Source organism: Urocitellus parryii, chromosome 1 (genome assembly GCF_045843805.1).
Source record: "Urocitellus parryii isolate mUroPar1 chromosome 1, mUroPar1.hap1, whole genome shotgun sequence".
Classification (NCBI taxonomy): Eukaryota; Metazoa; Chordata; class Mammalia; order Rodentia; family Sciuridae; genus Urocitellus; species Urocitellus parryii.
In genome coordinates, this window is record NC_135531.1 from 163,915,024 (window position 1) to 163,981,341 (window position 66,318).

The 66,318-nt window shown below is 42.4% G+C and overlaps 3 protein-coding genes and 1 pseudogene across 3 annotated transcripts; all 4 read left to right on the forward strand.

Moving 5' to 3' along the window:
• Positions 1-5,499: 5,499 nt before the first annotated feature.
• Positions 5,500-6,444, forward strand: LOC144254581 (olfactory receptor 2W3-like). Its single transcript, XM_077797923.1, has one exon. The coding sequence runs from the start codon at positions 5,500-5,502 to the stop codon at positions 6,442-6,444; it is 945 nt and encodes a 314-aa protein (XP_077654049.1).
• A 15,899-nt stretch (positions 6,445-22,343) lies between these two features.
• LOC144256752 (olfactory receptor 2W3-like) lies at positions 22,344-23,291 on the forward strand. Its single transcript, XM_077802244.1, has one exon. It carries the CDS (start codon positions 22,344-22,346, stop codon positions 23,289-23,291), a length of 948 nt encoding a protein of 315 aa, XP_077658370.1.
• Positions 23,292-50,986: 27,695 nt separating this feature from the next.
• Positions 50,987-51,922, forward strand: LOC144256796 (olfactory receptor 2T33-like). The gene has a single exon (XM_077802245.1). The coding sequence runs from the start codon at positions 50,987-50,989 to the stop codon at positions 51,920-51,922; it is 936 nt and encodes a 311-aa protein (XP_077658371.1).
• A 2,430-nt stretch (positions 51,923-54,352) lies between these two features.
• On the forward strand, positions 54,353-55,079 carry LOC144256811 (olfactory receptor 2T33-like; annotated as a pseudogene).
• The last annotated feature ends 11,239 nt before the right edge of the window (positions 55,080-66,318 follow it).

Consider the following 66,318-nt stretch of genomic DNA (forward strand, 5'->3'; position numbering starts at 1 on the left):
AGTGTTTATCCTAAATGCCCCAAACCTGAGAGCTACATGTTTAATCCAAAAATATATGGTTCATCATCAGTGCAGAGGGATTGGAATTCAGGACCCCATGAGTCAGCTCAGCCTTCTTTTCTGCACACCCACTATGCTGTGCATGACCTGCTGGCAAAACTCAGGTAGTCCCATAAATTATGGCCAGTTCCAGCTAAAATGATTATGGTTTCTCTTATGCTCTTTGTTAGTTTTAATTTATAGATTTATGAGGTCACATTATGTTTCTACCAATTTATTTCTTCTTATGAACTTTCTCATGTATTGACCAATAAAGCATAACTGAGCAAAATTAATCAGTGCATAGTTTGAGTTAAATTTATAAAATTATCACTTGCATCAAGTAAAGGTTATCATTACCAAAGTACCTTCCCTCATGTTCCATTCTAATTAGTATCTCTTTCATCGTGAAGTAACAACAATTCTGATTTCAGTTGATAGATTTATTTTTATGACTTGTCAGCTTTTATGAATGGAGTCATACTGTCTGTATTCTTTTAGTCTGGTTTCATTTCCTTGTCAAATGTAGCTGTAAATTCTTTTCAGTGCTATAGTATATCTGAATATATCACAAGGTCTTTATCCATTTTTCTGTTGATGGACAGCTAACTTATTTCCAGATTATGACTGTTATATGTAGTGCTACCATGCACACTTGTGCTAAGGGAAAAAAAAAATATAAAAGCTAAAGGTAGCTACTTCTGCTTTGAAACTTCAATATGAGCACAGAAAAAAAATATTTCCTAAACAGATTTTCCTGCCTCTATGTGAATCTTATGCACCCAGAATGGGATACTTTATGCCTCTTCAACAGTATACTGTGATGAGACATTTTACATAATTATGTGGGCATGGGTCACAACATTATCCTATGAAGAAAATGTTTCTCCCAAGTTCTGAATGTGAACCTCAATGAGCTTGACACATTTCTACTATGTTAGTGCATCATTTCACCACTAGAGGGCAAAAATGATTTGGTCAGATCTGAAGTCAAATGATTAATAATGGTGAGGCAGAAATAAGAAGCCAGAGAGTGAAATGGAAGAGCATACAGAGCAAAGTCAACATCCATAAACTTCAACTTTCCTGGGCTCAACATTTTTCCCTTTCTTTTTCTCTCGCTTCCTAAACTTGGGAGAAGTAAGATTACCTTTCTTCCCACCTTAGGCCAAATTATCTATCCTCAAGCAAACACATACCACAGGAATGAAATAATTCAGACTACAGGGGTGGTTCTAGAAGTTCTAAGAAACAGCTATCTCCCCAAGACTACAAGTGAATTATGACCACTCAAAAGGCACAGCTGGAATGTAGCCTTTAAATCATCTCTTTATTTTTTTAATTAATTTTATTTTTAAAAAATACACGACAGTGGAATGTATTACGATTCTTATTACACATATAGAGCACAATTTTACATATCTTTGTATAAAGTATGTTCATGCCATTTCATGTCTTTATACGTGTACTTGTTTTTTTTTTGCATTACAATTCTTATTCCACATATATACCACAATTTTTCATATCTCTGTTTGTATTATAAAGTAGGTTGATACCCAATTTGTGTCTTCATATATGTACTTTGGATAATGATGTCCATCACATTCCACCATCCTTGCTAATCCCCTGCTCCTCCTTTACTCTCCCTTCCCTCTTCCCTATCTATAATTCATCTATTCGTCCCATGTTCCCCCTCCCTACCCCATCATGAGTCAGCCTCCTTATATCAGAGAAAATATTTTTTTTTAGGGGGGATTGGTTAACTTCACTTAGCATTTTCTTCTCCAATCGTCAACCATCTACCTGCAAATGCCATGATTTTATTCTCTTTTATTGCTGAGTAAAATTCCATTGGGTATATATGGCACATTTTTTTTTATCCATTCATCCACTGAAGGGCATCTAGGTTGGCTCCATAGTTTAGCTATTGTGAATTGTACTGCTGTAAACATTGATGTGGCTGTGTCCCTGTAGTGTGATGTTTTAAAATCTTTTGGGTATCAATTGAGGAGAGGGATAGCTGGGTCAAATGGTGTTTTTATTCCCAGCTTTCCAAGGAACCTCCAAACTGCTTTCCATATTGGCTGCATCAATTTGCAATTCCACCCACAATGTATGAGTGTACCTTTCCCCCTACATCCTCGTCAACACTTTTTAAAAATTTTTCATAATAGCTGCCATTCTCACTGGAGTGATATGATATCTTAGAGTAAACCTCCTCTTTAAAAAGTCTTCTGTTCAACTTGACAGAATTACATACTGAGATAATAGTCCTGTGTTTCTACTTTGCTAGGAAAGCAATACACCTCCCCCCCTTTTCTCCAGAACCTGTCCTTAGATATGAATTGTCATCAGGAATAAAGTCTGAGATTTGGGTAACACCATGGTGTTTACTGAAATAAAGTCACTGATGGGCAAGGCTATGGGATGTCACAACTCTTTTTTCTTTCCTCCTCTTTTTCTGTCTATGCCCTTTCTCCTCTCATAAACTAAACCAGTTAATAAAATGGAGATTTTTTCCTTCAGGGGGAGAAGAAAATTGTGAAACCAAGTTGCATTTATACTGTTTATAATAAATCTCTACTAAAGAAGAATATTTGGCTGACAGTCATGTTCTCCTGCCTAAGTATGACCAAATCCATTAAGAATTCAAAATAAAAATTAAAAAGCAAAGAAGAGTCTAGTAGGAGCAACCCATTTTTCACATCTCATTCTGCCAAATGACAAATTGGAAAGGAGACTCCTGAGGATATCCTGTGTTCCTTAAGTCCTTTTGCTGCTTTTAAGAACTAAGAAGCAACTCCATGGTTAGCTAACTTCATGGTTAGCCAAGACTCCCTCATGATTTGGTTTAATCATCCTTGCATCCTTTTAAATACACATCATATCTACAGCACAGCAATTAATGGGTAGCCTAAGTTCTTACCATTTCAAAATAATTTTTATATATAAAGTTTAAATAAACAAAGGAATAATGGAACTATTTTACCTTTATTTTTATGTGGTTCTAAGGATTAAACAGTGCTTTATGCATGTTAGGCAAGCACTCTAACACTGATCTCCAACTCCAGCCCTGGGAAATTTTAAATAATGCGTGGCCAGTGAATTTCTTCTTGCCATCAGCCTGAGAGGAAAGTCTACAAAGACCAATTTCATTGACCTGCAACAGGACATATTTCAAATATTCAGCACTTTTTGGCCCAGGAGTCCTTCTGGGTTCTAAGAACTGTGCCTCAGTGAATCACATTACTGGCCAAAAAAAAAAAAAGGTAATTTCTTCAATCCCCATTCCAGCAAAAGCAATAGGAAAGTTCAGAAACTTATCTGAAGAAAATACTTTTAAATGGAAGAAAGTAGAAACATCTTCAGAAATGATTGAGACCTATGGTGTTAGACTATGATGACAACATTTTGAAAATTAGAAGGCAGAATTTTTTGAAAGAAAATGTTATTCATGATAAGCTTAAACTAGAGGGGGAAAAGTATCTTTAAAACTTATTTTTCATAAAATTTTATGTCAAAAGATATGAATAACTTTTTTTCCAAGGCACTTGAACTTCTTTTCTCGTGTGAACTCTAATCTACAGACTGTGTTTCCCTTAGCTTGGTGAGGAAGAAGAGCTTCCCCAAGGTCAGGGAGCCCTGGCTGCAGCTCCACTGCTGTCACCAGCTGAGGGCTCCCTGAGCGCAGCGCCCACTGCGCCCAGGTGTAAAGGGCTGTGGGAAATCTACCCTTTCTCCAGGAGAGAACATGGAAGAGTGTTGACCAGTCCACAAGAAACACAGAGAAACCCACCGTGTGCAGGAAAAGGTGGCCGATTATTTAATAGGATAACCTTGGCAGGGATGGTAGAAGGTGTTTGCAGGGCAAACTGCTGGTGTGCAGAGAGCCACCAGGACTGGGCCAGTGGCTGAAGGGACCTCTCCATGCAGGGAATAGAGGATCCACTTTATTCTAGAGTGAGGATTCAGGGAGAAAACACTTGTCCTTCCCAGAAGGTAAAGGAGCCCTGCACTCCTTAGGGGCCCTCCTCTACAGAGAGGCAAGTGTGGGCGGCAGGACAGGTGCTTCTGCCCCTCTGCTTGGATTTATTTTGATTATTTATTTATTTATTTTGGAGAGAAATAGGTGATGTTTATTTCCCGTTTTTTAAAAGTGATGTTTTGGGTTAAATTTGAACTAATGTGACCAAAGGCACTACTCTAAGGTAACTCCCAGCAGGTGTCATGAGTCTGCTCCTCTCCCACACTTCCCTAAACTCTGGGTGTCACCCACATTTTTCAACTCTTAGATTAACCTATCAAAAAAGCAAAGGACTTTATGCTCCAATTTGTATAGCCTTAGTCATCAGTGGGAACATTCCTAGCACCTACAAGTCACTGGGTTGTGAATCACTTATAGTCTAGCGAGCTGTTCCGAGTCCTCTCTGATTTCTATGTTATTATAGGTTTTTCTTGCCAACGTTTTGAAAAAAAAATTTACAAAGTAGTCTTTTACCATTGTCATTTTCCAGACTTCGTTAGAAGCAGAGATTCTTTAAAAAATATATCCAGATTTATTCATATTTTATTTCACATTTTTAAGAACTGAAATTTGACTTGTGAAATCTACTCAAGTCCAAGATGAGGAGGAAAATAGAAAATACTTCATACTTTCTTGCAGTAGTTGAACATTTTTAAATGTTTAAATATGTAATTTGGTTTGTTTTGGCATAAGGAGTACAGCAGGGATCTACAACCCCCTCCTCTGCCCCAAATGTCACGTCACTCAGGCCACTTATGTTTTAATTACTGTATTTTCAATTTATGCTTAGATATATGTTAGTACAATTTCTCCTTGTAGACTTTTTTTTCTTAAAAAAGGATTATTTTCATGTTCTCTGTTTGCATGACACATCAGCTTTATTTAACACACACAGAAACTTCTATGTTTACACACATCCATATATGTGTGTGTGTGTGTGTATATTTATATTGTATATATTTTTTAAAAATCTGTGCATAAGTGGACCTTGATGTTCAAGGATGAGCTGCATTGGTATTTCCTAATCCCAACCAGGTGATTGTTTGGAGTGATCTTTTGTGCCTCTGAGGTTTTGACAGGAGCTCAGGAACTTGTGGCTCTGGAAGAAGCAGAGGTTGGAGCTTGGCAGGTGTGTGCCTTTCCTCTCTGGAATGACAGAGGACGGGGTGGATTCGGGATGAAGATTTCAGGCACATTCCCTGGGGCAGACCAGCTCTGCCCCTACACATGTGACATTTACTTAACCCACAGGTGCCTCAGTTTCCTTTTCAATAATTTGGAGACAGTAATCATAGCAGAGCCTTCACACCAGTGTTTAGGGCTTAGGTGAGTAAATAAACCTGCTCTGTGCTCCTTTAATCCTGGCGAGGAGTCCATACTCCAGCATCAGCCTTTGTCACTACTGGTGTTGACACCTCTCCTCAGGTGTAGTAGAGATGGACAAGACCAACGGCACCACTCAGGGCCACTTCATCCTCCTGGGTTTCTCTGACCGCCCCCACCTGGAGAGGGTCCTCTTTGTGGTCATCCTGGTAGCCTATCTGCTGACCCTGGTGGGCAACAGCACCATCATCCTGGTGTCTTGGCTGGACCCCCGGCTCCACACGCCCATGTACTTCTTCCTCACCCACCTGTCCTTCCTGGACCTCAGCTTCACCACCAGCTCCATCCCCCAGCTGCTCCACAACCTGAGTGGCCGCAACAAGACCATCAGCTATGTGGGCTGCGTGGTCCAGCTCTTCCTGTTCCTGGACCTGGGTGGAGTGGGGTGTCTGCTGCTGGCTGTCATGGCATATGACAGGTTCGTGACCGTCTGCAAGCCCCTGTACTACATGGTGATCATGAGTTCCAGGCTCTGCCTGGGCTTGGTGTCAGTGGCCTGGGGCTGTGGGATGGCCAACTCCTTGGTCATGTCTCCAGTGACCCTACGATTACCCCGCTACAGGCACAACAAGGTGGACCACTTCCTGTGTGAGATGCCAGCCCTGATCCGCATGGCCTGCGTCAACACAGTGGCCATAGAAGGCACTGTCTTTGTCCTGGCCGTGGGCATCATGCTGTCTCCCCTGGTCTTCATCTTGGTGTCCTATGGCCACATCGTCAGGGCTGTGTTCAGAATCCAGTCATCCTCAGGAAGACACAGAATCTTCAACACCTGTGGCTCCCACCTCACCGTGGTCTCCCTGTTCTATGGGAACATCATCTACATGTACATGCAGCCAGGAAGCAGGTCCTCCCAGGACCAGGGCAAGTTCCTCACCCTCTTCTACAACATCGTCACCCCCCTCCTGAATCCCATGATCTACACCCTCAGAAACAAGGAGGTGAAGGGGGCACTGAGAAGGTTGCTGCTGGGGAACAGAAAGTGGGGCAAGGTGTGAGGCCCTGGACTGCCCAGCATCCAGCCTCAGGGTCAGCTGCAGTGGGGCCATTGCTGGCCTCTGAGCTGTGGAGCAGAACTGGTCTCAGCCTACAGCTCTCAGCATCCTAGCAGGGCTGGCCTTCTGGAAACCTGTTTGTGGACAGTGTTGTGTGTTTTATGAGAGAACAGCACAGGGCCTGTCACCCACACCTAGGTGTGCAGACCTCACCCCACCAGCTCCTATTAGGGCCTCGCTGGAAGCAGCCCTCTCTTGAGTTCTGCTTCTGTAGTTTATTGTTAGTTCATATTGTGCTCTCACATAGGCATTTTATCTAGAATCCCCCAGCTCTCTCTGGGCTCTTGGTGTGAACCACTGTCTCTTCCTGGATGGCATCAAAGGCTGAGTTCAGTGGTGTTTTCTCTCCCATATTGCACCACAGGCTTACATGGTATTTCTGCCCTTTGTTGGACAGATAGATGAGTATGGTGGGTACACAAGTTTAAGAGGATGACTATAAGATGGGCCCACTGGCTGACACCCCCCCCCATGCTTTCTTTGCCAAAAAGCAATTTCCCTGCAGCCCTCCCTGGCCCAAGTGGACAGGATATGTCAAATTCATCAGCAAACTACCTGTTATCTGCATGGAAGTGCAGGTAGGAATTAGCATTGATGAGAGGAACCCAAGAGAGTTTGAAGGGAGTGATTTTTATGACCCTTTTCCCAGACCAGATTCTGAAAGATAAGCATAATTCCTCCTAACCATAAAACCTGTAAGAATGTATAGTTAAGAATCCAGGCTGGGCACAGTGATGCACACCTGTAATCCCAGCAACTCCGGAGGCTGAGGAAGGAGGATCACAAGTTCAAAGCCAGCCTCAGCAAAAGTGAGGTTATAAACAACTCAGTGAGACCCTGTCTCTAAATAAAATACAAAAGAGAGCTGGAGATGTGGCTCAGTGGTCTAGTGCCCCTGAGTTCAATCCTAGGTACAAAAAAAAAAGTATCCAATTAGAAGCGGTCAGCATGGGCCAAGGTGACATAGGGTTGCCATGATAGTGGGGACTTAAAAGTCTTATGTCACCCTGTTTTCAATCTAAAGTCAAGAGGTGGACCTGGACTGATCTTTCTGAAAACTTCTCTGGGACCCCAACAAAACTGGAGTGCAGGAATGGTACACTGTCCCTTTCCTCTCTGAGTGGACCGAGTCTCTCACTTGAGAGTGTTCCCTTCCCCATTTTCCTATCCCTTCAGTAAAGTCATGCCTGTTTCTCTGACTGACAGGCCTGAAACCTTTCTGATGTGATCACAGAGTCAGGTTTTGAAAGTTCGGAGTCTTTCCCTTGTCTCAGTTTCCCTGAAGGCCCCATACCGGTAACATCTTCTTCCCCAAACATGGTCATTGTCTCTGATGTCTGGATTCATGTCTGGATTAACACTCTGGATTCATGAAGATTTTCACATGTGACATTGATTTTGAATCATTTACATCTTGAAGCATGATGATTTTGCAGTTGTGTTTTAATTTTGCTTGTGAGAAGCACCTGGTGTTTGCCAGGTTCCCACCTGGTGCTTCGAGGACATCTCATCTCTGTGCTTGTGAGAGGCCAGTGTGACTGGCATCCTTCCCACTGTACCCACTTGGTGCTTGAGATGTGGAGGTTGCATCAGGAGATTTGTTCAGAAGAAGAGAACCAGGATTTACCCAGGGCCTCTCTGACTCCAGTCCCTGAGGTTCCTACTGCACAGAAACTTTCAAAGTGTGAAACTTCTACAGCCTTTGACAGGTGGAGACTCCCCAGGGCTCCTCCACTTGCTGTGCACACAGAACCCCTGAGAGCTGGGAGGCACACTCTGATTCAGGGGTCCTGGGAGGGCTGAGGGTCTGCACTTCCCTCATCCCCCAGGTGACACTCCTGGGACTCAGGTCACATTTTGAGGACCTAGGGGCAGGTCACCTTTGCCCTGAGGGCAGACACCTCTAGGGAAGAGCCAGGACAACAGCACAGACCAGGGAAAGGAGGTGGGAGAAGGTGGCCCAGGCTCCTCTGCCACCACTGCCCTTCCCAGCCCTGTTTCTTCCCTCACCTCCTAGGGGGTGTGCTGTCCCCACCCCACCTCTCATTTCCTCCTCTCCACACCACAAGTCACAAGGCACCAGCCCTGGGGTGGGGTTAAGTGGAACCAAACCAGAGCTCCCTGGAGGGGCTTCCTGGGCTTCAGGGGGCCCAGGTGTGAATATGCAAGTCCCCTGTGTGATTAAGGATGTGATTAAGGATGTGGTCAGGCTGAGGGTGAATGGGAAACTGGGCTCCCTGTGAGACCCTCCCCAGAATGAAACCCAGGAGTCCTGCTGGAGCTGAGCCAGCCCTGGAAGAGGTTCCTGGGAATGGGGCAGAGCTCCCTGGACCCCTGGGACCCTCCTCCTTTTGAAAGGAGCTCACTAGTGTTCTGAGTGGACTCCATGCTCCTTGTCCCCACGCAGCTTGGAAGGTGCCAAACTCCCAGCCTCTGGAAAAATATCCCAGAGAGAGCAAAGTGTTGCCAGTTTTGACCCCGAGGCTGGGTCCTTTCTCACTCAGAACTGTAGAAGCAAAACATTGTTAACAGTGGCTGGGCACCTTTTGAAATAGCTCTGAGGCTTATTTTTAAAAAGGACTGTTTTCCTTTTCCTCTTCTCCCTTTACCCCTCCCTAACTGGGGGTGGGAACAAGATTATCTTTGAGTTATCTGTGCCTCACAGAAGCCAGACTTCTGCCAGGTTATCTAGGAAGTGGTTGTCTCCCAAATTAACAAGTGAATCCTAACACACCCCTAGGGCACCCCAAGATTTCCTGTCAGGGCACTCCTGGAATGCAGCCTTTGAATAGCTCCTTTAAAGTTCCCCTGCTGTTCCTGCTGATGGGCAGAATCACAGCTTCTGGGACTGAAGTCCCCTGTGTTTCTCCTTTGCCAGCAAAGCAATAACATTTATTTTTCCCTTTTCTCAAAACCATGTCCTCCTTATTGAATTGGCATAGGCATAAGAACTGAGCTTTTGGTTGCAACAGAATCAAATGCCAATTGAGAAACCAAGGAGAATTTGATTCTTGGCCAAGAACAGGAGGAGTAAAATCTGGACTCCCAAGTGAACTTCTCACCCTTAAGATGGGGCAGCAATTAAGGTAGGGTAAAAGGAATGAAGGGGAGGGCTGGTTGCAAAGGGGAGAGACATTCAAGGGTGTTATTGTGATGAAGTCAGAGTTGTCTGGTGGTCACTCTGCCAGCATATTAACTCCAGGTTCACCAGCTCCTTAAGAGGGACTCTGGCCTTGAGCAGCCTGTCCTCTGGATGGAAATTCAGTGAGACTTTCCAGGCTGGCCAGGACAAGACAGGTAACAAATGTGGTTTGCTTAACTCTGTTTCAGAGCAGAGACCTTCAGGGAAACTGGGCCCCTGGGAACTCCCTTCAAACCCTGATTTTTGCCATCAAGTCAGAAAGATTTCAGGCAAGATTTTATTAGGAGGGATGGAAAGGGAAAAGGGACAGTCTCCAGGGAGAGAGGGTCCTCCCAGACAGGACAGGACAGCATGCCCCTCCTTGCCCTCTAGTTTTATTGGGGTACCAGGGAAGTTTCCAGAATCCTGCTCAAGGCCACCTTCTGACTTTGGACCAACAGCACAGAAGTGCATGGACCTCCTCCAAGAGATGGGGGTGGTGCTCACTGAGGACAGAGTCACTGAATTTGCCCCCACTTCCTGCCTCCTCTGTTGGTTCCTTGCACTTTGAAGAGCCTTCAGCAAGCTTCCCTTTTGTCCTGGGCACACTGAAGAGGACTGTAATAAAGAAAGCTCCTGGATTCTAGTAGGGACAGAGGGTGTCAAGATGGGAGGACAGGCAGGTAGCAGTGAAGCCAGAATCAGACAGGCAGTCAGGATAGACAGGTAAGTCAGGTTGCATCAAGAAGGCCAATTTGAGTGAGTCTGGGAAGTTGGAGACTGTCCCCTGAGGGACTGAAAGGCCTTCAGAGCCCTTCCTCCACCCTATCAAGATAACCTGCTGAGGTAACCTGTCCCAGGGATTGCCCCTCCCTACAGGGAGTTGTGAAAGTTGTTGATTAATGTTTCCTGGGCTGCTCCATCTGGCCCTTCCCCACCATCTTCTTCTCACCTTTTGGCCATGCATTGAGCATCTCCTGGGCCTAGTCAGGCACTTAGGAAAGGAGATACCAGGGGAAGAGAGCAGGAGAACACAGAAAGCCTAGGCAGGACACCCTCGCTTCCTGGGATACCAGCTATATCCTCCTACTCCCTCCTGCAGAAGTCTATGTACCCCCTTTTAAATAAACTCTATTTATATGCCTGCCTTGGTGTGCTTCTCTAATGCCATACTTAAACATGGAGGGACCAGAACTCACCACCCTTAACCAGTGGTATCAGCAGCATGGCTGGGCACAGATGCTGCGCCTACTAGATGCTAGAACCTAGAAACCTGTGCATATAGTCAGTTGATCCCAGTTTAGGACTATGTATGATTGGGCCATCTAAGTTGTTCCCACCAAGCTTATGAAACCAAGAATAACTGGGGTCTGCTGAAAAGAGGTCTGACTTGAGCCAGCTGAAAGACGATCACAATCTCACTTACTTTTTGGACCTGAGTCAGTTGCTAGATGAGGAGATTATGGCAGAAGTGAGGACAGGCCTCATGTTCCTCCACAGTTTTACTGCAGAGCTGGACCTGACTCAAGGAGGACTTCTGTGGACATGGACAAACATATTGGAGAAAAGAGCACATATTGGGTGGAATAATACATGCAAACACTGATAAACAGTTATTGGCTTCTCAGGGACATTGGGTGGAAAAGAGTTTGATTTCACATAATGGTAACAGAAAGACACAAGACTACTATGACCTTATACTTAAATTTCCATCACTCCAGACTCAGAAACGCTCTTATATGGATGCCCTGGCCCATAGAAAGGGCGATTTTGGCCAAAAGCTATGCAACACCGCCACCTGGAGGAAGTAGCGAAGATAGCGTTTCATCCCACCGTCAGCAGGTGTGACTTGGAGGTAGCTGTGGTGTCCCCACTTGCCTTTTCACTTTTCCAGTGAAGGTCAGACCTGGAAGTTGCAGTGTGCCATCAGCAACATAGTGGCGGTGATCACTGCTCTAGAAGTGAGCGCTTCTCCTTAGCTTTCTTCATTTTCCTGCAAGCCCACAGTCCTCAGGTAGTGTAAATAGGGCTGATCATAAGTGTGTCAATGAAGCTCAGCTTTCATGTGAAGCACAGGTGTTACAGCTCCATTGCAGGTGACATGGACGTTTGCTTGGCCAAACTTTAGTCAGGATCATGACTCATCCTTATGAAATGCACTTATAGCAAAGAACCCTTGCTACATCTGCTTAGGTAGAAATTCCTGGGCTGATCCCTGATCATCTTCCCACAGGTAGCCACTGACCATCCTGGGCAGGCTTCAGCAATCGTCCCATTAGGTCAACTTAGCCAGAGGTCCCTTAGGCTGGTGCTTGGATTTAGCCACCTTCCCTACAGATCCCACACCACTCCATCCCCACTTGCTGCACTCAGAGCTGAGCCCAGTCCCTCTCAAGCCTGAGCCCTAAGGCCCAGCACAGTGGTCCTTATCTATAGTTTTCCTACTTCATGTTAATTCCTATCACTGAATGATTCTTCTCAGCAAAAGCATATAATGTAATCAATAATGTAAAACTGTCAGAGCCTTCTCCCAGAGACCATGGAGAAAATATGCCAGCTGGAATTATGAGCAGCTGGAAGGGGAGAAATGCAGTATCTCTTAAAGTGGCCCTTTATTATTTACTGACATTTTTAAACTTCATGGAGGAATAGTTTACTGACAACCTTTAACAATGATTTCTGGATAAAGGAAGATATCAGTACAGGTAGATTCACTAGTAAAGGGATATCAACAGAAATGCCTGTTTTCCCTGAAAGCAAGTACAGCAGCAAATGCACCGACACAGATATGGGACAGTCCAGGAGCCAGGGCAATCTTACATATGCTCCTGGGGATTTCAGATGACACACCCAGGAGGACCACTGTAAATCAGAGGCCATACGCAGGTTGGCCAGCAGGGGGCACTCTGCTCACTGCGGAGTGTAGAAAACCATCCCACCGAATCAAGGACAGGGTTCTAAACTCAGGAAACTGGATGAAGCCTTCTGGACCCCAGCACAGCACAGAGCACAAGAAGAGACTGCAGAGGTGTGAGAGAGAGAGAGGCCTCGGGAGGTGCTGGGAAGGAAACCCTCCAGCTCCAGGTCCTCTAGACCGTCTGGGGAATACACTGGCACACAGAGATTAAGGGAGAGGTCTGGGATATAGCTCAGTTGGTAGAGGGCTTCCCTCACATGTACAAGGCTCTGGGTTCAATCCCCAGCACCACCAAAGAGAGACAGATTAAGGGAGAAAAGCTATTCAGTGATTTGCATGTGCGTGGGAGTCGCCCTCATGTGGAGACCTAGAGAATGGCCAGGTAACTGAGATGGCAGAGCCTCTTGAGCTACAGAAAGGGTGTGGGTGTCTGGCATGCTGGAGGGAAGGGAGCAATCCAGGGAATGAGGGTGGCCTTGCTGTGCAGATAGGTCTGCGAGTGCCAGCGTTGTGGTGTGCAGCCCTCTTCCTGGAAGACACCTTTACTGATACAATTTCCTCCCCAAACGGGGTTCTTCAGAGCCACTCCTGTGCCTGCAGTTGCTCAAAAGAATGACCTTGGAATCAATAGGCCAGCGGGCATATTGGGGGGCCTATTTTGGTCTTTAGAGTCATAATTTAGGATGGCATGTGGTGAGCCCCAACATCAAGGCACCCACTTGGGAAGGGTCTGCCAACGCTGTAGGCTTCTGAAGGCCTCCTCTAGCACAGCTGATTGCCCCCAATTCCATTCCCCTTGTGCAGTCCTGACACAGCCACTGTCCCTCACTCCAGCACGCAGAGGGCACTCATCTGTGTTTCCAGATACACCCTAGTCAACCCCAGTGTGGAGGTTTACTGAATCTACTGTGTTAACTTGACGCTGAGACCAAAATACCTGGCAAGAACTGCGTAGGGGAGCAAAAAGCCAATCTTGGCTCATGGTTTCAGAGATTTAGTCCATGGTCAGCCAATGCCACTGCTCTGGGTGGGTCTTAGGTAGGGCAGAGCATCACCTTGGTGGAAGGGCATGGAGAAGTAAACCTGCTCAGGTGTGAGATGAGCTTCTGTCATAGCAATCTCTTCCTATCTGCAGAAGAGGGTGCTCAACAGGCCGTCACCTTTTTTGTGGGCTATGTTGGGTTTTGTCTGGTGCTTGAGTTTCTTTTGGGGTGGGGGGCTTTTGCTAAGTTTTTGCTGTAGTATTATTTATTCACATTTTATAGCATGTATTTATAATTTATAACATATAAACTTTTCCCTACTGCCTGCAGCCCAGGTGTTAATGGACAGGTCCCAGACTTGACCCCAGTTCTTCTCTCCTGCTGGGTCTTCTTTCAGAAGGGCAACTATAACTGTGACCACTCTGCATGGTGACCCACAGTGCTCTTTGTCTTCTGACTCGGAGTCAGTTCCAAGGTCATCCCCAAAGTGGATGTTGTTCTTCACCACATGCACCTCCCATAAAGCTTTAATCTCTAGCATATATAAAGAACTCAAAAAACTTAACACCAAAACCCACAAATAGCTCAGTCAATAAATGGGCTAACGAACTGAACAGACACTTCACAGAAGAAGAAACACAATGGATCAACAAATATATGAAAAATTGTTCAGCATCTCTAACAATTAGAGAAATGCAAATTAAAACTACATTAAAATTTCATCTCACTCCTGTCAGAATGGCAAATATCAAGAATATAGGCAACAATAAATGATGGTGAGATGTGGGGGAAAAGGTACACTCATATATTGTTGGGTGGGACTGCAAATTGGTGCAAACACTATGGAAAGCAGTATGGAGATTCCTCAGAAAACTGGGAATGTAACCACCATTGACCCAGCTATCCCACTCCTCCGTTTATACCCAAAGGATTTAAAATCAGCAATTACAGTAATGCAACCACATCGATATTTATAGCAGCTCAATTCTAATAGCTAAACTATGGAACCAACCTAGGTGCCCTTCAATAGATAAAATGGGTAAAGAAAATTTGGTGTATATATATATATATATATATATATATATATATATATATATATTCAATGGAATATTACTTAACTTTAAAGAAGAATGAAATTATGGCACTTGCCAGTAAATGGGTGGAGCTGGAGTATATCATGCTAAGCAAAATAAGCCAATCCCAAAAAACTGAAGGCCAAATATTTTCTCTAATATGTGGATGCTGATTCAGAATAAGGCACTAGGGAAGAATAGTGTTACCTTAGATTAGATGGAGGGAAGAGAAGGGAGGGGAGGGGAGGAGATGTAGTGATAGGAAAGATAGTAGTATGAAACAGACATTATTACTGTATGTATATATGTGACTGCAGGACCAATGTGATTCTGCAACATGTACATTCAGAAAAATGAGAAATTATATCCCTTCTATGTATGATACATCAAAGTGCATAAATGCATCCTACTGTCATGTATAACCAATTAAAACAAACAAAAATAATTTAAAAAAATTCTTTCTCTGCCATCATAAAATTCGGGTGGTTTTGATTGCTTTCATTTTCATTGTTTTTATTTTGGAGAATGCATGAAGAAATGTGGATGTAGGTAGCTACAGTGTGCTGTGGAAGCCCCCCACTTCTCCTTGGGAGTTTTAGTGGGAGGTCTCTTCACTGGGTGACCCAGGCATGGCCATGGTGCGGAGCCACCAGCAGAGGAGTGCTGTCCTGAGGTCCTGAGTTGGAGACTGGTTCACCCCTCAGTGTGACAGCAATACGGACAGCCAAGCTGAGAGCCCCAGAGAGCAGACTGTAGATGGCTGACTAAGGCCTTCAGGTAGGACAGCCCAGACAGCAGTATTCTTAAATTTTCAAAATCAAAGGGGAATCCACACTTGACACATACCATGTAGCTGTCTGTGAAAAGGTCTTGCTGCTCCTCACAGCTTTGAAGGAGGCTCCCTGGCATGTGAGAGCAGGGAAGCAAGGGCCAGCGATGTGAGAGGCACTTTGTGCTCAAAAAACTGGCCCCAAACAGCAACAGCAAACAGCAAAGCCAAGCAAGGGAAAGGAAAGACGCACACAGAGGGTGGGAAGGAGAACTACCTCAGGAAGCCAATTTCAAGACGTATTAGAGAGCATATGTGCTGAAATAAAAATATGTGCAGAGATATTTAGTCATCAAAGTAAAATATATTCCTGCTAATTAAAAATATGGTAAGAAATCCAACAGAAGGGCTCAATGATTAGAGTGAGGAAATAGTCCAAAAACAATCCATAATCAGAAAGAAATGAAAATAAAAGAAAAAAAACAAAATTGATACAGAAGATGGAACACTAAATAACAGTAGTCTTAAAAGTTGGGGCTGGGATTGTGGCTCAGAGGCAGAGTGCTTGCCTAGCATGCATGGGACCTGGGTTAGATTCTCAGCACCACATAAAAATAAAGCATTGTTTTTGCTCCATCTACACCTAAAAATATAAATATTAAAAAAGTAGAAATAGAGGAAAGGAATCACTAATGGGATCAGTTGACAGCGTTTAGTTCTGAAAGTCAGGTATTACCACATTAAAGGGCTTCCTGAGACCACAGCAAGGTGGTGAAGATGGTTTACTATTCATAATATACAAGGAAAGCAATTTCTCCATAAGCTTCTGCAGAGGCTAAAATGACCAGAAGTTCAATGGTTTTCAGTTTCTCACCAACAAATTGAAATTGAAAATTTTCAAAGTAAAATATTGTCGCTAACCCAAATGTCATTCACAGAGAGGCTAAAATAATTTTGTTTAAAGACAGAGAGAGAGAGGGAGAGAGAGAGAGAGAGAATTTTAATGTTTTATTTTTTAGTTTTTAGTTTTCGGCGGACACAACATCTTTGTTTGTATGTGGTGCTGAGGATCGAACCCAGGTCACACGCATGCCAGGCGAGCGCGCTACTGCTTGAACCACATCCCCAGCCCAAATAAATATTTTTAAGGTCATAAAAGTTTAACTTCTCTAGGAAACTTTTTAAAAGACTCTGTGTTTCTGTAAAAATAGAAAATATGAGGGAAGAAGATGTGAGTTAAGGGGCTGCAGGTCCAACAAGCAGCCGGGGCAGGTCTGGGAGCTGAGATGGGGCTGTGCCTGTGGCGTGGAGGAGGTCTACCAGGGCAGAGCAGGCTGAGCTGACCCCAGCAGACACAGATGTCAGTCTAGACTCATATACAACCTGATGGGTGACTTTTCTGAGGTGAAGATAAGTTAGGCAATAGTTATTCTGTAGATTTCACACTCTCAAGGTATAATTGTAGTGAAATATGTTTGTGCATGATCATTAACTTGAAATGCCTTCTCTCTGCTCTAAAGAGTATGAAATAATTTATTCCCAACCCACATTTGTGTGGCCTTATACGTTTTATTCTGGTGATTTATAAGCACTGAATCCTCTATTGGGAATATCCAACTCTCCATTTTTGTGTATTCTGCTGATTTCCTGTCTGTAGCAGTATTTCTTTTCTTTTTTATACAATCTTAGTTTTTTTCATGTGACGTATTTATTATTCTTCTTACTGTAATATTAGAGAAATAAGAATAAATTTCAGTATTTCTAAGTTGTGTTCTAGAACTCTGCGTTGGGATCTACCAAGGGGAAGAAGAAGGACCCATTGCAGACACTAAGACTAAATGACTAAATGCTCCCATCACATCCAGTGTGGGAAGCTCAGTGCTCAGAGCATGGACAGTCGATGTTTGGGGACCTACACAAAGGAACTGCAGCAAGATCCCTGTTTGGGGGAGAATGTGCTCAGCAAGTTTAGAGCACAAACTTGCCCCCCATCTCCTGGGACAGAACTGGGAGCCCTGGGACTCATTAAGCCCTCTGCTTCTTCCTCTAGTTGCTGTCAGGCAATTAGCATGTTTTCTGTTTCTTGTGTTCTCTGTGTCTCCTGGTGCAGCCTGTCTGTTGAACTGAGCAGGAAAAGACAGCCAAGGGTCTTCTGTTTGCTTGGAAATGTAGGAATTGCAAGGTGATTTGTTAGTTTTTGTGGCTTGCAGTACTGGGCACTGGACCCAGGGTTGGTCCACCACTGAGCCACATCCCCAGCCCTTTTTATTGTGAGACACAGTCTTGTTAAGTTGCTGAAGCTGGCCTGGAACTTGTGATCCTCCTGTGTCACTCAGGCTTGTAGCTGGGATTACAGGCAGGACTACAGTGCCTGGCCAAATTGAAGATTTTGATTGATTTTTCTGCCTGGTTTTATTTGAGAAATGTATTTGATGATTCCATTTTCATGAAATTGATGCAATCCCACTGGCAAATCTCTTTATTTACTTATTTATTTTTTTGTTGCCACAAACTCGTATTAATGAATTAGGAATATACTTACATAAATAAGTTTTTAAGTAACATTTCCTAGTGAACATCTGAATCTCTGTGTTAATTAAACTACAGATGTGGGCTGACTTTACTGTTTCATTTCGGGAAGAAATTAGCCTCAAGGATTCATGCTGCTCCTCAGAGAACATGCCTGCTGGTGCCCATGTGAGTCCATGGGGAGACTCAGGGGAGCCTTCATCTGCCCTGGGCATGGTAAGAAAGTGGAGATGAGGAAGCATTGTTCTCACCTCTTTGCCCACAGGTGTGGGTTGCAAGGCTTGTGACAATAAAATACCACTGGAGGCTGGGTGTGGTGGCACATGTCTATAAAACTAGCAGCTGGGGAGGCTGAGACAGGAGGATTGAGAGTTCAAACCAGCCTCAGCAACAGCAAAGCTCTAAGCACCCCAATGAGACCCTGTCTCTAAATAAAATACAAAGTAGGGCTGGGAGTGTGGCTCTGTGATCCAGTGCCCCTGAGTTCAATTCCAGGTATTAAAAAAAATTATGAAAATTATGAATTACTCCACATTTTTGATTTAAAGAAGCTGATGAGGACATTTCATATGAAGGGGAAAAAAATACAACTCTGATTTTCTTGTTTTCTGTCACAGGCCAGAGGAAAAACATGGTTGTACAAAACAGAAGTGTGACTGATTCCCTGTAATTTCTCCTCTGTCCCTCCCTTAAGCCCAGGGATCCCATGGGGAATGTGAATGCCCTGGAGTACCAAGCCCTGTTACTCTGGGTCCTCTTCCCACTGTCTCTGAGGATCCCTCTGATGTCAGCTTCACGAAACCTTGTCCTCAGGGCCACTGAGGCCCGCTGGAGTCCAGTAGGCAAGGGGAAGTTCCAGGGTCCCTACCTCTTTCTCTCCTGGTGTCTCTGCTGCTTTGTGGCACAGGAGAGTCATTCCCACCAGCTCAGGCTGGGCCTCTTCTGGAGAAAGAGCAAGAAAACAAAGGGGCATCGGAAATCACAGGGCAGAGGGCTTTGCTGGAGTCAGACCACCCCTCTTCCTCCTTCCACAACCAGCCAACCTCAGCTGCCTTGGCAACATGACATGCCACCAGGAATGGTGAGCAGGGTATGTACCTAACCTTTCTGCTGATTCTTCACTCCTTCTTCTGTGCATTAGCATGCTGACTACTGACCTCCTTGAACCATCCAGAGTGTGCAGGTAATGCCAAAGGAGAGGCATGGCCTCTGTTCTTAGAGAATTTAATAGAGTGATGCCCATGCACACCTGCAGAGTGCATGCCACACACAGACCTACTCAGAGTCCCACAGCAGGGAAACCATGCACAGCCAACTGTCTGGAATTCATTTCTGCTAGTTAATCAAAGAACACAGGCTATAGAAAATACACTTTGAGCTACTCTTCAAATAAAATAATAGGCAAGGATATGCATAGTGATATAAAAGAGAATGGACAAAATTCATTCATATCAATGGCCCAGAGGGTAAAGAAGATACTGAACTGCAGTAAGTTAATGAAGGGCAGTACCCAGCAGAGAACACTTTCATCTGAATTTGAAGTAAACTGGGTGTAGAGATAGGATGGGAAATAAGAAACCCAACCCAGACAGGTAACAGAAAACACTCGGTCATCAGCCTCAGCCCAACACAGGCTGTGGTAGGAAATCTGGATGTGAGGAAGACCAAGGGTGAGGTATGAGAACTGAATGTTGGAGTGATGTGAACACACCGCCAGCATTGGCATTGATGTGGTGGGCACCAGGCGCCAGGATCCCATGGAGTCACTGTGCTCTAGAGCAGGGTGAGGGACAGTGCTGTTTCCTGCGAGGAGTAAATGGCCCTCACAGCCAGGTCCTGAGGGGATGGGCAGAGCTCCTGCCACTCACCTGCTCTGTGCTGGTCACACCTATTGGCATTACCTACTGCACATCTGCTACGTGGGTGCCTGATTCCAGTGCAGGGGGGATAACAAGACATCCTCTTGTGCTCAGCAACCTCTACAAAATAAAACCTTAGGGCAGAATGAGAGACAGTGTACAGCAGGGGAAATCAATGCCTAAGTGTAGGGACAGAGGGTGTGTAGGAAGATGGGAGGCCCAGGGGACAGGTGGAGACCAAGGCTGCCAAAGCAGGGTCAGTGCAAGCAATCTGAGTCCTAGGAGCTGCACAGAGGAGGGTGAATCCAAAGGACATTATGAAGGGTGTGCCCAGGGCTGACTGGCCAGGCAGGCTTGCATGCTGCAAATGGCCACATGCAGGCCACGGAATTTTGAAAATTCTCAGCCCTGGAGAGTATAAGTTGGGACAGAAGATACATAGGCCATTGATGAGGGAATGGTTTGGAAGCAAGCCCATGCACATGGCAGGGTTCTTGGAAAGCAGGCAAAGGCAGCTGGAGATTCATCAGGAGGTGAGCAAAGGGAAACATTTGAACATTGTAGGGGGAGAGTAGTAATTCAGCAGAGGACTGAAGGTCACGGACAATGGTAGGGAAATGGAAGAAGTGGGGGAACTAGAGGAGGAGGGAAGAGCAGAGGGGACACTCAGCATAAATCCAGGCTGTGGTCCAGGTAATGCACAGGCAGGCACAGTCAGCTGAGGTGTGCACTGTGGATACGCAGGGAAGTGGGAAACTCCCCAGGGTGAAGTACCAGCTCCTCGTGACCTCCCACTGGGGTTATGATCTTAGTGCAATGAAAAGATCTGTGTCTTGCTTGGTACTGGTAGCATGAGGTCTAAAAGTTTGGTCTATATAAGCCTTTAAATTTCAAATATTTGAAAATGGTATCATTAATTTAAGAAGCAGTCATAGCTTCTTATGTTCTATGAGATTTCAAGGTGGCATTTTATGGACTGAAGTTGACCTCCTCCTACCTGGACAGTAGATGGAGTCTTAGGAAGCAAATGATACAAAGAGTGGGAAAACGGAAGTGAAGTTTGTTCCACAATCAAGGAACCTGCAGCAATGGAAGGAAAAGAGGCACAAGAGGGTCAGTCCCCTCTGCCAAGGGCACACTTCTTCATTCTAATAGGAGGTGGAAAAGGGACAGGCTTATCTCCTTAATGTCTGTCTGAGACCTGCTTATAAACATTTAGTGATCACCAAACCCCAAAATTCTGGCTAAAATATTCCTCCCTCTGGGTCACATAGGGAAGTCAGTAACCACTTCATTAATTAGTTAAAATGCAAAGTTCTCAAGCTGAACACAGGTACTAGAGACATAGGATGAAATGACCGTAATCTCTCTCTTCCAAAACTGTCTTGAAAGGAGATTGAGGGCAACTCAAGAAGAGAGTCACATGGCACATACTCCTATGGAACAGTATCCCGTCGTAAGCCTGGGTTAGACACCAAATCCTCAGACTCAGCCTCTTACAGGGTGACTGAAATCACAGACCCTGGAGGAATCAGACAGGCAGGAAAACTCACATCAGTCTTGGTGATGAAGGGCCATAATGTGGAAAAGCCAAAATGTGGAGCTGAATCCCTCTCTCTCTTTCTTTCTTTATTCCTTTCTCCTTCCTTCCTCCTCCCTCCCTCCCTTTCTCCTTCCTTTTTCCTCTCTCCCTCCTTTCCTTCCTTCTCTCCTCCTTCCTTCCTTCCTTCCTTCCTTCCTCCCTCCCTCCCTCCCTCCCTTTCTTCCTTTCTTCCTCCCTCTTCCCTCCTCCCTCCCTTCTTTCCTCCTCCCTCCCTTCCTTCCTGTCTCCTTCCTTTCTTCTCTCCACCCTCTCTCCCTTCTTTCCTTCTCTCCTCCTTCTTTCCTCCTCCCTCCCTCCCTTTCTCCTTCCTTTCTTCTCTCCTCCTTCCTTCCTTCCTTCCTTCTTCTTTTCCTTTCTTTGAGAAGTCTGGCAGGAGCCAACCTCTCCTAGATTGGTGATGACGAAAGTTGCCACGGCGTCCACCCAGCCTCAGGTGCACTCAGGATGCTCATTCACAGAGAGAGGAGGGACTCTGACCCTAGTACCATGTCTCCACTTTCCTCCTGGACTGAGGAAGAGGACAGATGAGCTCTGCTTGTTCATGGGAAGCCTGATTCAGGGGGTTCAGATCTAGAGGAAAAATAGGGAATTTTCTGCCCTAAAACTTATTTCCGTAAATCTTAAAAATGTTTTCACCTTCAAAAAATTTGATCAATTTTTAGCAAAATGTTCATAATATACTGTTTAAAAATATATTCTCTCTTAAAGAATATGTTTATTTTTAATTCCCACAAACTTTCTGTTTATTTTTTAAATAATATTTAGGTTTTACATTTTGTTTTGAGTACATTTTTTTTTTACCCTTGATGTATAAACACTGTTGATTTCTGGTGTTAACCCAGTAAGCGATGCACATGGACAGGCACGTTTTCACCAGAAGTTCCAGATGTTCTTAGTATGTGACAGGGGTGCAGAGGAGCTGGGAATTACTTTTTCTTTTCTTTTCTTTTTTTTGTTTCAAATTCCATTTTCCTCAGGTGTAGTAGAGATGGACAGGACCAACGGCAGCACCCAGGGCCACTTCATCCTCCTGGGTTTCTCTGACCGCCCCCACCTGGAGAGAGTCCTCTTTGTGGTCATCCTGGTAGCCTACCTGCTGACCCTGGTGGGCAACAGCACCATCATCCTGGTGTCTCGGCTGGACCCCCGGCTCCACACGCCCATGTACTTCTTCCTCAACCACCTGTCCTTCCTGGACCTCAGCTTCACCACCAGCTCCATCCCCCAGCTGCTCCACAACCTGAGTGGCCGAAACAAGACCATTAGATATGTGGGCTGCGTGGTCCAGCTCTTCCTGTTCCTGGGCCTGGGTGGAGTAGAATGTCTGCTGCTGGCCGTCATGGCCTATGACAGGTTCGTGGCCGTCTGCAAGCCCCTGCACTACATGACTATTATGCATCCACAACTCTGCCTGGGCTTGGTGTCAGTGGCATGGGGCTGTGGGATGGCCAATTCTTTGATCATGTCACCAATGACGTTGTTGCTACCTCGATGTGGGCACAACAAGGTGGACCACTTCCTGTGTGAGATGCCTGCGCTGATCCGGTTGGCCTGCATCAGCACTGCTGCCGTGGAGGGCATCGCCTTCATCCTGGCCGTGGGCATCGTGCTGTCTCCCCTGGTCTTCATCTTGGTGTCCTATGGCCACATCGTCAGGGCTGTGTTCAGAACCCAGTCGTCCTCAGGAAGACACAGAATCTTCAACACCTGTGGCTCCCACCTCACCGTGGTCTCCCTGTTCTACGGGAACATCATCTACATGTACATGCAGCCAGGACACAGCTCCTCCCAGGACCAGGGCAAGTTCCTCACCCTCTTCTACAACATCGTCACCCCCCTCCTGAACCCCCTGATCTACACCCTCAGAAAGAAGGAGGTGAAGGGGGCACTGAGAAGGCTGCTGCTGGGAAATATAAGTTTAGGAAAGAATTTATAACCAAAGATAAATTTGGGAACTTCCGCTTACGTTAATCCTTACAAAGCTGGAGATGTTGAACCACGATTTAGTATCACCAATGTCTGTCAGAATTTCAGCAGGATTCATCACCAGCTTGTCCCTGACATTTAGTTTGCCTGGTGTACAAGTCATGCAGGAGTACAGCAGGGCTGACACCCAGAAGCAGGACTTAAGGGAAGGTCTGCTGACCACTGCTGATGCAGATATGGAGAAGGGCTGTGCTGTTCTCACAGCTAGGTGTTTGGAGGAATCTGTGTTTTCCACGCCTAGAGGGGAAAGGGAGGAGGGAAACAGCTCTTCCTTGAATGGGCTGTGGGATGTAGAACCATGAGTACAGTGCACTGAGGGTCTCATCCTAATTGCCCACCCTTGCAAACCTTGGTAAGATGCTGTCAACATGCAACAGAGTTTTGTTACCCTATCACTGTCTTTCATCAAGGGAGCAACAACAGCTCCTTTGCTTGGTGCATGTGTCTGTTAGAGGTTGTCACCTGCCATCCACAGTTACAAGGTCACCCTTCTGTTCCAGGCACTTGGCTGAACATCTTTCAGGGCTGGGTCTGAACATCCAATCACACTCCTGCTCTGGGAGGGACAGTGACAATGGATCCGGAGGAGAAAATGACCACGCAGCCTACATGCTGTCAATAGAATAAAACACCGCCTTGGAGACAGCTGGAGGAGGGAGGCCTCAGGCAGAGTGTCCAGGGACAGTTCTGAAGCCACATTCTGGCTGAATCTGCGTGATGAACAGGAAGACCCAGGAGGTGACTCTGGCACCAGGGCCAAGTTTGCATTTCCTCAGGCTGGAGTGAGCCTGTCATGCCCCCAGACAGGAAAGCAGCAGTGCCACCCGAGAGGGAGCAGAGTGCAGGGCTGAGCACCTGTAGCAGAGTGGAAGAGCAGGACTTGGAGCACGACACAGGGTGTCTTGGAGGAAGTTCAGTAATGTGCACCTGGTTACCAGGCGCGCCATCTGCTGGGAGGGCATCCCGGCTGCAGGTGAGCAAGCTGATGTCAGTCAGCAGGATGGCTTGTGCTGAGGCATCAATGCCAGGAAGCTCTGGGAGCCTCCCTGTGCTTTAGAGGTCCGGCCACAGGGACTGGAGTGGAACTTGTGGAGGGAGTGAAAACAGAGCAGGAGCAACCCCTGTGTTTTAAGCCTCACAATTAGACCATTTCTGGACACTTCCCAGATGGGAACAGCTGGAGGAGAAGCAGATGTGAATGGGAGGTAGACTGTTCTCTTAGGACAGATTATATCTGAGATAAGTTATAAACAGCGGCCTGAGGAAGCAGAAGAGATGGCAAGATATGGCAGGAGCCCTGTTAAGAAGGGCAGGCTGGAGGGAAAGCAGGAACTCCCCAGCATATACTCGTGACTAAAAGGCATCAGACTGTACCCTTCTATCTGGGCAGAAATAGGTAAGAGAAGTGAATTAAAATGAAGACTAAAGAAAGACAAAGTAAGGGACTGGGACTAAGCCCTAAGATGAATGCACATTTATAATCCAGGCAGAGGGACCGGGGAAGGCAGCATGGTCACTCATCTGGGGACTCTGCCAGGCCTCCCGCCCTGTGCCAGCATGTTCCCCCATCATGCCCTTGGTTCAGCGTGGTCACGTGAGCGGCTTTCCATAGCAGCACGTGGCAGATGTCATGTGGTGTCAGGCCTGGACCAGCTCCTTGTGGCTGGCGGCTACTGACTTTGTTCTCTTGGGGTCCAGCTGCGAGGCAAAGGAGCTCAGGTCAGAGTGCTGAATGACGAAAGGCCAAGGAGAGGAGGGTGCTCCACACCTGCCACTCCAGCCTGCAGCCTGGAGAGGTCCTCTCATCTGAAGCCAGCGCTCAGAGCATGCATGCTAGCAAGTCTCCTTAACAGGCTGCACACTGAATAGGGACGAATACAACTGTAAAAAATTGAAGACTCGTGAATAATAAATATCACAGTTATTTTAAGCCATTAGTGTTGGCATCATTTGTTTTGCAGCCATAAATGAGAAACTTTGCTTTTAAAACCTGACACTGGGGCTTAGAAAGGAAATAGATAAACGAGAAACTGGAAGGTTTTGTTTAACCTTTAAAGTTAAAGATGTGCTCAATGTGTTTGTAAATTGAAGCAGTGTTTCAATAAAAGGAGAATCTCTCATTGCCAAAGAGAAGGTCTAATGTTAGGACTGAGGTGAGGATTCCAGTGGCAACCAGGAAATTTCCATTGTAACACCTGACAGGCTGGCAGATAGTGAGCCATAGAGATGCAGAACAGTTCTTGGGCCCATAAAGGTGATTCATGGAGCTCCTGACTGCTCCTGTTTCTTGTAGCAGTGTAAGAATTAGCCACCAGTTGAGCCCAGTGAGAGGTAGAGCCAGGGCATGGGGTGCACACTGAACAAAGGGGAGAAGGTAAAATATAGCCTGAGCTGGAAAATTGAAGGTTTTTTTTTTTTTTTTAAACTGATGATTGAACCCAGGGATGCACTAACCACTGAGCTATGTCCTCAGCCCTCTTTTATATTTTATTTAGAGACAGGGTCTCACTGAGTTGCTAAGTGCCTTGCTGAATTTCTCAGGCTGACTTTGAACTCACAATCTTCCTGCCTCAGCTTCCTGAGTTCTGGGATAATAGGTGTGCACCACCTAACCGGGCAAAAATTGAAGGTTCTTTGCAAGCAGAAATCTCTTTTTTGATACTGTTGCTTGTTCTTTTGTCTTTTGTGGGCATGCATTCAAAATGAGATAAACCAGCACATTTTGTAGGTTTTCTTGAGAGGCATGTTCTGTTAGCAAACAGTGAAGTGCTTCCAGGCATGGGGCTTTGCCTAGTGTGTGTGACCAAAGACAAACGTTTCTCCATCTACAACCTACGGTTTGTAGGTTATGTTAGCCTTGCTTGCAAATGGTTTTTTAACAGGGATTGGAATTCCTGGAGTGAGGGATAGAAACCTATATATATACTATTTTATCATCAGAGAAACTCTGAATTAGGAGTAATTATTTACAATTTTAAATATTAAATTTAGATTCCAAGATGACGAGTAACCCTGGTTTCAAATAATGGAGAGAGAGAATTTCCACTAAATGAAGAGCAGCTGTCAGAAACCGCTATATGATAAGGAACAGGTGCAGGGTGCTTCCCCAGCCCTGGCTGAGTACTGTGCAGGCCTTTGTCCCTCAGCAGGGCTTGCATGCTGGTTTATCAGGACCATTCTGTGGCTTTGGAGAGGAACACCTGAGGTGGAATGCTGCTCTCCTGGCCTCTCCCACCCCCAGGACTTGATGTTGTTGATACCGAGCTCACTTCAACAGTGGAGGCAGAATTGTCAGGTCTCCACAGTGACTATCCTCTGTCTGTCCTGCACCACACGGACCTTTACACCCTATGGCTCACTTCTCCACCTGAGCTCCTTCTGCCTGGGCAACCTTTGACCTTTCACTGTCTCTGGTTTAAATCTTTGCTTTTAAAGTCTGTTCCTCACAAGGAGGGACCCTTGTGAGACCAGCTTCTTTCACCTGGCAACATGCTTTGGCAAACACCCTTACCCTGGTTTCTTTGTCCCTCTGGGTGATACTCTGCTGTGGGGGAGCCACACTTTATCCATCCACCTCTTAAACAGTGTCTTGGTTGCTTCCAGTTTGTGGTGAATGAATGAAGCCACATTCTTATAAAGATTTTGTTTGGCTCTACATTTAGAAATCAGTTGGGTAAATAGTCAAAAGTGGACCACATGGAAGAACATGTGTGTCTGCAAGAAACTGCCAAAGCACCATCAGAGTGGTTCTCTTGCTTTGCATTTGCACTAGCAAGGACAGAGCACCCTTTGTGCTGTGCATGGGAAGGGCACACCAGCTCTGCTCATGTTTTAGGCTCCTTCTATCAGGTGTGTAGTGGTGTCACACCGGTGGTTTAGATTTCATTTCTCTAAGGAAGATGGTGACTGGCACCTCCTTATTTACCATCCATGTATCTTCTGAGCTGAAGTGTTTTTCAGATCTTTTGTCCATTTTAATTTTTTCCCCTTTTTATTGTTTCCTTTTAGGAGTTTTAGTATATTTTGAAAACAAGTTCATTATCTGTTTATCTATCATCTTTTGGTTCTGGAAATTGATTCCAGGGCTGAAAACAGTTATAGCCCCAGCCCTTTTTTTATTTTGAGACAGGATCTTGCTAAGTTGCTGAGACTGACTTTGAACTTGTGAACTTCCTGCCCCAGCCTCCTGAGTTGCTGGGGTTATGGGTATGCACCACTGTGCCTGGCTACATATGTAGCATATGTAGTGGTTTTTTTTTTTTTTGGCGGGGGAGAAATATTTTTTAGCTATAGATGGACATAATATCTTTATTTTTATTTATGTATTGTTATGTGGTGCTGAGGGTCGAACCCAGTGCCTACACATGTGAAGCAAGTGTTCTACCACTGAACTACAACCCCAGCCCCGACGTATGTAGTGTTTTTACAAATATTTCCCTCAGTCTGTGGCATGTTTTCCTCCATGGTCCTTGAATACTGATGACTCCAGAAGTCCTTCATTTTATAAAGGTTCATTCTATCACATTCACCTTTGTTGGAGCAAGCTTGGATCTTGTATGTGAAAACTGCCAAGCCCAGCAGTCTAGACTTTCTGTGTTCTTGATGAGGCTGTAGAGTTCTGCATTTCATGTTGAGGTATATGGTATATTTAAGTTAGCTTTTCAGCAGGTGGAAGTGTCCAGATCAATCACCTTACTCTGGGACCATACTCTGCCAGTGAGTAAGGAAATTCAAAGCCCACAGGACTCTGCCACAGAGACTTGGGCCACAGTACAACCCTGCCCGCACTGTCCTCTAAGGAACTGACCCTGTTTTCCCTGCCTTCCCTCAGGCAGGCTGTGGCCTAATTATAAACTGTCCTTCAAATGCTGAGCTCAGTGGAGTTTGTTTCTTTGGAAACACATAAATAAAAATATCATTGAGTCACAGAATCACCAGCACCAGAAGCCTCCTTCTGAAGAAGGCCATGAGGCAATCTAGCTCAGAATTTCACATTTTCCCTTTGGATCTAGATCATGTCTGTTTCTTGGCTTCATGATTTTTTATTGCTCTCAGCTATATTACTTATAGTGTAAGCAATTGGTTCTTTGGTTCTTCACCTATAAAACTGGATGATATCAGGGTATATGGTATATATGGTCTGTGGGTATAAAGTTAATTTGTTATTACAAATTTCTTGGAAGAATGCCAGGTACACACAGGATATTTAGAGCTATACCTCTTAGGTTGACTTTGAATTTTATAAAAGAGTACAAATTAGCTCACAAAAATGTAGTTTTACTCACCTGCTGACATCCTCAAACACACAGATTATATGGAATTATGCAAGAATTAACATATTTTTTCTATTTTTATTATTATCAATATTATTTTTCTCAATGACAAGTGTGCTTTATTTCTTGCTGTTGTACCTTATGGTCCATTGATAGACATGTATTTTGCAATGGTCAGCTTTGACCAGTTAGCAGATGCAGTACCTTGTGCACTTGGAGATTTTTTGTCCTGACAGCACTTAATCTCTATCTTCTCAGCTGTTTTCAACATGACATTTATGATTATAGCTGAGGTCATCATGCCTCATGAAATTGTTCTTCTTGTGTAACAGAAATTCTGCTTCCTTTGAATACCTGCCAGGGCCACCTCTGTTTCCCAGAAGCCCTGTTGACCACGGTGCTTCTAAGAATGAGTATCACTCCTCAGACTCCAGAGTCAAGGTCATGTGCTGCTTGTTCTGCTGAGCCTGGCTTGTTTCACACAATGTCCTCCAGGTCACCCATTGTCACTAGTGAGAGACTGTCCCTCCTCTCTAATGCTGAGTGGTACGATGTCTCCTGAACACACGTGTTTTCTCAATCCATTCATTTGCTGACGCGCACCTGGGTTAATTCTGTGCCTTGGCACTGGGAATGACGCTGCCATATGCTAGAGACACAGACTTTCTTTGACACACTGACTCCTGTGGTTTGAGGACACACCCTGCTGAGGACTGCTGCATCCTATGGTAGTTCTACCTTAGGTTTTCCAGGAGCCACTAGACCTTTTCCCTAAGTGACTGCATCAATTATCATTCCCATTAGCAAAGTGTGTGTTTCCTTTTCTCTGAATTCTCACAAACATGTAGCTTTGTTTTTTGATAATAGCCATTCAAATAAATAGGTATGAAGTGAACAAATAAATAGGTATGAAGTGGCATCTCTATGGCTTTAATTTGAATTTCACTTATGATTGATGATGTTAAACATTCTTCAAACATCTGTTGATTCTTTGTAAATTTTTTTAGTGGAATCCTTATCAAATCACTTGACCATTTAACCATTGATTATTTTCTTGCTATTGAGTTGTTTAAGTAATATGAATAATTCAGCTCCAGTTCCCCTGATCTTATCCAACATATTTACAGTCATACAGCATGTATTATCACAGAAAAAAATTTGTTTAATATTTTTTTCATTCTGCTAAGAAATACTGAAAATGAGGTAATCAAATAGAAATGCAAATCAACACCAGGAGGCACCTCACACAATCCAAAATCATTACTGTCAACATGTCATTATATCCAACCAAGCTCCCTGCAAAAGAGTCACCAAATTCTTAGAAGAAACAAAATATAATGATTTGCATTACAGTTACAAAAAAGAAGGCAGAATGTGAAAACAATTTTGGAAACAATTTAAATTTTTATATTCATCTTGTATAAGTTTTAGAATTTCAGTTGGATTTTAAAATTTGCACAGTAATATTTCAGGAATTAAAAAAAATAACCCATGGCTTTATTTATTTATTTTTATTTGCTATTTTTTGTCAATCTAAAAAATGGAGAGACAAGATTTTTTAAAATTCTCCTTTTCATAAAGAAGCATGATTTTCTCTCTAGGTCGAAGTATTTTGAACATGTGTCTGCATTTTTATGCTAATTGAATTATTGTCAGGATGGTGGCCACTCCATCAAGTGTGAGATCTCAGCTGCTTGGCAGAGGAGAGTGGGAAATCATCACCCAGGAGTGTATTCCCTATGTGACCTCTGCTGTCACCTGCCAGTAACAGGGTTTCCTTGGAGAGTGGAAGAGAATGAAAGCAGTCCTCTCTGAAGCAGGCAGCCATGTAGGCAGCTGGGATTATAATCAGCTTCTAGACATCGTTTAGAGGATGCACCACATTGGTGCCAGAGACCCAGACCATCAGGGGGGCAACCACATACCTTCTGAGATCTGTGGCAGCTCCCAGGTGTTTTCCAAGAGCACCCCAGGGTGGCCTTCACTGTGCCCACCATTCCAGAAACCAAACAAGCCTCTGACTGCCAGTGGTGCAGTCATATACACTCTGAAAAGGTTGAGTGACTTCTGCCTTTCAGGGAATGCTGCCTTCCACACGGGATGCTTCTGGAAGGCATTGTCAGGAAACAAAGCTCAAAGGTGGGACTTGGTTTCCTATCAGTTCAGATGAACACACAGTGATTACATGGTGTCATGTGGAAAAAAACAAGCAGTGTTATTCTACAATGAGAAAAGATGGATTTCCCTGGTAACTTGGTGAAAGTGCTGGAGGAGAAACTTACTCCACATGGGGGAAGGTGGAGTAGAGGAAGTGTCAGGTGCCAGCTGCCCCTGAGCTGGAATCCCAGGAGCAGGAGGATTGCTTCCTAACAGGGTGAGGGAGGGTGAGGGAGGAAATTCACTGGAATTCCCATTGGACAGTAAAATAACCGTAGAGACACATTTACAGGTTTTGAACATGGAACAAAAAGTACTGCATTAGAGATGAGCCAGTTTTGCTGGAGGGAGAGTCTGCTTCACCCCCCCCCCCCAGTTCCCTTCAGGCAGCCAGGGAGGGAAGTGCTGGCAATGAACTTGGCACCTGTGAACCTGTGGAAGAGAGGGAGGCGGATCTCAACAGACCCAAGAAAGGCAGCAAGTTGGTGATGGAAAGATGCTGAGCATCTCTGGGCGGGCCGGGGATACCCAGGCCTGAGGGTGCCCTTGGCTGCTGGGAGCTGGTGCAGGCATCTGGGAAGAGAACAGAAAGTGTCCAGACCCCGAATCTGCACTCCAGGCCTGATCCTGGGGAATGTGCATGTGGTGGAGTATGTGTGGCCTGTGCAGGGACTGGGGAGGTTTCTGAGCCTGGGCTCCAGGGAGTGCCCCTTGTGTGTGTGGTTTCATTTTTACCACTTTTCTTCCCCTCATCTGTTATCTGCCCTATTCTGACTTGGAGCCATGGGTGTCTGTTGGTTGGTTTTGGTTGTGTTTCTACTTGTCCCTACCTTAGTGCTCGTTCCTTTTTTCCTCTTTCTCTTCATTCCCTCTCTAATAGCCACGTGCTCTCGTTTCAGTGCTGACCCTCTTCGTGGGCCGTTAGTGATACAGACGTCATTGCAGGCACCAGATGTTTATTTTAAGCTTTATATTGGTTGACACCATTATTATTTCATGCTCCCTGTTTTCCTAAGAGGGGATGAGAAGTGATTGGGACACTACAGATTCTCAGCATAGAGATCCTACTGCTGAGCTATCCTCACAGCTCTGTCAAGTAGCAGCCAATTGCATTGCTTGCACAAGCTTGTCTCTCGGATGCCAGCAAGACCTTAATATATAGAATGGAGGAGACAAAGTCTCAGACCAACAACCAGGCCCCAAGTAGGAACACCGATAGGGGGACCTCAGTTTTCACTCCCAGATATCAGTTCACACACTCAGAACAGAAAAGTTCCAGAGGAGAACTCTGACAAGTCTGTGGCTCTGCAGCAGGTCTCCAAGAGTGAATTAAATTGCTGGCCTTTATCAGCGACTTGAGTAGGACTGGAGATTGAAATTAACACTCAGATTATTAACACTCAGGGCTGAGTGGTGAAGCTAAATGATACCAACAACACAGGACTTAATATGTGAAAGATAACTACACACAAAAGGGCTCTCTCTCACACACACACAAGGAACAGGAGTCATCTCAACAGATCACAAGTCCAAGACCTCTGAAAACATGAGGAAATAGCCAAGTTTCCACCCAAAATTTATAGCACCCCAAGAAAGGAGCCTGCAGATATGGAAGTGGATGACATTCCAGATAAAGACTATGGAATTATTTATATGTTCAATGAGCTAAATTAAGATCAAAAGAACAAATGAAGAAAAATACAGAAGGTGAAAGACATTTAAATAAATAAATAATGAAATTAAATACAGAAAAGCCCATAAGAATTCCTGGAATTGCAAGGTATAATGAAGCCAATAGAATTCAACTGAAAATGTCACCAATAGATGAGATTGTGTAGAAAATGAGGCACAGAACTCTCAGCAATTCATAGAAATACCCATGGTCTTGAAATATGTACTCTAGAACTATGTCCAGCAATCATAACTAAAATAAGGGAAACGTTCATTTCTAGATGAACTTCTGTGTGGGAACATTAATCAGAATTATTAATAAGTCTCAGAACCTGAGGAAGCAAGGTTCTTAGACTTATTAATATAAGTCTCAGAATAATATATATTATTATATAATATATAATTATATAATATATAATAATATATATTAATTATATTATTAATATATAATATACAATATAATTATTATATATTATATAATATAATATACTTCAAGGAATAGGTGATTTATCAGCCACTAAATACAGAGTATTTATAGCATTTTAGTGGACATAGAGGTAAATCTAAGTATTCTATAAATCGGATGTCATACCCTGTCTCTAAATTAAAAAAGAAAGAGGACTAGTGTTATGGCCCAGTGGGCTAAGCACTCATGGGTACATCCTCTGGTACAAAAAAAAGAAAAAAAAGAAAAAAAATGAATGAATGAATGAATGAATGAATGAATGAATGAATGAATGAATAAAATGAGTGAATAAAATGGAAGGCTAGTTTGACATTTGGGCCTTAGGATGAGCACTTTCATCCAATTGCCACCAATCTAGGTAATTATAAGATCTTATTGTTTCCTAAATATTTTAATGTTTCTCTCCTCCTCCATTAGTATAATTACTGCTCTTGCTTTCCATAATATTTTCTAGTTACATTCAAACTGACATTTGAATCTGATTGTATCAGCCAGGGTTCTTAATTGAAAGGAATGAAGCAAATTAATTTCTACTAAAACAGAAAAGAAACATACTGAAAGGTATCTGATGGCCCCTACAGTCTTCAGAAACACCGAGCAGTCAGGCTGGATGTGTATACATCAAGAACATCCCCAGTACATGTGTGAGATAAAATGATAGAGGATGTCCCTGGTCCAACAGAGATGATTGTGCTGATGCCACACCACCAGGTCAAGTGACCTCAGTAAATCCCATAAGCTCCAGTTTGGTGAAATGGGACAGAACGTGGATGGATTAGATTAGAAAGCATGAGACCCAGTGATACCTGCAGACACAGGCTGCCTTTGAGGCTCAGGAGGGCACAGCCATGTACCTGAGAGAGGCACACTGTGTTGACTGCCCAGATGGTGGGAAAGAAGACCCCAAAGAGGTTGCTTGATTGGCAAGCTTGGCCATGAACTTGCCATCTTCCTGCCTACCCCTCCCAAGTCACACTGTGGCTATTGTGACTTCTAAAGTTTTACTGTGGAATCATGAGGTTTTCCACATGTGTTATTATGTTACGTATGAGCAGCTACAGTATTACCTCTCATTTCCCCAATAGGAGAACCTTTATTTATTCTTTCTTGGCTAATTTATCTGACTTAACTTCCGGATGTCAGTTGAATGGAGCCAGGGAAAGTGAGGGTACTTGTTCCAGGTCCCAGAAGTGAAGCTCTTAATCTTTCACTACTCAGTATGAAGTAACTGTGGGTTACACTCTCCACAGAACACAACTTTCACATTGAGTTACAGTTCCATTCAAATAATGCATGGACAATATCAGCAGTCCAAGGACTAAGTGTGGACCTCAGACCACTCTTCCAGACCCAGGGTAAAAATTTCAAACAATTTTTCATTTCTCTCTATTTTTTCCCACTTATTCTCAAGTCACATGCATCCCCTCCACCTCAATTCCCACAGCCTGCTCACCACCCCCTGACTCAGCACTGTGGGTACTGGAATACAGAATCATTCCTGGCCACATGGTCACCTGCATGGTGCTCACACTCCTCCCATTCTCTCGAGGGACTGTGTCCTTTCCAATGGCTCTCAAGGGACTGTGTCCTTCCCAAAGACTCCCTGCCTCTTATTGTCAATACCTGTGTTCCCTCAGGTGCTTTAGGATCTTGTTTCCTAGGAGAATTTCTGGGTCCTGGGAAGAAGGCAGAGCAGAGTGAGGTGGTGACCCTGATCCCTCCTCAACACAGAAAGGAGCCCTGAAGTACAGCTGACCAAAGCAGTGGGTGACAGAACAAATGTGTCCCCAAGACCCAACAATAGACATTCTGAGACCCGGGGGAGCTTGAGGTTGGGTTTCTGGAGCAGAAAATTAGATAGAGTTCCCTGGCCCCAAACCTGGACCAGCGTGAGGAGGACACGGGGGAGAGTGAGGAGAAGCTGGCCACTCCTTCCCACTGCAACTGGAGAAAACAGGCAAAGGTAAGTGCCCCAGGAGAAGGAGGCATGGAAAGAGATCAAGCAGTTCAATATAATAGTAGAAAGAAAGTAGAGCCCTGCTGGACAGCCATCTCTTTCTTGTGGAGCCTGCAGCTGTCCTGCTGCCCCAGGAGAACTTAAATCAACTGTGTCTCCCACCTTGGGAAAGTAACTATCAAACCAGAGGGAGCCCTGCAGCTGGACTATCAGTGATTCAACTATGAGGAACTTGTTCCTGCAGCCCCCTCCCCACAATAACAAGAGGAGCTGTAAGGAGCAGCCCCCACTCAGGAAGTGCTGACCTAACCTGCTCTGCCCACAGAGTCCCAGACCTGGGCAGAGAGGAGTGGAGACAGTGATTCACAGTGGGGGGAAGGGAACTCAGATCCAGGAAGGCAGCCTTGGTCCTGGGCAGTTAGAGTTGGGGGCGGGGACTGAAGCATGCACCCTTGACCTTGACCTCAACCAAGGCTGTTTAGACCCTGACAGGTGCTGCCTCAATCTCAGGGAGCAGTGCTCATGGTTCAGCACCTTGGGCAGAGGAAGCTAGAGCCCAAGTAAACCAGCTGAATCTGTATCTGGTAGCATGGAAGGTCCCCAAGGCCAGCTGTGTTGGTCGGAGGACCTGTTTCTGCACGACAGTCCACCAATGGAGAATTCACCACCACAGGCCCAGGGCTTGCAGACATTCACCAGACACTCTGAAAAGACTCCATGGAGGTGAGCAGGTTCACAGCGATCCTCCCTACTCCCGGCAACAGCCAGGAGCCCTGCATCCTGAGCTCCCTAGTACCACAGAAACAGCAATATGCACCATCTGCACCTTCTAAGCAGACAGCCTCAGGCCTGAATGACAAATGACAAGCAACTGGTGGGAAGTTCCTGGCAACCAGGGGAGTGTCTCCTGTGTTCCAACATCTTGAGGGGTAGGGAGGGGAACCCAAAGCCAAAAAATGATGGACATCTCCCAAAGGTCCCGAATTCTGAAGAAAGCCCAAACAAAACTCAAGAATTTTCTTCATTTTCGCATAGTTTACTATAAATAGCTCTAACGTTTATTGTGAAGAGCTCAACTTTGATTATGTATATATCACTTTCCATTCTGATTTGGTTGTTGTTACCCTAATAGCCAAGACTGTGTTGATTTGGTAGTTGTTACCCTAGTAGCCAAGACTATGTCCCAAATCCTTTTAATTGTGTTTCTTCTATTTTTTAAGAAATTTTGTGTTAGGGTTTGAATCTCGGGGTGCTTAACCACTGAACCACATCCTCACATCCCCAGCAATACTAATACTAATTATTATTATTATTATTTTGAGACAGTGTTTTTCTAAGTTGCACAGGCTTTGCTAATTTGCTGAGGCTGGCTTTGAACTCAAAGTTCTCCTGCCTCATTCTCCCAAGCCACTGGGATTACAATTATGCACCACTACACCTGGCTCTCTTCTAATGTTTTAATGTATTAATTGGAATCATCCTCTCTCTCTCTCTCTCTCTCTCTCTCTCTCTCTCTCTCTCTCTCTGTTTTTCTAGATCAGGTTCACATAGGTTTGTCTTACTTCTCTTTTCCCTCTTACTTTACCTGCTACTGTCAAAAATCTCCTTAATTATCTTTTCCTTCTTTTTGCCTTGAAATATTATTATTAATATCTTTTGTTTTCTTTTTTAACTAGTTTTTTCCTCCACCCATTTTCAGTCCCTAGATAAAGTTATATCAATTTCACTATGCCTAACAACTAATTTTTCAACATATTCCACAACTACACAATTATACATTCCATAACTATGTATAATTACATATTCCATAACTATGTATAATAACAAGTTCCACATGAATTGGAGAAAGTATGAATAACCGTATAACTTTTTCATTTTTCATACATTTGAATAGTATGTGGCTATGCTCTGAAGGGATTGTAGTAAATAGCATTTTGTGGCTTCTGTCAAACAGATGCTGATACAGAGAAGATTTGAAATATGAATGCTCAGATATTTACCCAGCCCAGAGCTTTTGAGAGAAAGAAGCTCATGAAATAGTCCCATGCATAAAAAAAGATGTGATAATCATTCCAACAGATGGGTAGATGCACAATCCATTTGAAAAAACAAGGGGGTAAACCATGTCCTAACAGCCCACAAAACTTCACCAATGGACTACCTTGATACCATAGTGGATGAAATATTTGAGAAAGAATTTAGAAAATTCACAGTTTAAATGTGCAATGTGCTTAAATAAGATATAAGAAATAAAATTAGAGAAAAAACAGGAAATGGAGACCATTTCAAAAAAGTGATAGAGATTCTGAAAAAGAGCCAAACAGAAATCATGGAAATAAGACATAATCAAATTAAAATTTTATAATGGGAAGCATCAACAGTACATTATAATATTAATGGCTGATTTTCAAACTTTAAAGACAAAATTTAAAATCTAAAAGTAAAGTCAAATATAAAGAACAGATATTAAGTAATCATGAACAAAACCTGGGATAACATCAAGAGACTAAATATAAGAATAATTGGAGTGGATCAGGCTCTGAAATAAACTAAAGGAATAAACAATCTTTTCTTTTTTATTTATTTATTTATGTTTTTTAATTGTTGGTAGTTCAAAACATTACACAGTTCTTAATATATCATATTTCACAGTTTGATTCAAGTGGGTTATGAACTCCCATTTTTACCCCGTATACAGATTGCTTTATCACATCAGTTACACTTCCATTGATTTACATATTGCCATTCTAGTGTCTGATGTATTCTGCTGTCTATCCTATTCTCTACTATCCCCCCTCCCCTCCCCTCCCCTCCCCTCCCCTCTTCTCTCTCTACCCCCTCTACTGTAAATCATTTCTTCCACTTGTATTATCTTGTCTTACCCCTCCTTTCCTCTTATATGTAATTTTGTATAACCCTGAGGATCAACTTCCATTTTCATGCAATTTCCCTTCTCTCTCCCTTTCCCTCCCACCTCTCAACCCTGTTTAATGTTAATCTTATTCTCTAGCTCTTCGTCCCTACCCTGTCCTTAGTTACTCCCCTTATATCAATGAAGTCATTTGGCATTTGTTTTTTTAAGGATTGGCTAGCTTCACTTAGCATAATCTGCTCTAATGCCATCCATTTCCCTCCAAATTCTATGATTTTGTCATTTCTTAATGCAGAGTAATACTCCATTGTGTATAAATGCCACATTTTTTTTTTATCCATTCATCTATTGAAGGGCATCTAGGTTGGTTCCACAATCTTGCTATCATGAATTGTGCTGCTATAAACATCCATGTAGCAGTGTCCCTGTAACATGCTCTTATTAGGTCTTTAGGGAATAGACCGAGAAGGGGAATAGCTGGGTCAAATGGTGGTTCCATTCCCAACTTTCCAAGAAATCTCCATACTGCTTTCCAAATTGGCTGCACCAATTTGCAGTCCCACCAACAATGAACAAGTGTACCCTTTTCCCCACATCCTCTCCAGCACTTGAACAATCTTTTCAATAAAATTACATTAGAAAAACTTCCAAATCTAAGGCTAGGGTTGTAGCTTAGTGGCAGAGTGCTTGCCTCGTGTGGGTGAGGCCCTGGGTTTGATCCCCAGCACCACATAAAAATAAACAAATAAAACTAAAGCTATTGTGTCCATCTACAACTAAAACAAACAATAAAAAATACACAAAAACAAAAAAAACAAACTGAAATCTTAGGAATGAGACGGAAATCCAAATACCAAAGCACATACAATTCCAAATAGGTAAGATCAAAATAGATCCTCTCAAATACATATCATGATAAAAAATACCCATGATGCAGAGCAAGAACAAAATTTTAAAAGCTGAAAGAAAAACAGCAGGTCACATATTAACTGATCTCTCAACTCAGACTTAAATAGCCAGGAGGGGTTGGAATAATATATTAAAAGCCCTAAAAAAATCAGTGCCAAAAAAGATTACTACATTCAGCTAAATTATCCTTCAGAATATGAGACAAAACAAAAACCTTCCATGACAAGAAGAAACTGAGTTATAAGCTCTAAGCTTGTATTACAAAATATGTTCAAAAATATTTCATAAAGAAGATATAAAAAGTAGAAAATTAAAACCAGCATGGGGATAAATTGTAGAACATGAATAGACAATTAAAGAAGAATAAAGTTTGAATTATGCATTAGAATATAAATGGTCTAAAATATTCAAAGAAAAGACAGACACAGATTGGATTAAAAAAGACCTAACAATATGCTTTTTGCAAGAGACAGTTACAAAGACATCAACAAATTCAGGTGAAAAAATGAGAAAACATATAACATGGAAATGGTAGCTGAAAACAAGCAGAGGTACCTACTCTCATCTCAGACAAAGTAGACTTCAGGTTGAATTAATTAGAAGACACAAACAAGTTACTTTATACTGGTTACAGGAATCATTCAAAAAGATATTGTGATTGTACACATTTATGACACAAGCAATGGTGCATCTACTTACACAAAACAAAGGCTTCTCAACATAAAGAAACAAGTAAACGGTGATAAAGCAATACTTAGTGATTTGAAAACACTCCTCACCACTACATAGTTTATCCAGATATTAACTAAGCAAGGATTCTTTAGAACTAAAAAAAAAAGCTATTAATCAAATGAACCTAACAGACATCTATACAATATTTCATCCATTGATAAGTAAATTCACCTACTTCTCAGCAGTCCTTGGAACATTCTCTCCAACAAATCGTATTTTAAGGCACAAAGCAAATCTTAGCAAATACAATAAAAAAGAGATAAGTCCTAGCATCCTACCAGAGCAAAATGGAATACAATTAAAAGTGATAGGAAAAAACCCAAACTATTGTAACACATGACATTTATATAATACACTTTAGCTTAAGGAATAGGTCACAGAAGAAATCAGGGTAAAAATTTAGAAAAATAGAAAAAAAAATAAAAATAGAAACACAACGTATAAAAAGATACCAAAGATACCAAATAAATAATCTAATATTACACATCAAGGCTCTAGAAAAAGTAGAACAAAGTAACATCACAGTTAGTAGAAGACAGGAAAAAATTAAATTCATAGAAAAACTCAACTAAATTGAGACTAAGAAAAACAATACAAAGAGTCAATGAGACACAGAGTAGGTTCTTTTTTTATTTTTAATTATATTTATTTTTATGTGGTGCTAAGGATCAAACCCAGTGCCTCACACATGCAAGGCAAGTGCTCTACCATTGAGCTACAGCCCCAGCCCTAGAGTTGTTTCTTTAAAAAAATAAAGAAGATCAGTAAATGTTCAGTCAAACGAACCCAAAGAAAGGAATAAAAGAACCAAATTAACATTAGAGGTACAAAAAATAAATATCACCACAGATACTACTGAAATCTAGACTATTATGAAAAACTATTTGGAGTTTTATAGTCCAACTAGCCATAAAATCTCAAAGATTTTGAAAAATTTTTAAAGCCATGAAGATGTAGAAAACTTAAAAAGAGCAATATAAAGAAATGGAATAGAAGCAATTTTTAAAAGGTTTCTAACAAAAACCCAGATCCAAGCTCTACCAGGCCTTAAAAAAAAAAAAAAAAGCTAACACCAATCCTCCTGAAATAATTTCATGAAATAGAAAGGGAGCAAAGACAGCAAAATTTATTCCATAAAGTCAGTGTCACTCAGATACCAGACAAAGTCACAACAAGGGAAACAAAAATCAGGCCAATATCCTTGATGGATACAGATATAAAATTTCTTAATGGAATATTCACAAACTCTATTCAAATACACTATAACAAAATAGTATACCATGAGCAAGTGGGTTTTATTCCAAGGATGACACATTAGTTCAACATCCACAAATCAAAAATGTAATTTAGCACATAAATAGAGTTAAGGACAAGAGTCACATGACTACCTGACTACCGCATTAGAATCGAGAAAGCCTGTGACAACATCCAGCAGCCATTCATGTTTAAACCCCTGGAAAACATAGGGATACAAGGCACTTGCTTCAGCATTGTGAAGGCTATCTATGGCAAACCCAAGAGCAATTCCACACTGAATGGAGAACACTGAGAGCATTTCCCCTAAAAACAGGAACAAGGCAAGAGAGTTCACACTCACTGCTCATATTCAACATAGTTCTTGAAACTCTAGCCAGAGCCATCAGGTAAGAGAAGAAAATTAAAGGGAAATAGGAAAAGAAGAAGTCTAGTTAACTCTGTTGGCAACAGCATGGTCTTATAATTAGAACATTAAAAAAAATTCCAGCAGAAGACAGCTAGAGCTGATAATCAATTTTAGTAAAGCGCAGGATACAAGATTAATATCTATAAATCAATCACTTTCTTGTACTCCATTAATAACTCCACTGAAAAAGGAAATTGGTAAAATTATTCCATTCACAATAAGCCTCAAAAACAATTGAAAGTTTGTCAAATGAAGAATATGAAAGACCTCTACAATAAAAAATAAAGACCACTAAATAAAGAAATTGAAGTCCTTAGCATATAAAAATAACTCTCATGCTTTTGGATAGGCAGAATTAATATTGTCAATTGGCCATACTACCAAAAATCTCATACAAAGACAATGCTATCCCCATAAAAATACCAATAACATTCTTCACAGGACTAGAATAAGAGTTGTAAAATTTATTTGAAAGAAAAAGAGATTCAGAACATACAAAGCAATCCTGAGTAAGAAGAGCTCTAATGGAAATATCACAACACCAGACCTCAAGTTATACTACAAAGCTCTACTAACCAAACTTCATGGTATTGGCATTGAAGCAGATATGAAGACCAACTGAATAGAATAGAAGTCACAGAGACCAACCCACATGAATACAGTCATCTGATACTCAACAAAGATGTCAAAACAACTATTAGAGAAAAGATAAACTTTTTTTAAAAAAAGGTATAAACCCCCAGAATATCCATATATAGAAGAATGAAAATTGAACCCCATAACTCACTCTGCACAAAAGTCAACTCAAAGTGGATCCAGGACTAAGGAATTAGACCAGAAACCCTGCTACTGGTAAAAAATTGTATAGGCTCAGGTCTCCAACACATGGCCACAGGCATTAACTTCCTTAACAAAACTCATAAGCACAAGAAATAAAACCAACAATCAGTAAGTACTTCTGCTGTGTGCTGATGCTCCTGGTGCCCTTCTGCCTCATCCTGACCTCCTACAGTCTCATCCTGGCTGCTGTCCTCCACATGCGCTCCCCAGAAGCCCGCAAGAAGGCATTTGCCACCAGCTCCTCACATGTGGCTGTGGTGGGGCTCTTTTATGGAGCAGCCATTTTTATCTACATGAGACCCAAATCCTACAGGTCAGCTCACTACGATAAGGTGGGGTCAGACTTTTATAGCATCCTTACCCCTATGCTGAACCCCTTCATGTACAGCCTGAAGAACAGCAAGGTCAAGTGTGTGGCCAGTGTGTGGCCTTGACACTTTATTAATAATACACTAAGTTGTCCCAGCTTTTTGTGGTTGGGCAGAGTAACTGGTGGTATTTTTAGAGTGGTAATTAAAGGAACCCCTCCTTATGAATGGGATACAGGATCCACATTGCCCAGGAGAAACCTGGAAACACTGATGCTCTCTCTGAAAACATTGTTGACCTTAGCTGAACACTGAGTGCTGTGGCCATAACTTTTGCAACTTGAGGTTCAAGAGCAAAAGTAGCACTCCTTCTGTGCTATTTCACATGTATATTAGCAAAGATCTTTGCAACCTCTGCCTACAATTCTTTTCTTTTCTCAGTAAGTGGAGAGGTTCATCTTTCAAGTCAGACTGGAACATCACTGTGCCAGATTCTATACTTATGGAATATGTATTTCCGGATTTTTTAATTTTAAGTTTTCAGTTTGTAGTTGATTGCAGGTAACTGAGTCTATGGTGCACAAAACCAGAGATAAGGGAGAACTACTGGATTCCCTTGGATCTGTAAATCTTCCCCCCACATTTTATTTTATCATTAAACCTGCATGTTTTAATGAACTTTTACTCAAAATGTGAATTCACTATTCCAGCAATTTTGGGATTATTATCTATGTTTCTATGAGGTATACTTTTTAAGAAGTATGATGCTCACAACCCAGCCTTTTCTTTCAAGCAATTTCAATAAACACTAGTCTAATAGTCTACACTGTAATCAAGAAAGGTTACATGCCCCAGCCTCCCAAGTCCCTCCCCCACCAGCAAAGCACCCTCAAGAACAACCATGGGTCTGCTGTTTATCCCATTGTTTAGTTCTATTCTTAACAATGGCCTGTTCTATTCTTGTCCTTGGAACCCCATGATGAACAGTCCTACATCCTGTGTTTTTCTCTCAAAGACTCCTCTGCAACTCTGCTCTCACCAGTTCTTCACCTGTTTAATTCCTACAGGTCTTCTATTGTCTAAAATGCCACAATGTGTTATCCCATGTGTTTTGGAGGATGTCTGGACTCTGTTCAGTTTGGATCTGTAAAATTAAAGCTCCTTTGTGGGATCAAAAGTTGCTGTTGTTTTAATTATTATTATTTTGGTAGATGGATGGTGAACTTTTTCTTGACTTGTTCTCTGAAAGAGGCTATTAATTTTACATTTCCACCACGACAATGCTCAAGATTCTCTTGCTTCCATTGTTAACAGACATTTTTAAAAAAATTTTAGAACATTTACTGAGTGTGTTTATAACTTTTTTGTTTTTAGCTTGGCTTTCCCTGATGGTTGTTAGAGTTCTATATTTTTTTATTAGTTTACTGTCTGATTTTGTTTTTTATTTTGTTAACTGGATGTTATTTTCTTGGAAAGAAATAATAAAACATGTAGTCTGCCCAATGAACCCAAGGTGGTAGTTCATTCATACACCATATATGACATTTTAAATGCTATATAAAATTTAGTATAAAAAATGAAATTACATATTCAGTTGTTTGTCATATATTTTCAAATACTCACTTTAATTCCATGGCTGAAGATGAACTGTTAATATATCTTCAGCCTCTTTCATTTCATTTGAAACAATAAAATTTACATGTTGATTATACTATGCATTTTGTTTTGTTTATTATTTTTATATTGTGCTAGGGATAGAAGCCAGTGCCTCATGAATCTTAGGCAATCACTCTACAACTGAACCATAACCGGAGTCCTAGAGTATGCCCTTTAACACAGTCTTCCAATTCCATTAGAAGAATGATGACATTGAGAATCTGAATTTTTTATAGAAACATTTTTATGCTAAAATATAAAGTATTAGATGAAAAATGATAAAATAGATTATAAAAAATGAGGTTTCAGGTGATCAGATGATATGTTTTATCTTTAACTGGTGAATATTTATAAACCTATAATAATTTTCAGACAAGACATGTGGCAAGCTTGCAAAGCTATAATTTTACAAATAAAATAATTGTACCTACAATATTTATTTATTGTAAAAATGTCTAGATATTATTTGTATAAAAGCCAAGGGAAAAACTAATTAAGTAAAAATTCAACTCCAAGACAATGGTTCAAAATAAAATATTTAGAGATTAATTATTTTGGTTTTTACTTTGACTTATTTTATTATCAGAAGAATTTCTTCTTTCACAACTTTTTATTTTCTTTCTTTTTTTTTAGAGAGAGAGAGAGAGAGAGAGAGAGAGAGAGAGAGAGAGGAGAGATAATTTTTTAATATTTATTTTTCAGTTTCTGGCTGACACAACATCGTTGTTTGAATGTGGTGCTGAGGATCGAACCTGGGCTGCACACATGCCAGGCGAGCACGCTTACGGCTTGAGCCACATCCCCAGCCCAATTTTTTTTTTCTCGAGCAGAATTCAGTGCAAATTTTCCACTTTAAAATAATATATTTAAATATATTAAACATTAATATATTTAAATATTAATTTAAAATATTAATATATTTAAATATTAATTAAATATTAATATATTTAAAATATTTAAAAGAATATATTTTAGAGCAAGGTATCTCTAAAACACTCTATCCTCTGTAACTTGAGATCACATGGATATTGCTAAAGTACCGGCCAACAGAGTGGATTGCATTCCCAGGAAAGAGAGAATTCATTTACAAGTACCATCTCATTTATTGTTGGAAATCTGCCTCCTTTCAATGAATCATATCCTGGTGATAACAATGCACTGGCCCTGCAGGAAGTTTGCTTCAGGGATCCAATATCCTGGGATTTGAGAATCATCTGCATTGAGCTAATAAGCAGAGACAATGTCTTGTCACCCCATCCTACTGAACATGCTCCTGTTGAGACTTCCCAAGCCTGATGGTAAGGTGCTCTAGGACTTTGGATGGGTGCCTCTCATTTTACACAAGCAGCAGAGCCTTTTATACAAGTACACAGTGGTCCAGGGCCAGAGCCTGGGAGCTCCGGGCCCTGCACAGTGGCTGCTCAGTAGGCAAGTCAGTGCCAAGACTTAACCTGAGTGCTGGAAAGAGGTAGTGTTCTCTAAAGCTGCCATCGCTGTCAATTTTTTTAATGTATTTTTAAGGCTTGTATCAGAATTTTAAAATCAAGAATTAAAATATCTTGATCTCATCCAATAATCTCTTAACTTTCCTTTACTCTCTGCCAACACGTTTTGTAAAATTTGCAAAACATAGCTGTTTCCTCTGTCAAATAGCTTGATCACTGTGACTGTCACTATGGGTTCCCTGGTAACAATTTCATAGTTGTATAATAGTTCTCATTGTCTATTGAAGAGGAACTTAAAGAAGCCACAACTTCAGTGTACTCAAGGTGCTTTCTTTCCTTTAGGTTATTTCCAGGTATGAGGTTAGCTCTACATTTTCACCCCATGTTAATGAACAAATTATATTTTTAAATTCTCACAGTGTAGTTGATAGTAAGCTCTTCAAAGAGGCAGTGAGTGCATAGTATCAGGAGAAACTGAAGTCTGAATGTGAGCACATAAATAAACACAGTAATTGTATTAGACCTGTCAATTTCTACAGAGCCTACACTTTTTCTATGCTTAAATTCAATGATTTCAAAAAAAAAATAAATTCAATGATTTCATTTTATCACGTTGAAATTAGGCAAAAAATATTGATGACAGATTCAGGAGCAGTGAGAGATGTTCAGGTTCAGCTCTGGGTTAGATGAATGCAGTGAACCCTCTCACTTAAATCTGTGCACCTAACTCCGGGAGCAGTGGCAATTTTTGAGTAGATGAGAGCAGTGGTTTCTATGATGAAGTGAGAGCTGACTAGGAAACAGGTAACAGATTAATCACTCTGTCTTCACTCCTGTGTTTTCCTTATGACTTTGGGTTATGCTTCTATCCACATTTTAAAACACTGACTGCAGACAGGCAGGGTGGCAAGTGTGCCTACCCCTCAGGACCTGTCACTGCCATAGTAGAAACCAGTAATAATGTCATGCACAAGCCCACCTGCATGCCCTCAACCCACTCCTGTGGAATGGGGGGGTTCACTGGAACACACTGACGGGTTGGCCAGTGATTAAAACTACAAGGGGGACGGAGCTACTGCTTCCCATGGGCTAGGTCAGCATTCCTATAGTCAAATAGTTTTCATTTGTGGTAAATTAATAAAGTATTTCTCACCTACTTCCTTTGTGCAATAAGGGTGTTTGGGGCACTGCATCTGCTGAGAAGGACTATCACAGTGGTGTGCCCTACTTGAATTAACTTGTCAGTTACCAGAAAGCTTATCCTTGGATGCAGCCTAAGCCTTGGAAAGTCCATTATTTATTTTATGTTATTTGATTTATTCGGTACATGAGTCTTGACACTGTTGTAATTGCAATGAAACCTGGGAATGGGGAAACCTAGGAGGACTCTCTCAGGCCTGCATTCTGGAGTCATGTTCTCTAATAATGTGTTGTGAAAATGTCTAGATATTATTTGTATAAAAGCCAAAGGAAAAAGTAATTAGTTCTGTTTGAGAACAAACATTTCCCTTTGATTTTCCAGGAATAAAAAACAAAAAAGCCATTCATCTAAGCACTCTGTTTCTACATCTGCCATTCTAAAATGTAAGCATAGTCGGCCTCATTTATCTGTTGTAACATTAGATAAGACGATCCTTGACCAAGTGGGGCTTAGGGCGATATTTGCCACAGCTGTTATCATCCATGTTGGAACCAAGCTACCACTCTGTCCCTGGGAGACCTAGTGAAGGGTGCTTTATGGTAAATTCTGTGATTGATTGAAGAAAATGACCCTATTCAGGACAAATATGTGACATGCACCTTCGGTGGAAAGATTACAGCTTTTCTCATTCTGGGGAGCCACACTGAAGTGGGTGGACATACACTGTAGATGTAAAAGTGAGCTCTCCATAATCATAAAGCTTATGTAATTGGGAAATGAGCAACAGCAGGATGTCATTGTTTTCAATATAGAGAGGAAAAGGGCAGCGAACTGACAATTCTTTGTCCCCACAAATGTTTCTTGAAATTAAATGTATGGAGGCACACATAATTGTATTCATTTGGCCAGAACATTTTTTTTTGTCATGAACACATTCTAGGATTTTATCATTTTGACTTATTGCTTCCAAATTTGAAAAAAAATGTGAAACTTATTGTGTAAATGAAAATATCCATGATACATTATTTCAAAATAATTCTTTAAGCATATTAATTTTACTAATTCAATTCTTTAAGAATATTAACTTTATTAATTAAAATTAATTTGGTAATTTATGAAGAATTTCAAAACTAATAAAGGGCACAATAGCCTTACAATGATTAAATTAGTGGTGCTCCTGTGGGACTGTTGTATATTCAAAGAATTTATGAAAGACAGACAAAAGTTCAGAGTCCAATATGATGTTGAAAGTATTGTCTTTTAAACTTATATATATGTATATATATGTGTGTGTGTGTGTGTGTGTGTATACACACATATATATTCAACAATATTATAATCCTAAAGTATTTATTTATTTTCCCAAAATATTTGGGTAGGTAATATCTATTCATGACCAATTGTAATAATATTCTAAACCTAATAATTATGGGTAATATTGTGGAACTGAAGGGTCATTCATGCTACAATGTTTTTGCATGAATTTTCTTTTGTAATCATCAAACAATGAAAGAAGTGCATACTATCCTAATACATATTGTTAGGCCCTCCAGTCTGTACAGAATAAAGTTGAGGTTTACATTGATTTAAGTTGCCTAATTTTATCCAACTACTGGTAAGATATACAGATTTTTAAGGTTAAGTTTCCAGACCACAAATCTGTATTTCAGTATGCACATAATTAAAGAAATGATTCTATCGAGATAAGGAAAGGAAGACAAATACATATTAGTGCTTTAATTTTTAGAATTTCTCTTAATAATTCACAAAAATTTCTGCATTTTAGGTGTCTACTTGTTAATATGCAGACATTCCACGGGACACTTCATGTGGAAATTTAAATAGAAAGGTATATTGAGTGAGTGAAAAGTTCATCAGATCACTAAAATGTTTTGAAATACTTTTAGTGTCAAATGATTTTCTTCTTCACATATGAATAGAGAGTGCAAATTACATTGAAGTGTTTTATGCTCTGCAGATTTCCTGGGAAGCTGGTGTCGGCACAGGTGTTGCTGATTTTATAAAACATGGGTTAAAGAGTGAACCCACAGCAGCAGGAAGCCAGGGCTGGAAGCCTCCAGGGCAGTGTGATGTTGTCCCAAATCTGGGACCTGCCTGGGCATGTCTCAGGGGCTGGTGACCTGCCCCACATCTCACACAACTTTTCAGAGTAGATTTGTGCAGGACTTGGATGTTTTCCTTCCACTCTCAGGCTAACTTAGCCACCCATAATTACATCTCTGTCCATGGTACACTGTGCTGCCTGGCTTAGCCACAGCAAGCCCTCCTTCATCTGTGGTTGAGCCAGTCACAGAGCACAGCCTTTCCATCCACACCAAGCAATGGGAAGACAAGCTTGGACCAGTGCATTTGTAAGACAGAGATATATGATAGCAGTATTTGCTAACAGTGAAAATCAATACCAAACTCACAGTGATTATGGATGTAGTTTACATAGCAATCAGTGGCACCTTTATCCCAAAATTATGCAGAGCATTCAGATTTGAAAAGCTACTCACATAATGCATCCCATCCAAATATGAGTAACAGCATGTAAGTGCACCAATATCGGGATATATAACGCAAATTTTGGTCCCAAATAGTGTAATGAAAGTTTAGATTCTATAAAATAGTTCAGGGAAGATATCTGCAATGTATATAAATGATAAAATAAAGCAATTGTGTATAAATAACAAGATGTGTAAGAAACATTTTCAACAAAAGAAGTGGAAAATACTTCACAATGGGTTTGCAGATGAATCCAGGGGTCAAGGAGTAGAACGGTTTCTGCCTTGGTATCATAAGAAATGTGACTCAAAACTTATTTTCACAGTATTATTACTGCTCCTGAAAATATCTAACAACATCACAGATGCAGGAATTGAAACAGATTGACAGCTGAATATAGTGAGAAAGTAAGGGATTCATATATCCTCAAGAATAAAGACAACATTTAAGATTGATTACTACAGAAATTCTTACCACATGTAAAGGACATAGATCACAATATGAGTATTACAGAGGAACCAGGCATTTATAAGTATAATATGCTGTAAGCATAATGTCCAACAGATGCAGCATTGATTAAGAATTGGTAAACTGGATGTACATATACATACATATGCAATTAAGAGGGCGTGACAGTAATATGTTCAATATAATAACAATAATGTTAAATATTATGATACTTATAACAATGCCTGTTTTGATAACAAGAACATCTAAGTATTTAAATTTAAAGAGCATTGTTGGCATACTACATTAGTCACTATAGCTGCAGTGTTTATCAGAGGTGTGCTGCCCACTTACAAAATTTATCTTGGTTTTCAATTAAATTGAAAAAAATAAATCAGAAATGGCCTGCTACACATAGATTATGACTGAACCCCTGCATTGTTTTATTGGTAATCATTAATATATTGCTCTCTGTGGAAACTTGAATTTGTAAGGAGAAGATAAATTCACTGAGGTGTGAGAAGAGAGCCTTTCACCCACGCAGGACATCATGGCAGAGAAACGCCATCTGGAGGTTTCAGTTACAAGAGAGCCATCCTGTAATTAACGGAGAGGTTCTGTGTCCTGTTCATAATCCACGCTGAGTGTTCAACACTAACTTCAAGTGAAGAAGCTTGCTTGGACCAAATTAACAGACTGGCACTTGTCTCCTGTCTGTAACAACATAGGATTACTTAAGTGTGAGAGCCTGCATATTGCACAGTTTGTTTCTTTATGTTATTTATGAAATTATCAATTTTCTAAATAGGAATTTTCAGTCTAACATAGCAACTCTTTGAATACCTACTACTCTTTGAATACTAGATGTGGAAGACAGTTGTCCAGAGGGTGCTGTACTGACCAATGGCTCCTGATCAGGAGGAGAAGAGGTGACCAGGTGAGGAGGTGGGCGTGATGGGGCACACCCCTGCCTTTGTGGAATAGAGAAATTTAGTCATGTTTTCTTTCCTAAACAGCAAAGTCTGATTTCAGTGGTTATACATTTTTGTTTAGATTGCTTATTTAAATTTTAAATTTCAATCCATCCTAGTATTGAAGGAAATCTCCAGAAACTGCCTTAAATACAAGTGTGGGAAAACTGAAAAGTTACAATCACAAGAGAGAATGCAACATCCACTAATCTACATGAATTCAAAAGTCCTCCATCAGGGAGATATTCCAATGGAGAAACCTGGGATTATACAACATGGCTTCTTTGGGCGAGGATGACATGAAAGGCACCACACTGGCCATGACAGGCCAAAGCAGCAGCCTTCTCAGACTAGCACTCTGCTGCATCCTGAGAGAGAGCCTTGTATAAAAGCTGTGTATACATTTTGTGTAATTTAGCTGGAATTGAGAAAATACTAAACTCCTTGCAGCTATGAACCGTGAATGCTAAGGAAAATGTTTTACTGGAAATAAGAAAAATTAAATAACTAGGCCTCCACGATAAGGCTTTCTGTCACATGATCAAGCCATTTTAAGGACGTTCCAGATCCTCATTTTAATCAGGCCCAATTCCTCATCCATCCTCCTGTCTTCAAGGTTGCCCACAGCCATGGAGAACTCTACTGATTCCACAGGGATGAACTTCATTCTTCTGGGGCTCTTTGACCACACACAGACCCATCAAGTCCTGTTTTCTCTGGTGTTCATGACCTTCATCGCCTCCCTGGTGGGCAATGCCCTGATGATCCTGCTAATCCACACAGACCCCAGACTCCACACCCCCATGTACTTCCTGCTCAGCCAGCTCTCCCTCATGGACTTGATGCTGGTCTCCACCATCATCCCCAAAATGGCAGCCAACTACCTGCTGAACTCCAGGTCCATCTCTCCTGCTGGCTGTGGTTCCCAGATCTTCCTATTCCTTACTCTGGGAGGGGGAGAGTGCTTCCTCCTGTCAGCCATGTCCTATGACCGCTATGTGGCCATATGCCACCCATTGCGCTACCATATTCTTATGAGCCACAAGTTATGTTCCCAACTGGTAGCAGGCTCCTGGCTTATGGGAGGGATTGATGGGCTGATGCAAGCCAGTACCACTATGAGCTTCCCCTACTGCCACTCCAGGGAGATAGACCACTTCTTCTGTGAGGTACCTTTGTTGGTGAGCCTAGCTTGTGCAGACACCACTGTTTTTGAGCTTTTCAGGTATGTTTGCTGCACCCTGATGCTCTTGATCCCTCTGTCTCTCATTGTGGCCTCATACAGTCTCATCCTGGCTGCTGTGTTAAGAATGAATTCTGCTGCAGCCAGAAAGAAAGCCTTCACCACCTGCTCCTCTCACCTGGCTGTGGTGGGGATGTTCTATGGCACCCTCATGGTCATCTACATGAAGCCCAAGTCCTACCACTCAGTGGGCCACAGCAAAGTAGTCTCTGCATTTTACACCATCTTCACTCCTGTGCTGAACCCCCTCATCTACAGCGTGAGGAATAAAGATGTCAAGGGGGCCCTCAGAAATTGGCTGGGCAAGACACATGCTATGTGATTCCAACATGAGGATTTACCAAAATAGCACCTCCCAAAATGGATTCATGCTGCCTTTACAAATTATTAGTTTATTTGCTCTATTGATCTGCTGATTTTGTGTTCTATCAATTTATTTTCTTTTCACTTTGCCATTTTATCTTTTAAGGTATTTCTATGCAGTGTTTGGTGAATCAAAAATTTTATTGTACCAAGTGATAGACCCAGTCTGATTTCCTCTTAAAATTGGGAGCCATCTCACTAAAAGACATGAAAATCTAATTTTGGCTTTACTATAAATTACTGCAAATTCTGATCTTGCTTGGAATGCCTGTCCGTTCGTGCCTTGAACTCACACATGCCTGGCTCTCTCTGATCAGATAGCAGCCCTCTCTAAACTTTAGTGACACCTCATAAATCTTGGCCTTCCCTGGCCAGAAGGGGACCCTCACCGAGGCTCTAATGACCTTCATAAATTCTGATGCCCGGGCCAGCAAAAATGTAAACTAGCCTCAAATGTAAACTATGCTCCTCAGAGTTTTGTTATCTGTAACCCCCTTTGTGTAAATTTCTGGACTATAAAACTGGGCTGCAAGAAAGCTGCAGGGCTATCTTGTTGCTGTGGTTTTTGTTGGGAGAGTCAGCCCAGCTGGTTGAAAAAATACACTTGCTTTAATTTGATTTTAATTGGAGTCAGTGGTATTTTTTTTTTTTTTTTTTTTTTTTGCGTTCTGGTCTAACACCAAGGTTCCTCTTGGTACTGTTGAGATTTCTTTGTTCCCTAATATGGAATCTATCCCAAGAGATGCCAGAGTCTGTGAATAAGAACATGTTGGGTGCCATGTTCTTGCTTGCCCACTGCATCCACTTGGTTCCAGTCACAGTTAAACCCAGGGCTGCCCTGTTGGTTTTCTATCTGGTTGAGGTTCCCATTGCTGAAGGCAGGTGTTGAAGGTGCCTGTCGTTATGACACTGCTGTCTCTGTCCTCACAGTGAACAGCCTTGCTTTATATATTGGGTATGATTTATTCTACTGCTGAATCATCTCCTGTATAAAGATGGTGACTTCAACTCTTGTTTCTTTCAGCATCAGTCATTTTATCTGAATTCAAGCCTAGGTGGCTGCTCTCTTCGGCTTCCATTCATGGAATATCCTCTTTTTTCCTACACTTTCCTTTGTGTGATCTCACATATGAGGGGTTCTCTTGGACGAACATAGGGTTGTACTTTGGTGTTTTTAACCATTCAGCTGCTTAACGTTTTATAACCAAAGAATTTATTCATTGTGTGTTCAATTTATTCATTTTATGTTCAAATGATGTAATTATTAATAGGTAAGAAGTTATTACTTTCCCTTGTTTTTTTCTATTTTCGCTGTATGTTAATTCTTTTTTTTTCTTACTATATTCCATGTTGTAAAGCAATTGCATCTATCGCTATGTTTTGAATCTTTGCTTTTGATTTTCATTGCATCAGGTTTTTTTGCTTAGTGATTACCAAAACCTCTATGGGAACTATTATTCAGTAATATCAGGTTATATTAATTAAATGATTACTTAATTTTGATTACTTTAAAAAAAGAAAAAAATAATTAAAGCAAGACAGGTGTGTCTCAGTTGTACAGCAGTTTTCTAGGATGCATAAGGACCTGCGCTCTGTCACCAGCCTCACAAATATACATACATAAATGTGAATACTCCATTTTAACTCCACTTCTTCCTCATATTTACAAGGCAAGTTGACATGATCTATAACCTTGTATCTTGCATACTTTTGAACAAATAATGGTTATTTTTAATAGATTTGCTTTTCAAACTTTGAACTAAGGAGAACCAGGGTACATGCCCCATTGTGTTGCTGGTGTTTTGATTGTGAATTTAGACTTCTCCTTCACTGGGCTTTGTTCCTCTAATTGTCTTTCTGAGGCTCAGCAAGGCCCTTTCTTTCCCTGACCCTGACTTGGTGCCTGTTTTTACTGGTGAATGCCATGTGGGTAAGGTAGGAGCTCTGCCATTCCCAGCCTACTGTGAGCAGTGTTCTGCTTGATGTGGACCCTGGATCAGGAAGTCACATGCTCTGAGCAGCAACTGCCCTTCCACTACCCCAAGGGGATTCATTTACAACCCAGGGAATCAACTTGAGTGTATGACCAGCTAACTATACAGTTGTGGGAGAGAAGTGAATCAGAATTCTGACAGTAAGACATTGTTTGTCTTTTCACATTGTGTCAAATGTTCACTCATACTGAAATACAGAACGGAAGGTACTGATCTATCCACATGTGCTATCTTTCTATATGACTAAGGAGGTGTGTTCACTATCTATGGAGACAAGGGGAAGATTTCCCTCCATGCACCATGAGCAGTAAACCTTTTTATTCCTCTTTGATGTCAGTGTCACTTCAGGACTTGTGCTTGGAAAAGAAAAGTGAGTGATGGAAGGAAGGGTTCTCATGGAAACAGAAGCTTTGGGAGCCTTCCTCTTGCTCCTCTTTCTTCTTACTCTGGGTGGTGGAGAGTGCTTCCTCTTAGCAGCCATGTCCTATGACCACTATGTGGCCTTATGCCACCCTCTGCGCTATCCCATGCTCATGAGCTGGCCACTGTGTCTGAGGATGACCATGGGGTCCTGGTTTCTGGGAGCAGCTGACGGGCTGATGCAGGAAGTTGTTACCCTGAGCTTCCCATTTTGCAGCAGGCAAAATAATTGCCATATAATTTCTTCTATAAGACCCCTCACACTGGTGCGCTTGGCTTGTGCTGACACGTCTGTCTTTGAGAATGTCATGTACATCTGCTGTGTGTTGATGATCCTGGTGCCCTTCTGCCTCATCCTGACCTCCTACAGTCTCATCCTGGCTGCAGTCCTCCACATGTGCTCCCCAGAAACCCACAAGAAGGCCTTTGCCACCTGCTCCTCACACGTGGCTGTGGTGGGGCTCTTTTATGGGGCTGCCATTTTTATCTACAAGAGACCTAAATCCTACAGGTCAGCTCACCATGGTAAGGTGGTGTCAGCCTTCTATAGCATCCTCACCCCTATGCTGAACCAACCCTCTCATCTACAGTCTGAGGAACAGTGAGGTCAAGGGGGCCGTGAGGAAAGTGTGTGGCCAGTGTGTGGCCTTGAATAATTGTGGGGACAAGTGCATGGAGTACTGCATACATGGCATATGTTAAGGGCATCTAAGTGGCAGGCTGCTCCCCTGTGCTAGGCATGTGAGCAGCAGGCTACTTACCTCATAGGCACAGCCCTGGGAATGAGGCCATGTGTTGCAGTCCTTGCACTTGCTCCATGGCCCATTCCTTCATTGGTCACTGCAAAGACAGCAGAATTTGCATTGGTCGTTGCCTGTAATCTGCTTAGCTACTGCCTGAGTATATATACATGGTAACTGCACAATAAAATCAGACCTGTTTCCTGCTTAGTCTCTGGAAGTCTTGATTATTGACTCTGAAGTCACATTCTCTGCTACCATGTTCCATGGACCTCCTTGCTGGACGAAAGAGAGCTCACACACCCGGCACCTGAGCAGGCATCTGAAGTAAGCCTATAAGACAGGTTGTGGAAGGGGAAATGGGGAACCTACTGACTTGCAGCTGTAAGTGCTTGGATACTAAAGGTTGAACCCTAAATAAGAGAGAAGTCCAGAAGTTCTGGGATATAAACACTAACCCATGGGTCAATACTGCTGATGTTTCTCATCCTAGGATATGGGACAAGATAATGGCAAATGCACGACAAGCTGAAGTGAGACAGGGATATATTTTGCCATATATATTTTTTTATTGTGACAACAATTCAGCAAAGTTTAGGGGACCCTGCAACAGACCCTTGCCATATAATGATGGCCCTGAGGGAAGAAGAGGCTGTGAGAGACAGGGGGAAAAAGGCAAGGGGGACAATCTATCTCAAAGCAAGCAACCACAGCAGGTGCAGGTGAAAGAAAGGCAGGAAATGGTACATCTAGCCTTCATGGTACAGGAAGAGGTGACCACAAGTGGTACAGGTGTGCCTTCTACTGACAGGCAAAGGTGATATCCTTCCCTGAGTCAATGGCAACTGCCTACTTATGAGGCAATGCCAAAGCCAGCAAGGGACTATGACAGCTTAGAATTGACCAGGCCACTGGATAGGCCCATGCGATGGTCTCCCAGAAACCCATTCCAGGAGGCAGAGATCCTTTTGAAGGTCTATGTAGGATAAGAGATGAGAAGTGGGGTGAGGGAGTACAAGCCTTCCCAGGCAACACGGTCCCCACACCAGAGCACCTTGCAGAGCAAATGCTAGAATCCCTCAGTCTTGAACTAAATTGCCCTCAGGACTGGAGAGACCTAGCCAGAGCAGCTCTTGAGCCTGCAACATTTTTGAAGTGGAAGGCATTCTCCTGTGATGAATGTGAACAGCGGGGGGATCCTAACCACACCACAAATGTTAGCCTCCCAGCTGACTGCTTGCAGGGAGAAGGAATATACAGTTCCCCTGTGGTACAAGCCAAAGGCCCACCAAATTATTTCAATCAGGTGTGGCTCTGTGCTCTGAGAGCCTGGAGGAAGTTGCCAGCTGGGGGAGGAACAGTTTCCATACAGGGCTTAAGGCAGAAGGCCACTGAGACTTGCCACAGTTTACTGACAGGGTAAACAAGGTGGTAGAAGGGAAGGTGTCTCATGAAGGAGCCTGGTGGGCCTTAGCCAAGGAGTTGATCTGGGATGGACTAAATAAGGAACACAGAGCAGCAGTGGCGCCAGTTTGAAATGGCACACTGGATGAGTGGATTTTGGTCCCCCAGGATATAGGGACACAAGCAGCTCAATCCTCTCTGCAGCCCTCAGCCATGACAGTTGCATAAAATCAGGACTAAAGAGGCTTGCAGACAGCTAGTCAGAGACTGCAAAAAATGTGCACCTTTTCTGCCCAGTGGCCCTGTACAACCTGCTGGAGTAAATCCCCGAGTTACAATCCAATGCTTTATGGCAAGTGGATGTCACTCATTATGCACCTTTTGGAAATTTAAAATATATTCATGTAATTATTGATGTCTATTCAGGCTGTGTAATGGCCACAGCCCCCATAGGAGAAACCACAAAAAGGCCATCTCTCATCTACTTAAATGTTTTAGAATTACAAACGTTCTCATGTCTATTAAAACTGACAATGGGCCAGCCTATACTAGCAAGACATTTCAGGCAGTTTGCAATGATTGGCATATACAGCACTTAACTGGGATCCCCTACAACCCTTAGACTCAAGGCATCATAGAAAGAACACACAAGGAATTAAAGACCATGAGACAAAACAGAGGGTGAAAGTATACTAAGTCCCTTTTTGATGCCTTGAACAAAAACTTATTTGCTTTAATTTTTCTTTCAATGTCAGAATCTCCTATGGAAACAGCAGCCTGTAAGCATTGGGCCCCCTTCTTGGGGCTCCACCCATCTCAATATGATCTCATGGAAACATCCTATAACAAATGAATGGGATGATCTGAGCCCCTTCCTAACCATGGGTAGCGGGTTTGCATAGGTTAAGAGGAGCCTCACGCCATCTGAATGCCTGCCAGAAAGTCAAGCCCTGGACGCCCAGAACCACCAAGAAGATGAAGAAACTAACTCTGGAGGAAAAACCTCACAAGCAAAGGACTCAACAAAAAAATGGACCTCACGTGAAGTAACCTGGGGTGATAAAGGTCTTGTTGACCAAGCCACCAGATGGGCCCCTTTGCCTGGTGACTATCTCATCCCTAGGCCTATGATGATGGTCCTAGTGTGTGAAATGCTCACTGCTAACAGTGAAGCCTCCCATGAGGTAAACTGAGCTTTGGTCACTAGGCCACCACCTTTATCTTTAGCCATTTGGGAAGAGCCCTACCCAAGCTCTTTTTCAATAAGTCCAACCTCACTGATCCTGAGTTATCCATTGGGTAACTGTAGCTGAAATACCAGCATTTCCATACCTACCCTGCCCATTTTTTTTTCTCCATAGTTGATAATAATGAGACCTACAATCAGGACAGTCCCCTCTGTTTTGCTCTTGCCAGAGAAACAATTGTAGACAGCTATAATAAGCCATATGTTGGGCTGTCTCTCACTGACCTTAGAGTTATAGTTAATGCTACCTATAGTAATAGACTCCCCCATGGCAAATGCAAGAAACCCTTGCTGCCAACATGCTCAACAATGCTTTTGGAAAGCTCCCCTCAGATAATGATAGCATGCCATGGAATCAATGTGCCACTGCCACACATTGTCTCGTTGATAAGAGGAATTTCTCTGGGAAAGAACAACATCTATGCACCTGGGTGGGCACAGCTCCCTGGAATGTAACTGATGTGCCCCAAAACCATATGGGCCACTGCAGTAACTGTTAAACGGGACAAGCCATTACCAACCAGTAGGAGGATATCAGTATGGCATGATGGAAATCACGCCAATATTACTAGCTTCAACAGCCAGCTGGATGAATGGGTCTATACTGAGTCCAGACCCTGACCATGGACTTGTCTTTGTGCCAAATTATATCCATACCCACTATGCACAAGCTTGTGTGACTCCACCCTTTGCCATGCTAATAATCAATGATACTGATGGCATAAACATCACACATACAGAGATCCCTTGTACAGTCAATAGATCCTGCTGGCTCACAAATTGTCTAATCCCTGCTGTGAAAGCTAAACCTATATTTTATCCTCAGAGTGCCCCTAGCAATCTGGCTTCCAGTGACCCTGTCCAGAGAGTGGAGAAGTCCATGGGTCATGGAGATGAAGAAATTTCTGAATGAGATCCTGCACCAGACAAAGCATGCTATTAGCCTCATTATCACTGGGATTACTACCCTTGTAGCTGCCATCGCAGCCACAGCCACTGTCACTGCTTCCCTCTCTCAGAGTATCCAGACTGCATAGACTGTGAACAATGTGTCCAATGCCATGGCAGAAGCCTTTGCCATTCAAAGTGAATTAAATAAACTATCCTGAGCCACTATTTTAGTCATCAGCAAGAACTAGACCTCACCAGGAACAACTAGATATTCTGCTTATGTTGCAGAGGCTCATTTGTGACCCTGAGTGTCATAGCATTTGTTTTACCCAATACTCTGTATCTGAAAATGTAACCTTAGACTTCTCCAATTTTTCTCAGTATATTAAGGGAACTCAGTATATTAAGGATGCTAACAGTTATGACTATGCATAACCTTACTTAGGCAATTGTCAAAATCAACGAGACAAAGATGTCTATCTTGATAACCTCCTTTTTCTTCCAGGGATTGACTGAACATTGGAAAAACCTGATACTTCAAAACCAAACACAGCCATTGATTCCACAACAGAAAGTATAGGGCACTCAAACACTACTGGGAGTTTTAGAAATAAGAGTCATGTGTTATTAATTTTCTAACATATCTTGTAATTCATTGCCCAATTTAATTGGTGTGTGTGTGTGTGTGTGTGTGTGTGTGTGTGAGAGAGAGAGAGAGAGAGAGAGAGAGAGAGAGAGAGAAAGAGAGAGAGAGAGAGATAGAGAGAGATTTCTTTTGCTAGAAACTGTAACTTTATTTCTTTTAATTATGATTTCTTACAAACTACTGGTCTTCCATTGGAGGAAAGATTCCACTGAAAATCTAAGAGCTTTTTAAAATTGGGATTTGGGTGTTTGGGAACAATCTTTGTTTAACAAATGTTTACATACTCAGAATAATTAATAAGGAATAAATTTCACACCTTTAAACAAATTGTTGAATTTGTAAAGAAAATAAATTTGGTTATGCATTTTTAATAGACCTATCTTTCACACATATTTGTGTGATCTTGAAAGACAAAGCTAGAGAATTCAAAAACCATCCCAAGGCTGTGGTTTAAAATACCACCTACAGTGATTACTGTTGTGAATCTTTTCTCCTCTTCTGCTAATCTTGTCTGGATCTGGTTCCCATCTTCACCACCTTTCCTTCTCTTGAATGAGGCTCAGTAGTTGTCCATGTCAGGTGGTGGAAGCTGCAGAGGACTCTAAGCAGAGTAAGAATAAAATATGCTGAGGAAACAGAGCAGGGTGGAGAGGCTAAGGAACACTTTAATTTTCCTTTTAAAAACTGTTTTTTCTTGATCTATTTTCTTGTTGTTATTATCATTACCATAAATTTAATTCTACATGATTAATTGATGGCAAACAGTCCATCCCTTCTCCCCTGAGAGCCAGCCTCGCCATTGCTCCCCCTGGAGTGCCAGGGCTGCCCCAGGTGTCCACTACTGTCACCATGATACTTATGCCTGCTCCCGCCCCCTCCTTCCCAGGCCATGCCATGGGGACCTGGCTCCTTCTGCTGCCCTGTGAAAAAACCACGGTTTTCTCCCTGAGGCCACTTGCCACAGGGCTCCCAGTGAGGACCTGCCTCCTGTGCCTGTGCTTGCTGGTTCCAAATGACTCATGCAGTGCTCTTGCCAAATCCATCCCATCTGAAGGAGTGCCAAGTCCAGGCAGCTCTGGTGCCCTCAGCCACTCCCTTGGACGTGTCTCTTTGCACAAGCCAGGGCTCAGGGCCATTGGGGTGAGGGTGACTGATGCCCCAGTGAGCAGAGGAGGCTAAGTGAGAAATGCCGCCTGTGGTGTTTACCTGGTGAGGTCCAGGGAGGTGGAGGTGGCCCTGCAAGTGCACGTGTGGGACTCGGGGCTCCTGGGTGAGCCTGCAGCAGAGTGCACACCCATCTCAATGCCTCACCAGTGCACTGGACATCCATCCTGTCAGGCCTGCCTGGTTCTGGGGGACTGATCTGTTTGCCAAGAGCACGAGGTCCAGTGGAGAGGGACTTTACCACTGAATATAGAGAACTGAAGACGCTGAAGCCTCTGAGAGTGCTGGGTGGAGGATGTGTGCTGCAGAAAGCAGCCAGGCGTGGAAGGGAGGCAGGTAGGTAAGATCCACCACCCAAACTCTCAGACTCCAGTGGAAGGCCTGCAGACCAGGATTTAGGAGGACTGAGGAAATGTGATGGAGCAGAGTGTGTGTGTACTTAAAAGTGAGTTCCAAAAGAAATGTCTGCATTAGGACGAAACTGTATGTGTATGTGGCAAAACTAGAGACAGCTAATTAATTCAGTTTTCTTTATAACATACTATTTTAAATTTCTGTCTCATGAAATGGTGAGTACTAAGCATTTTGAGTAAAAGGTACTAGAATTATGCTTGGTAGAAGATTCCTCAAATTACAATTTAATAGAAACTTTAAGAGCAGCCAACTGTCATAAGAGGCAGTAGATTTTCCATTTCCAGATCTCATTTGCCCAAGTTAGTGAATTTTGTTTCCATTAATATGTTCCTGGAATAATTTCTTATTTCAAAATGTATAACATTCTACAATAATTTTATATATATATATATATATATATATATATTATGTATCCATAAATACATAAAATTCATGAAAAAATTAAAGTCTGAAATTCATGTGGAGAACATATTTTGGGGCCAGCTTCCAAGGTTACAGAGGAGAGGTGGGTAGGAAATCTGTGTTGCGTGTCTCTCCAACATTAACACGGATTTATGGAGTGAGGTGGGGAAATAGATTTCACCCTGGGAAAGTTTTGCATGTCCAGGGGAGAAGCTGCCGGGTGTGTACCAGGTTCTTTCTCCCTCCTCACACATTACTAGCTTGCTGCTAGAGCACTCATCTTTGGATTCAGGTGTAGCTCTGCCTGTCAATCCAGATGCCACTGAATGGCACATTAATAATCCTGGCATCTTAGGAGTGTGCTCCAGACCTGGGGTGACTTGGTGGAAAGAGATGTGAAATGTGCCTGTGGAAATTCTAGCTGCCTCATAGAAGTTGCCCCCAGAGGTAGAAGCAGGACACTGAGGGAGACCGGAGTGAGTGATGTTGGTTTCCCAGAGCTGCAGGGAAAATGTGGATGGATGTATAGATACAGTGAACACCAGGGGAACACAGTCAAGTCAGAAAATGCACAGGAGGAAGAACTTAGGAGCAATTGAAAATATTTGATGTCCATTTAAAAATTCTGTCAGTGGTAAGACTTTAATGGCACCAGCAATGGGCACAGGGTCTGCTAAACACAGGGATCTCAGTAGTAAATGGTCAGGGGGTGACTTCAATAAAGTGGAAAATTAATTGGATAAGCAAAACCAGAGGGAAAATATGCTTCCAGAGACCAGTATTGCTCAGTTTGAGTTGCCAGTGATTTTCACTGATTTGGGAAATGTTTGTGACCAACCAGCTCACAGGAGGCACATTGCCTGAAGTCTCCACCTGAGTGTGTCATCAAGGCTTCTGAGCTGTGGGTCAGAGCCTTTGGAACAGCCAGGACAGGGGCACAGGCAGGGTCCCAAACCTCACTCAGAGCTGGTCCTTTTGACTTAGGACCACAACAAAATGCTGCTAGCTGTCCAGGGAATTAGAAATAAGGTTAAGAATTGATCTAGTGCATGATACAGAAATAGCATTTACAAAAATAAATAAATAAATAAAATATATGAAAGTCTAAATCATTTATACACTGTTAGTGACTTAATTTTCATGTGGAAAGATCAAAATTAATTATATTTAAACCCAATAGCAATTGTCAATGAGTTGATCAATATTTTGTTGCTCCTAATTTTGTTGACTAGGCTGTGTTGAAAGATGGAAATTTAGATTAGTGTATCTATACATTTCTTTATTTATAAACATGTGTATGCATGTATATATATATATATATATATATATATATATATATATATATATATATATATAAAATATCCATAGTGAGGGAGAGAGCATATATACAGAACATTACAAATAAGTATGAAGTAAGGATACAAGTAACCACCTTCCAAGTATAAATAAATAACATTAACACCTACGATTCCCCATATGTAGAATAAAAAAGTTATGATTCAAATTCTACATGTTAAGAAAATAGGGAAAAGTAAAATATATTTGTGAAGATACATTGTTGATTTTGACTACATATAGCTTTCATTTCTTACATATCAACAAGGACAACATTTCAAATCATCCTACATTTCATCCTCTGTATGTTTTATCCACTTAAAAATTCATTTAAAATGAAGTTTCATTGTCATAATATTTATGTGTCTATTTGTGTATTTACTCATTTGTTCATGGGCTGCTGTGCGTATGCCCTTGAGAGTGGACTCTCACATACCAGGCTCATGGCAGAATGGTCTCTCTAACATGGCCCATGTATGTTAGTCCTGAGCTCAACACCCATGACTGAGCAACTGCTGAAGGCCAGATCTGTCCTGGGCAGTGTTCATCATGAGGTTAACCCTGGTGGAGCAACGACAATGAGAGGTGAGTGGAATTGACCTGTTCATTTAATAAACAGAAGGCCAAGGTGGGCTGCAAATCCCACACAGCAGAACAGTAAGGAGACCAGAGGAGTCCAGGTCCAGAGGGAGCATTGGGATTTTAAGAAGCCTATGCAGGGTAGGCCTCCTTAAGAAGGAGATAGCTGACAAGTACAGGACTTCAGTTCATTACTTGAAATTAATTGACACTTTGAGACCCAACATAGACTCAAAGGCCAATTGAGCAAGCTAAGCATGACCAAGGAGCAGATCAAGTGCAGGCCCGCTCTGTGAAACAAGTCTGCACCAAATAATTATAACATATATCAAAAATTTGAGATAGGAGACTTTGCAGGTTAGTGACCAGCTGGTTGAAAATAAGTGGTTGTTATTCATAACCTATCAAATGACACTAAACTTTCATGGGAGAGGCAGAAGTCAGATACTGAATCAATATAAAGGTGGATGATGTGATTCCTGTTGTGTTACGAGAGGTCTTGTGAAGAATGACTACAGAAAGATGTGATCCCCCACCTCATCTAGGTAGGAGCACGCCCTTGGCCCAAGTAATTATGGAAAAATGGTAATGGACAAACTCTATTTCCTGTGAAAAGAAATAAAGAAGAAAAGTTAATCATATATAGTTTCAGCAAAGATTCAATTTGGGGGGCCTTTTTGTGCACAATCGCCTATGAAATTACATCTGCAATAAATTTCTAATAAATGCAATGAGTCACAATTTTTCTTTGAAGGTTAAACAAGGCATATTAAATAATGGGAGAGTTGGGTAAGGAGCACAGTCTGCCACAGGATGTGCTCAGGGTGTGTGCTCATCATCACTGTCTCTGTTATCACTGAGTCCTTGTTAATGCCACTACCCTGTCACCATAGCTTCCATCTGCTTCAAAGAAACCATTAGAGAGTGATACAAGATATATGAGAATGTGACTGAGCCAACCAACATGCAGCAGAATTGCATTTTGTGCTCACTGATGGGTCAAATTGGTCCCTAAGCTCTCTGAGGAGCAGGGGCACCTGGGTCAGAATGCTTGCTATGGCTTCCCATATGTGCAGGGTGGGTGGTGAGAGGGTAAGGTCATGCTCCTCCCGTGAAGCCGACCACCTGAACCCACAGGCCCACTTTATTCCAACCACTGCGAGAGTTTGCCCCTCTGAATTTTCAGATCACTGCCTGGTGACCATCTGTATCTGCTAGTTGTTGTCACTGCCCTTGATGGGAATCTGTGATCAGGTGTCACAGAGACATCATCTCCACCAGGTCTGACATGGACCTGCACGAGTGAGCCCTCTTAAGAGTGAAGGTTTCAACCAGGTGCAGTAGATCAAGCCAAAAACCAGCCCACCAGCTCCGCCGCTCAATACTGCCCAATGCTCACAAAGCACCATCTGCTACACACTCTTCCAACACAAATGTCTCTGATAAGCTACTGTCTCTCCTCTATTTCATCCCTGTGTTGCTGTAGTGACTCTAAGGCATGCCTTCTCCACCTCTCTTTCAATTCCACAGAACCTGGGTGGGCTCAGCACCACCCATGTGGGACATGACTACTCTGCACCTTTGAAGCCAATTGTGTGGGATTGGCTGTGTGCTGGACGATCTCAGCCCAGGAGCTGTGAGGACTGGGAAACACAGCCTCCATCCCCCCTTTATCCTGGGTTCCTCAAGTGGTGTGATGGTCTATGTCCCTGCAGGGCTTCTGCAAACTTCACAGGAACATCCCTGGGGATTCAGAGGGAGAGAGAGCTGGCACCGCCATGTACTGCTGATGATGAGGCACTAGCCCAGTTTCCATTTGCCAGAATCTGCCCCGTCCCTGCGGGACAAGCAAAGAATGACCTTTCTATTAGTTCTCTACAATAACTACAGTTGTGTATATTTGAGATTTATAACATGATAACATGGGGTGCAAATCCACAGTGAAGTGGCTACAGCAGTGGGGCAGATTGATTCCCATCATCACCTATGATTACAAATATCTGTCGTCACATTATTATTTTTGTGAAATAAAGAGCTAAAATCTAGTCATTAAACAACATTCCTTTATACAACATCATCTTATTAAATTTAATCTTTAAGCACATTTTCTTATTCTTCTTTTTTAAAAATTTCTATGAGGTCATTCATATTATTGACAAAACCTAATTCTCTAATGATGCACTATAAATTACAAACAATACAGTTTAAAAACTATTTTCATGTTTTGGTGGAGTAAACTAATAGTGAAGACTCAAGGAAGTCTGAGAACCTAGGGAGGTGTGTAATGTGGTGATTATCAGGGTAATTATATTACTCTGCAGCCTGTTTTAGCCTTATAAGGCAAAGGATGTATCCCATGAGATATAAAATCCCAGAAAAGTTTGAAATGTTGCTCTTTCACTTGCTATTTTCAGCAAAGAACCATGAGTAAGACAAGTGAGAAGTGATGGTCTAGTGACTTGAGTGGACACAGGCAGGTGGAAGGGAAGGGAGAGGAAGGAGGAAGCAGAGCCCTTGGGGACTGTTCTGTTCCTGGACCTCCCCCATCCCCCTCTCCCTCTCTCCCTCCTCTCTCTCCCTCCTCTCTCTCTCTCTCTCTCTCTCTCTCTCTCTCTCTCTCTCTCTCTCTCTCTCTCTCTCTCTCCCTCCCTCTCTCCCCCCGCCCTCTCCTTCCTGGCTGCCATGAGCTGAGCAGCTTTCCTCCACTATGCCCTTCTGCTACAGAACTTCTGCCTTGGAGCCAGCAGACCATGGACTAAATCCTTTGAAACTATGAGCCACAATAATTTTTTCCTCATCTAGGTAGTTTTTGTTAGGTGTTTTGGTCACAGTGATGAAAGGCTAACACAGTTTCCTACAGTTCTCTGGAATTTTCATTTAGTTAAATTTAGTTTTAGCTGATACATAAAACCACACACACTGTGCATACTAATGGGGTTCCATGCGGTGTTTCAACATATGACTACATTGTATAATCTTTAAATCAGCCCAAACATGACTATCTCCTCAAGCATTTTTCACTTCTTTATGATGAATACTTTCTAAATCCTTTGTTCTAGTTTTCTGAAATGTGCAATGCATCCTGTCACCTGTTGTCACCCTACTGTGCAATAGCACACC

Coding starts and splice junctions, on each gene's coding strand:
- LOC144254581 (XM_077797923.1), top strand. CDS start 5,500: ATGGACAAGACCAACGGCACCACTCAGGGCCACTTCATCCTCCTGGGT.
- LOC144256752 (XM_077802244.1), top strand. CDS start 22,344: ATGGACAGGACCAACGGCAGCACCCAGGGCCACTTCATCCTCCTGGGT.
- LOC144256796 (XM_077802245.1), top strand. CDS start 50,987: ATGGAGAACTCTACTGATTCCACAGGGATGAACTTCATTCTTCTGGGG.